A 72,089-nucleotide genomic window follows, 5' to 3' on the forward strand; every position below is an offset into this window, starting at 1 on the left:
TGGATCTCTCTTTACACATATAAATGAATATGCTGTTCAAATGTGCATATACTGTATATAAGTTTTATGTTTGTCTATGAAGTTTATTATAGCTTTCTTATGTTTATTGCTTCTCTATGCCTGGTGACATCACAGGAAGTGATGTAATGCTCAGTTCCTGAGCTCACTAATTTATACTGCTATAAATATTTTTCAAGTGCCAGAGCTAGTTATCCCTTGATAAAGTCTACCATACAGATGAAATGCATTGGGAAGGGCTGCTTACCCAGATGTAACCTGATTCCATTATTGGACAGATAAGCTCTTAATATTGTTTCTGGATGTACGTGTGCTACTAACCATTGTATGTTGGATTATTCTTGGATTTTATTGCTATACTTTATTATAATGTTTTTAAACATAAAGCAATTTTGAAATATCTTACTCTATGGGAGTAGAGAATTAAGTTGGTTACCCTTTACAAAACATCTGTGTATATATATGAGATATATATTTGAGTGAAGCTACAGTTTTTAAGAAAGTACGCACAATGGTTTTATATTGTTCTGCTTATATCACTTTCATATGACACCAGACTTGCATGGACCTATAGCTGGTCTGAAGAAACAGTTAGAAGATAAGCCTTTCTAATTTATATTTATGTTTCACTTTGTTAGGTATTTGCACTAATTGCATTATATCACATTATCATTAGTAGGTGCTGGAAATATTCACTTTTATTATATATATATGTATATATATATATATATATATATATATATAGTTGACACAACTCTTTATAGGAACAGGTGGACCAGATCCATAAAAAGCATGCGAGACACAATTATTGAATAACCTTTCTCTGCCAGGTCAAGGTTAGATTGGAGAGAAATACAGGTGATACAAAGGAATACAGGCATCTTTTTACACTATCCACATGATATAAGGTTAGTTTGGGATTTGGAAATACAATTACATTCAGAATTTAGAATACTTGATAGACAACATTCCTGAAATATATAACAGTATTTTCCAGTATGTTGGCAGAGAGCTGCATGCCTTAAGGGCAGTGTTAATGCAGCATACTGTTGATTTTTGTTAGATTATCTAACAGCAGTCTCCACAGGGTACTATGTAACATTACAGACTGTATAAGAGGTGAAGTGTTGCAGCTATTTCACAAACTGTTGCAATCCAGAAGAAGCAATAGTTAAGAATATGAATGACATTATTTACACTATGTAGACAAAAGTGATTGGACACTGACAGCAAATAGATCAATGAGATTTCTTGATGTCAGTACTTTGTAGGTCCACCACGTGCAGTGATTACTGCAAACACCCTTCTTGGCAAACTGTCCACATGTTCCTGGACAAGAGCAGGCAGTTTGTTTTGCCATTCCACCTTTAGTACAGTGACAAACTGTGACACTGAAGAAGGTCAAGTCAGCCTAGAAAGCATCGGTTGCTCCAATTCATCGCATAGGTTCTCATTTGGGCTAAAATCTGGACTCTGACCTGGCCAGCCCATCCGGGTTACTGAACTGACTGTATACCAGTCCAGCATCTCCCTGGAATCATGACATGTGGTATTGATAAAAACATTAATTGTTTCCATAGAACTGCAAGTGCATAGGCCTCCCTTCGAAGTATTCTTGTCGAAACCGGCACATTAGTGGCCATTTGGAACTCATTTGCAATGGAATGTATTTCGCTGGCATGGGGATGTCCAATCATTTTTGTCTATATAGTCAGGGGCATCTTAAGAGAGGAGGGAGCCCATGTACATTGCCCGTCCGGGGCCCCCTCATCTTTCCCCAGCAGTCGGAAGCTGACAGACACAGCTGGCCAGCCACCCCAGAATCAGTAGACTCTGGGCACTAGAGTGTATAGAGTCTCCCCAGAGTCTACTGTGCATGAGCAGATCCTTGGAGAAATGGTGCAGCTGCCATTTTCCTGGTGATTTCCTCACTGTGCATGCGCAAAACACTGGAAAAATGGCCACGGTGGCCATTTTCCCATGTTTTGAGCAGCGCTGAGACACCTGATGCGAGATATCACAGAGGTAAGTTTTAGATACTTTGGGTGCAGGGTGTGCGGTGCGGGACCCCCTGGAACAGGGGTCCGTTTGTACCACACACCCTGCACCCATTATATATATGCCCCTGTATATAGTGTAGTTGAAATTGATTTTGCTAAAAGGCATAACCACATTAATGTGATACCAGAGTCTTAGTTTTCCTGGTTATATTCAGTAACATGGTTTTCAGGGATATTTTTTTTCAGAATTGATACACACAGCAGGATGTTTGCTAATAGTGACATTGGAAATATTATTAATTGTATATCTGATATTGACATGCATACCAAGGATAATTATTTGCATAGCAAAAAAACCTGTCAAAGTGTTTTAAAATGATGATTAATAAAATCTAAAAATATAAGCTAAATCAACAGCAGTAAACCATTAGAATAGTGTTACATTGTGTATTGCTAAATGTATGGAGAGTAGCAAAAGCTTCAGTGGGTGGAGCTAGTAAAGCAATAATAATATTAATTGTGATAATGATGGCAATAGTATTCAGCCAATAGGTATTTCTAAATAAGCTGAATAAATGATAAAATTATGTCCTTGTTTCGTTAAGCTATGATAATATATATGCTGGGCCAGTGCTAGGGTATTCAGTGCTCCCCGCAAACTTTTGCACACTCCTACAAATATGTCCTCTTAACATGTCACTTTACAATGTTTCATATTTTGAAATGTAACAAACAATATGTTGTAAAATAAGTGATTTGACTCCTGTATCTGTACTCACCTTTCTTATCGCTCCAATAAAAAGATGTTAAAAAAAATTGCACCCCCCCTTTTTAAATTTAACCATTTTATACACTATGGGCTAAAAGTAATAGACTGTGAGCCAGCGCAGTAGCGGGAATACATGCGATTATGCCTGTGTTTTTTAAAGCTGCAAGTGTGTTAAAGGCTAAACCAAGCTGGTTTAGCCTTTAACATGCCTGCTGCTTAAAAAAATCAAAAAACATTTTCATATCTCTGTACAAGTGTCTACATTATCTTGTCTCTTAGGGGTCTATTTACTAATCAGTGTTAGGAGAAAGAGTGAAAAGTAATAAGGTGCCAGCCAATCAGCTCCCAACTGTCATTTTTCAAACACAGCCTGTGAGATAGCAGTTAGGAGCTGATTGGCTGCACCTTATCACTTTTCACTCTGTCTCCTAACACTGCTTAGTAAATAAACCCCTATATCTGTTATGACAGTCCCACATTTTAATCAAACCCTATCAGCAGCCTTTCATCAAGTGGCTCCAGCAACACTTTCCTCTATGCACTGACCAGAGTATGGAAACATGTTACCTTCAAAAACTGTCCTGAAGATTTGAATGTAAGTTGCATACATCATGGACTTCTCATGACTTCCTCAAATCGGCTGTTAGCATACACCCCTATTAAAATATATGGTTGCTGTAAAATAAAAATATATCCAAAATCTAATTTCTGCTCTGGATTTTAACCTTAAACACCTTTTTAATTAATGAAATCTATCCTGAACCCTTCTACCCCAAACCATTTGACAACCATCACTGCCCAATGGCTTGCATTCCTACTTCAAGGGCAAGATTGAAAATTAAATGGTATCCCTTTCCTAAGCAAAATTCCTTTCCTGCACCCTCATTCACCTTTTATTCATTGAATTCCAACAATGAAGAAGTATGTACTTCTTTCTTCTCCCTCTTCTCCTCCCACTTTAATACCAGTGCACATGAACATACCCATAAGTTGTTTGCTCTCTCTTGTGATCATCCGAGACTTAACTAGCCTCTGGTATCTTTAATGCAGTAATTACTTATATTCATAAAAAGGGCTTTTTGACCTAAACTTTCTCTTAGCTCATCTCTCAACACCCAAGCTTCCCAGGTCATACTCCCTTTGTTTTCTTACACAGCCTATTGGACCCTATTGAATCCCAGAACTATACAGAGACTGCACTGACTAATGTAGTCAATGATTTGATCACTGCTATATCACTGCTAAATCTAATGTCAATTATGAATTTTAAATGTAAATTTAGGTCTTTGCTGTTGTTAACTGTTGAATCTCATTCTGGGGTGACTATTTGGAGGGATTATTGCTTTGGCTGGGACCCCCTGAAGCATGTCCCCATGTTTGGCATTACATCACCTGCTAGTTAAAGCCCCGTGCTGGTTGATCGAATACGGGGGATACTTACAAATTTTTTCCTCATATTTGCTCAACAAGGACTAGCTCAGGAGCCCAGTGCTGGTTTATTGAAATACAGGGGAACCCCATACTGTTTTCTTCCGTATTTCCTAAACCTGGACTGGCACAAAAGGCCTAGTGCTGATTTTGCTTTGTGGAGGGACTCCATGCCATTTTCTAAAATAAATTACATTGAACTGTGCAGGTTTCTGCAAATATGTTGCTCATAGAGAAATCTATTTGAAAAGTGTGTTTTGACCTGAGTTTAGTGATTTTAATGAAACATGTTTACAAACACGATTATTGGTAAATTCCTATGAAGTATTGTTTTCTATGTAAAGTACTTCCGAATTTGGCCAATGGTGTATTTAATTCTATTCTTTTTTTCCCCATATTTTTCAGTCGAATCTTAGTTTTACTCCCATATTTGCCTTTAGTAAATCTCTGTGTCAGAAGAACAGGCTAAACTCCCCCTTGAATGGCATCTCTGTCAGACATAATTTTTAGTAAATTTACTCCTAAGGCTCTAAAATAAAACCCAAAAACTCAACTAATAGGGATTGCTGCAGAGGGAGTTTGGGCAACAGTAAATGAGGAGAACATAACAGAGAAGATGAAGTGTGAGAGAAGGGAAACCCCTGAGAGAGAGCAGAAAAGTTGCAATACAGGCAGCAAAGGCACACCTTTCAGGCATTTGAGGGAGCTAAGAGTTTTATTATGTGAATGTCAGAGCTTCATGTATAAAGAGTGTTAAGAAGAGAGAGCATACAGTAAGTTGATAGAAACAATGTGAAACTAAGTACATCAGCCAGGAGTGTGATAAACATACTGGGACGAATAGCCCCTCACAAATTATGATATTGTATGATGTGTGATGTTCTGTCATTTTATATTCTGTATAAACAATTGTTATGCCCCGTGCAGGTCAGGAAGGTCTGGGTTTATCAAAAGGTGATCTGTAAATAAAGTGACTGGCTTTCAGATAACAAAATGATGTATATCCCTCACAGTGTGAGGTCATGTGTGAACAACTCTCCCTTTTTATGACCCCTGAAGTCAGTGACCTAGATCATAATCCCAGAACAAGACCACCTGTTACTTCACTGCCCTACTTCTAAAGACTCTTGTTATGCTATAGAGCTGAGATTAGGATTCTGGTATTTACTATAGGTCTAGAAGGGGGAAGTTGAAAAGTGAGTTATATCATCACATATCTTTAAAGCAGGGACCCTATTAGGTTTACCAGGTAACCCTCTATTGGAAATCTATTGATCTCAAACCCTTCTGACCTTCTAGGGAAACCCTGTTAAGTACAACAAAAAATTAGGGATGTCTAAATAAGGAATACCATCCAGCATTCAAGGTTCACTCCTTGGGGTTCAGTAAGACATGCTGGGAGTGCATCAGGATATTCCTGTGGGTGAAATCCCCCACCCCATCAGTAGTGCTAAGAACTTTAGTGTAAGTTGTCTTAGGTTCTCTGAATTATTTCTCTCTTTTATTTTTTAAGAAAATATTTGCATTATAATCTGTTTGTCATTTTATTAATATTTTTGTAACTAAGCCTTGAAAATATTTTTTGGATTAAACACATTTAATCTAGCATATTCTATGTGATTTTTATTGAACTTGTGTGCCTGGATAGGCTCATGCTAGATATTTGTGTGTAATTTGAATGTGATGAATTATTAATCTGTTGGGAGATCGCAGACCTCCGGAGAACAGTCTGCGTGTTGGCAGAAGAACTGTGTATTTTGGTAAGTGACTGCGGTGTGCCGGCATCACAACCAGCTGATCCAGATTGTTGTATCTGTGAGTCAGCCTGGGTTCGTGACACATACTATACCTTAAATAGTTTTCTTCATCTACAGTTTTAAGCAACTTCATTTGTTGACATCTAAGAATGACATTTTACCACTTATGAGCTGGATGTCATATTGAAGATGTGCATATTCTCTTATTGTTGCAACCAAGAACTGTAACAGCTGGAGTCATGTTGATAAAAAATATGTGTTGGAATAGAGCTGGTCTGGAACCTAATTTAATGTGTAGCACTGCATCGGAACATAACATCTGTGTCCATACCTGTTAAAGACTTGGAAGTTGAGAAGTTGCCCATAGCAATCAATTAGCTTATACCTATAGTTTTATAGAATGTACTTGATAAATGCTACCAACAAACTGATTGGTTGCTATGGGCAACTTCTCCACTAGTCCATTTCTCCACTCTTTTTATTGCTTCACACTTTAAGCCCTTGAGGTAGAACCTTGCACCCCTTAGCCACAAATTGTCCATATAAGCTAGCCAGGAAAGAGGAATGCATTAGAAAGAGGTGCTCTGTCTAGTTAGGCACCTCATACCACCTACACAATGATAGAGGATTACAATAATATTCCCACTAGTCACCAGATACTGCCTAACAAATATATTGATATCTGTGGACAACAGGAAAATAACCTCACCCCTTGTATCTAGGAGTTCAAGTGCCCCAGGCAATGTAGGGGACTGGCACCCCCCATGTCATGCTAGGCTTTCCATGTGTCACTCCAGGCATCAAATTAAAAAAGAAAGAAAGTCCATATGACTTCCAAAGACTCTATTGTGGGGCACTCTTATTGCCTGATAAAATATTATTTTACATAAAATATAACCTTTATTGCTTCAAAAAAACACATACAATAAAATCAACTTACAAGACTGGAAACAAAATTATAAGGTACATAGAGAGGGTATGAGGGATCATCCCTCCTGGGAGGCGAAATATGACAAAAAATTCATTCAAACATATGCACAATTACATACAAAAATACATATAACATAAAAAACAGTTATTAAAATACACCCAGGACCCAGATGTCACAGTGCTGCTATCACTCTACCATGAAGATATGTTGCTCTATACTGATAGAACTCTATGAGCTGTATTCAATATGAGCTGAGCTGCGATACTTTTTTGCTGCCCAGACTTTCCGCCTACTTCGCCTGTTTGGCAGGGGTAAAAGTATTGCACACGTGCACGCTTTACCCCGTATTCAATATGAAAGTACGTGAAAACGGCACCCGGCGAAACTGAGACAGGCGGAAAGTGTCAGATTTGGGGAAATCAGTCTGAGACCCCACAAAAAGATGCTCTGACATGGGGGTTCACTATGATACTCCCCGATTTGGCTTGCTGAAGGTATTTGGGGTTTTTAAACGGGTTCAATAGTTGCTAAATAGCGTTTTTCAATACGTGGTGCAGAATAGTATTCTGGAGTATTTTTTTCTGAAAATAACTATTCCTATCAAATTTGGGGTACTTGAAAATGGGGGTCTGCATATTTAAAAGTAGCTAAAGTGTAGTTGTAAAAATTGTGAAAAATCCACCTGCCGCAAGCACCTGAAATAAAAAAAAAACACTTGGGGCATACTTGTCAAGTTCGCTAGTTTTTAACTTTGTACCCCAGCTTTTTTTTTTCACCCCCTTTTTCAAAGTCCTTTTTTTGGGGGTCCTTAAGTGTTTTTTAAAATGTTTTACACAGTTTACCTTTGGGGGATTGTCTGAAGGCTGCAGGGGGGTTCCCACAATGTTGCACCCCAAAACCCCAATTCTGCACTTTTTTCTGCCTGCTATTCATAGGCAAAACTTTTTTGCCTTTTACATTGCATTGACTTTCCACCTAGGTGGAAAGTCCTTCAAATTGAATACAGGGTAAAACCAAAACAGGTGAATATGACGTCACCCGCAAAAAAGTTTCGCCAAAAACATGCGAAAACTGCTTTTCGCTCCAAATTGAATACTGGCCTATATCTCAGTACACATCTATGTGCACAAAGCTATACAATATAATAAGGAAGGATGAAAGTCAGGTATTCAAAACCTGCAGTACACCGAGTTTTGCTGCTCTCCATCTTACCTCAGGCATAAGGTGGGGAGTGAGAGACCCGTGTTCCATAGTAACTCTTAGAAACAATAGTCAATATTGTTTCCCAATACAGCCGTTCATTTCTGCTTTTTATTGTCTTGCTCTATAGGGCAACAAATGAGAGGACTACTAGACTGGATGGGAGTTGATAAGAATGTTAAAGTTCAGTAAGTCACATATCAAAAAGACCAGATCATTATTGTTAGTTTAATGATACTTAGTTATAGAAATTTAAAATGAGGTATGAGTTCTCAACAAGTTGAAATAAAATGCAATTATTAATAAATTGTGGAAGCAGTTAGTAGCATAAAGTGCAAAAATCCAAATATAAGCAACAATTGTAAAGTGCATCTACATTGAAGCATCCTTTCATAAAGAGAAAACTATGGTAGCAGTTAATAACATAAAGTGCAAAATTCCAAATAAAGCAGCAACAATTATAAAGTGAAATCACATTGGAGCATCCTTATATAAGAAGCACATTGTGGCTGTGATATGCATTTATTATTTGAATTGGACAACATTTTTCACATAGGTTTGGTATTAATAAATTCACACATGTATGGTTATAAAAAATCGAGTTAACCATCTGTAGTCAGTACCTACTAATCAGTTATAGCAGGTGAGATAGTTCAAATTGCATGTCTAGTAACCTGCTATGATATCATACATGGACACAGACTCCTAAATATATTCTTATGAATGATAGAAGTGTGAACGTACAAACATCGGCAGATTCCATTTGTTAAATGAAAGAAGGGGGAATGTCTGTGCCTACAGCAATTATTTAGTGCTGCCTAGCCCCTCAGCAAGTGTATAGTCTAACCTGGGATCCGCCAGTATTATTAAAGCTGCAGCACTTCTATAGTTACTGACATGCCCTTGCCTATTGTCAATAAAAAAAGGTAAAAATAAATGTGTCCCCATATGACCTGGGTATAGGGGTGTCCCACACTGCACAATTGTTGGGCACCCGGGGGACCAAAGCACATTCTGCCTGCGTGGCTTGATCATCGACAATCAGCAACTGTGAGACTTCCTGATTCTGTTAGTCTATCTAATTCAGATGAACCAATCAGGAGGATTGTTTAGTTGATTGGTGTTAGTCATGGCCAGTAATAATGTGCTCTCCAACATCCTCTTTGTCTATTTAGGCTCCTCCTGTGTCACTCCTGGTCTCTCCCGTGTCTCTCCAGGCCTGAAGGCATTAGGATGCACTTCTGCTCCTAATAGGTTTTGCTTGGTACTGTGGAAAAATCTCCCTTCACCCAAAGATAAACCATGATGAAAACTTGTATAACATGAATTTTTAATCTCATTTTAATCTCATTCCCCTAACCAGAGATTCACTGTTATAATAAAATTTGAATGCAGTGGTTTTGACTAATTTTAAGTTCTTTACTGCAGCTCCACTGTTTCAGTCTCTGTATTGTAGCCTGTATTTTGGAGAGTCAAATATTAAATACTTCTAATAGCATACTGTTCAAAGCATTTAAGAAAATAGCACCAACATACATCTTTACCATTGTCTCCCTATATCTTTCCACTTCACCCCTACACTCTGCCCAGGATCTGCAATGCTCCTGCTCACTCACAATCTTCTAATATTTCTGAGTAAAATACTTTTTTTGCAGGATGTGGTCACTCTACCGCCAAACTATCAATAACACCCTGAAAACCCATCTCTTTAGGCAAGCTTACCAAATGCATGAGCTAGCTGCTTAACCTCCTTTGTCTTTTTTACCCCATTACCATTACACTACGCTATTCTTCTATTTGCAAATACCCTTTGGTCCTTGAATGGATCACATAGGCCCACTGACCATCTTTTCCCATTACTATATGTGACACCAATATGTAAAAAGTGGCAAGTATCAAACACTTATTTTCCTGTAGGTTGTAATTGTGAAAGTAGTGCCCTCTTTAAGGAGAAACACAGGATTTCCAGAGGAGGTTTCCAAATGCATGATATTAGACAAAGTGTGGCCAACCCATGAAGAGTGCATAATTAGCACTTAACTCCTCATTCAAAGTGCAGTGTATATAATTTTATCCTCACAGTATACAGAGCCAGTGAATATAGAATCCATGAGATTGCTGCAGTAGGATCAACCCTCCTGAGCTGATTGTTTTTTGGACATATACAGTATGTACAGAATCAGTATTTAATGCTGACGGCTGAATAGTGACAGCGGAACCCTGATGGACCTAATTCCCAACTGGGGCTGGTAAATAACCTAACCCTCCCCTCTACCCCCTAACCCTCCCACAGTAGTGCCTAACCCTAACCTCTCCCATATTGCCTAACCCTAACCTCCCCCATTAGTGCCTGAACTTAACCCCCCTCCCCGCACCCTAAAACTAACCCTCCCAAGGGGGTGCCTAGACCTAACCCCCCTAGTGGTGGCTAACTCTAAAACCCCCTTTCCCTACCCTAACCCTAACTCTCCCAAGGGGGTGCCTAACCCTAAGTCCCCCTGGGGATTTTTAAACCTAATGCATCCCCCCACCCTGCGGCTAGATGCTTAAGACACCTGGCTTACCTTCATTAGGTATGCTGGGTGTCGGTATTTTGTAGTGGGGCTAATTATAGGCATCAGGATTTTGATGCCTATCTTTAGTCCCCTTTCGGGCTCTCAGTGTTGGGATATCGGCAGGCAGGAAAGCGCCCACCGGTATCCTGACTGCATCCCATATGTACAAATTGTTCTCCTTATACACTTGACAGCATAAAGTATAGAAAAAACTCTGTATCAAGCATATTTATCTCATATAAACAACATAAATGGCCAGGGAAAGGGAAATATGGCAAAATACATATTCATACATGCATACAAACATATTATAATCAGTAGGAGACTGACCTACATTTTCTAAACACATTCTCATAGTACTGTAAGATACCTATCTCCTGTTGCTTGCAGCTGCTCTCTATTACAGATATGCCCAGCTATGTCCTTGCAAATCGCGCCACACATAGCCCAAGGTGTGTACCTGCAAGTGGATATGCACACTATGTATGCAACCGTGCCTCCAAAGGAATGCATGGTGCAATCGCAGTGCATGCTATAGCATACCGTAGCATATGCAAGTGCAGGGAATTGCATGGTGTGAAGTGTGCACACATTTGTAACTGGGCATATCTGTGTTTCTGATCCAGTGTACTGTTTAAGTGCTAAGATCCACACATACAGCAGACATGTTAAGAAAATCTGCTGTTATTGGCCATGTACAGCACCTTCATTTCAAACTAGATGTTGAGCCTGTAATTCTAGCAAAATCATACTATACACTACTGCTATTGCGGTCATGATTTGAGCTGCTGCCCGGGGTAGTTAGGGGCTCCGTGCAACTAGAAACCATCCCTGCATTTGCCCATGCTCTCACCCCTTTTTCTGTCCATTAATACCCAGTTAATTCTATTTTTTATTGTACTTGTCTTAAACTATAAGTGTTATGTCTGTAAATAAAAGATGATGTTGCTGATAATAATACTGCACATATTACTTATATACAGTATGTGTGTATGTATATATATATATATATATAGTGACAAAAACACTGGAAAGTTTGTGAAGGGGATATATAAATACCCAAGTTTTTTTTTAGCCTCTGTCTGGTTGACAGAAGCTGATTAGCAGCCTTGATTGTCAGAGCACCTGCCAGAGGCTGATAAAGTGTGTATCAGTCTCTGTAGTCAGTCTCTCACTGCGTTGGGAAAAGGTCAGAGGCCTGTGTGAGACACTGATTACTCAATGTAAGTTCTGTGCTAAAGACATGTTTTGTGAGAGGGATGTTAAGTACTTTCAATCTAAGAAAGTAAATAATTAGAAAAACCTATAATAAGAAAAAACACAATAGGAGCTACTAAAAGTAGGTTGTTAATAAAATATATATTACATATTTTGACATGTAAAATGTACTTGAAGAACATATAATTTGTACACAATATCACAATAGTAATTGTCCTTAATTTATTTACTAATATAATCTAACTGGATACTTAAAACATTACTATTTACTAGAGATGAGTGGGTCTGGTTCTCAAAGAACTGGACCCACCCACACTTCATGATCTTGGCAGGGATACAAAACCAGCTCAGGTTTTCCTGCCTTACTCGGATCCCAAAACGAGGTAAAACTTCATCATCCCGATGTAGGAATCTAGCAGGTTTTGGATTGTATATTTGTCCCTCCATGTGGTGATCGGCGCCATTTGCTTGATGAGTCCCAGGCTGTGCGGTAGTGCAGTGCTGTGCTCTATTGAGGGAGGACTGCTTTGTCCAATACAGGGGTGTGCAGGGGTGTGCTGTGTTGCCCATCAAGTGGTTTGCTGTGCTGGGCTATGTTGCCAAATGCATACAGGGTGTGCTGTGCTCTGTCCAGGGGGCTGTGTTGCCCATCAACAGGATTGCTTTGCTGGGTTGTGTTTTCCAATTCAGGAAGAGTGTGCTGTGCTCTTTCCAGGGGGCTGTGTTGTTATCATTGCTAATCCAGGGGTGGGCTGTGCTGTTCATCAAGGGGTGTGCTGTTCAGGGTTGTTCTGTCTATCCAGTGTGCTGTTCATCCACAGACTATAAAAAAAAGAAAATATTTTTTTAATTCTTTAAAAAATAATACGTTAAAAAGTAAAACATTTTTTGTGCTGTACTCCACACCGTGATGCTGTATGCTCTACCACCCCCCAGTGTATCCAAAGCACTGTGACACAGCTGATTATATTGTGAGCTATGCTGTAAGTTCATCATACTGCAGTGTATAATATATAAAATATTGTGAGTGACGCTGTTGGTCAGTAATACCACAGTGTAATATTATTCATACAAATATGACACTGAGGGTCAGTAATATGGCAGTGTAATATATTCATACAAGTATTGTGACACTGTAAGTGGTAGCACAGTGTAACTTTCATACATGTATTATGACACTGTATTATTCGTAAAAAGATTTGTGATACTGTAAGTGGTAGCACAGTGTGTTAATCATAAAAAATATTGTGACGCTGTAGGTTATTGATATTGCAGTGTAATATAAAAAATTGGTGCAAATTGATGAGTGTGCTGTACCCCATTTAGTTCATGTTTGTTGATATGGAGGACAATCAGTTGAGAGAAGAGCAGAAACTACATACTAGTGGTGGAGCTGCTGTCAGTGCAACCAATCATGACGATACTAGTCCGTCTACATCATCTACTAAAGCCGAAGCGAAAGGGCAAACAGGGCTTAAGTCAGGCCATCTAAAATCAAAGAACCAATCTTTTACAGAGGTAAAGAAATAACATCAAAGGGAAAGTAAGCTGCAGAAAGACATAAAATTGGTAATATGCCTTTCACCACACACAGTGGCAAGGAAAGACTAAGGCATTTGCCTATATTTATGACTGGTGTTTCTGCTTCTTATGACAATATAATCCCTTCTCCATGTACATGTTTCAAAAAATGTAAATCGTTAAGGCAAAAGAACCAACTGTGCGCTCAGAATTGTCACAAATCCCTGGGTAGAGACTGAGTGTGTCGGCGGGTGCCATGTGTGAGCCTGACCATTCCAAAACTGTATTCAAAGAGGAGCCTCCTTCCACCACTTGTGCATCCCCTGCATTTGTGGGGATGAGCAGCACAAGTCAACATGCTGACATAGAAATCGAGGATGCTTCTGTGGAAGTGCACCATGATGAGGAGGATATTTGTGTAGCTGATGCTAATGAGGATGCTAATGATGAGGATGTTGTTGATGAGGATGTTGTTTCTGTATATCAGGCCAAAGTGGAAATAGTTGTTGCCCATGATAAGAAAAAGCTCATTGTCATGCCTGGGCATGAATAAAAAAATCCAATTCTTATGTTTGGAATAATTTCTACCCAAATCTGGACAACAATTGTCAAACCATCTATACCCATTGTCATGTCAGAGTATATAGAGATAAGGACCTTAACCATCTAGGGACCTCCTCCCTGTTATGTCATCTACAGTGTATCCATCAAAAGTGTTTGCAAAATTCAAAAACTTTGGCCAAAACAGTAGAAACAAGCAGTCCAGCATCAGCAAGCTCCCTTCTTTCTGCTAGATCCAAGCATCTGGCAACTTCACCACCAACACCTTCATCAACAATATCCACAATCATGACTAAAACTAGTCCTGCATCCCATTTGATATGGCTAACTTAGTCCTCCCCTATCTTGGACTCCTTAGAAGATTCCTTGAGTGCTACGCCTTCTGCTGCTGCTGGAAGTGGATCTTCATCCCAGAAGGGAACCAGGAAGACTAATAGTAGTATTTTAAAAAAACAATTTACTGATAAACTTTCCATTGCAAGGGAGAACAAGTATGACAGCAGTCACAGTTGCATAGGGGATCAGTGACACCATAACATCTATGCTGGTATTAGATATGTGTCCAATATCTGACATCTGACATTAGTTCAGTGAGTTTTGGACAGTTAATTGAGGTCCTGTGTCCCTACTACCAAATCCCATCCTGGTTCCACTTAACTAGAAAAGCAATTTACAGTTTGTACTGGGACATTAGAAAAAAAGGAATTAGTGTCCTCCAAATTGCCGTTGTACCCACTGTCCACTTAGCCACAGATATGGAGACAACTGGAACAGGGCAATGCAAGATTAGATTACTGTAACAGCCCACTAGGTGGGTGTATTGCCTTCAGTGGCACCAACAGCAGCATCTAAGAAACAGCAGCTCACTCAGAGGCAGGCTACTCTGTGTATCACCAGTTTCACTAAGAGGCATACCACTGACATCCTCTTAGAAAAACTTAGGGAAGTCATAGCAAAATGGCTTACTCTGCTTGGACTCTGCTTGGGATTTGTGATTTTTGACTATACCACCAATATTCATTACAGCTGGGTGAATTCCAACATATCCCATGTTTTGCTCACATAATAAACTTGGTGGTGCAACATTTAAAAAAAAAATAACAGGGCTATGCAGGACATGCTCTCTGTGGCCAGCAAATTTTCTTGAAATTTTCACCATTCAGCAGGTACATGTAGAAGATTGCAGCACCTGTAAGAAATGTTGAATTTGCCCTGTCACCAGCATAAGCAAGAGGTAGTTACAGGGTGGAACTCCATAAAAATAATCAATACTAGGCACAATAATGTTCATAAGAATGCTGTCAAATGAATACGTCTATATAAAGCAGTCACCCAATAGGTAAATCTGAATTACCTAGAAAATGACTAAATACAACAACTATGATAATATATGACAGGGGGCACTCAAAAATTATTACAGAACACATATTGTATGAAGATGGAATATATATCTTTTTATTAAATATAAAATATATTTATATCTTTCTAAATTATTAAAAGCATAAAAACATATACACAACTCAAAATGGTACCGCCTTTCACATAAAAGTTACCTAAATACCAGATAATAAAATAGAAAAACTGAGCTAAATAACTCTCAATCTTTTATAGTGAAGATGATTAGTGAAATAGAAGAGGAGTCCCCTCCACTCGTAAAGCGCTCCTACTCTGAACATAGTATGCAAGAGGTTTCCCCTTAAGTGTCTCATTTGTTAAGTGCAAACTAGTCTTAGCAGCAAATAGTACTGATTATGTCCCAGTATAGTTACCCAGCTTAGCTTGGTTTTTACAAAATGATTTGCTGGTCTGGTTTACAGAGAAAAGAAAAGTTCCAGCTGCGGCTTGTATTTGATGGCTTGTTTGCATTAGCAGCACAGGTAGTAGTTGTACCAGCAGGTTGATGTTTTAAAAGGTGGGAAGCCACTTGCCTCGTCACATGGGTAGAATGCCAAGGTGGGGTACTCCATTTCAAAAGTCAGCAGCGTCTGGTGATAGGTAAATATAGATCCCTTTATGCGTTTCTCAATCCAGGTACAAAGGATGGATTCATCAGAAGGTAAGTATCCAGTGTTGTAGTCAGTATGGTCCTAAATACTGCTTTTGACCTATCAGAAACGAGCAGTGAAATTGCCTAATCAAAAGCACATGTTTAAAAGCTAACAACACATGTGTCCTGAAATAACATCCAGTCTCTGGGATCTTATATCATTAAAATTGTGTATATATTCAAATTCATTAAACATCTCAGAGCTCAATATAACTATAAATAGGGTACAACCACCAATTTATAACAATACACTTTATATACAATTAAAACATTTCTAATGTATCACTCAGTTATCACTCTTATAGTTCAAGGCTAAGAAATTTCAGAGCTCAAACATTGGAGCTCAAGTAGCTCATATAGTAAGGTGAGTACAGCAGTAACAGAAGGGACCCAGGATTGAGACCAGTCAGGGACAGCATGCCACTTTATTAATTTTATTGTTATTAATATTATTCTATTCAGTGTTGTACAACAAGCCCCTCTTGTGGTTCAAGGCTAAGAAGTTTCAAAGCTCAAACACTGGGGCTCAAGTGGCTCACCTAAAAAGGCATGTACTTCAGTGACAGAAAGGTCCCAGGATCAAAACCAGAGTGAGACAGCATAACACTTTGTTAATTTTATTATTAATATTATTATGTTTAGTGTTAAATTACACTATTTTAATTCAATTCAAATAAAGCCTGAACCTTAACTTAGATCTTCAAAAGGGAAACTGCCACTCTCACTCTATATATAAAATTATGTAATACACTGTTATCATCTGTTTAAGTTAGTGGTTCAATGAACAACATTCAGAAGGGCTCAATGTCCTCGTCTCTCAAGATTGACTCCAAACCAGGATGAGCACACAGCGTATAGCACTCAATTAACTGCCTATATATAAACAGCTCTCATTAATACTTATATCAAATGTCATCAATAAGATAATTACATGATTAGCCAAATTTATTTTAATAGCCAAAGTAAGGCCACTAATAAAATATGGATGAACCCTATAAACAAGGTCACATTCTGGACCCATCTATATGTTAATACAACTATAATAATAACCACAAATACAATACAGAGACTATAAAAACATCAATTAAACTTAGTAACATTGGTATTATAAACTCCCAAGTGCCTCTGGAACCTCTAAATTAAAAATATCTCCCCCCTCGCTGTCGGTAACACGTGTTTGATATATTGTAGTGTTAACACTTTAACCTCTCCTTGATGTTCAGCATTTACATGTCTTAGCTAAATGCACTAAATGCTAAATGCTTTATAGAGAACATCATCAGAGTATCACTGTTCACGAAAGGTTGATGTTAGTTTGTGTGCTTGTGTATAATACTCATTATTATCAGAGCAGTTGTGTTTTAGATGCAAGTATTGTCCTTTAGGGATGTACCTTTTCCATTTATTATAATGGCAGCTGGAGAAATGTAAATAGCTATTACAATCCACTTTCTTTTTAAATGTTTTAGTTTGAATAGAGCCCTCTCTGACTGAGAGGGTGATATCCAGGAAATTCAAGCAAGTGGGGTGAAAATTATGAGTGAACCTCAACCCAAAAGTGTTAGAATTAAGATGAGATAAAAGGGAAGATACCAAGTATAAACCCCTTTCCAAATAATAAATAAATCACCAATAAACATGCCATATAGAACCAAGTTCACACCATATGGCCCCCCCAGATATATTGATCTTCGAAGAGTCCCATATACAAGTTGGAGAAGCTGGGGGTGAATCTTGTGGCCATGGCAGTCTCATGCAATTGTAAATAAAACTGTATCAAATAAAAAATAATTGTTAGTATGAAAAGAATAGAATCCAGTATAAACTTACACCTCCTCTCCCCAGGTCCACAACAGAGTTAGGGAAATGGCAGCTGGACTGAACTCCCCCTATGTGTAGGATGTTGGTGTACAGTGACTCAACATCACATGTCACTAGTACATAGTCATCATGCCAATCCACTCCACCCACCATGCATAGAAAATGGGTGCTGTCCCTGATGTGTGACCTCAGGGATATCACATGTGGTTGTAAAAAAGAATCAACAAAAGCAAAAAGGTTTGAAGTGAGTGAACCAACACCTGAAATAATAGGATGACCTGGGGGTGAAATAAGTGTTTTCTCGATTTTGGGGAGGTAATAATAAATGGGAGTGACAGAATAAAAATTCATTAAAAAAGTATCTTCCTCCCAGGAGATCGTCCCCTTGAGCAAAGCTCCCCCCAATAATTGTTTCAATTCAAGTAGAAATCTACCTATAGGATCCATTGTGAGGGGACTCCACTTCTATTTCACTAATCATATTCACTATAAAAGAGTTATTTATCTCTGGTTTTCTTTTTTATAAGCTGGTGATTAGGTAACTGTTACATCAAAGTCGGTACCATTTTGTGTTGTGTATATATTTTTATACTTATAATAATTAAAAAAGATATAAAGAGATTTACTATTTAATACAAAGATATATTTTTTATCTTCATATTATATGTGTTCTGTAATAAGTTTTGAGCACCCCCTGTGATATAATATCATAGTAGTTGTGCAAGCTGGAATTCTACCCTGTTTATGCTTTAGCAGATAGAGGAACAGCCAAAAGAAATCCAAAGCTACACAACAAAGTATGACATAGGAAGAGAAGAGGGAATGTACATTACTCAAGCTCAGTGGAAAATACTTTCTGTGCTGTGCAAAGTGCTGAAACCCTTCCAAATAGTCACCTTTGAAGTGAGTTCAGACACTGCCACCTTGAGCTAGGTAATTCCCCTAATTAGACTGTTAGAAAATAAGCTAGAGAAAGTATGTCGAACTTGTAGATCAAGTCCTCATCACAAGCTGCCACGCTGCCAAAGCTGTGTGGAGTGAACACCGGGCAAGTGTTCACTGAAGTCTCCTCCTTCCTCCTGTTAAGATCTCTATTAGCAGCATAAGGTTTGTAGTTCCAGCCTTAGTTGCTACTGAGGCTCTGCATTAATTACTGCCTGTCTGTGTGCAGTATCAGGTGCACACTAATTGATTCTATTGTCTGTGCACAGCTCAGCAGCACATTAGTTTGTCATTAGGGAGGCTTGCTCTGGTTGGGCCCTGTTTCTGTTAAATTCCAGCCAGTCCTTCACTCTATGCTGGTTATAGCATTTACTGTGTCTCCAGTGGCATCAAGTCTCCTGTTGATCTGTCAAAGTTTCAGAGTCCAGTCAGTTGTGTTTTCCAACTACCTTTTGATCCATTCAGGTGGCCCGGTCTGCATATCATCTGCTGTTGCCGCTTGTGTCATCTTGGTGGCACGGCAAGTATTAAAGCTTCTAGGGTACGCTTCCTAGAGTACCAGCGCAGTGTGAACTCAGCGACATAGGCCGCACTTCAAGCATCTGAAATGTGCAAATACCAGTTTCCAGGGTACACTATTTAGTGTACCAGCACCAGTGTCAACCCGGCGACAGAGGCCACACCTTAGCATCCAGAGTGCGCAACCCAGAGCACCATCACTAGTATCAACCTGGCAACAATGGCAACTCCTTCTTTCCTTTGGGCACTTAACATCAGAGACTTCTCAGTCCTCAAGGCTGCTCCCACAGCCCAAAGGCTGCAACATATCTTTGGCCATCAGGCCACATCTAACCACAGCATTCCTCCCCTCAAGGCTGCCTTGACAGCCCAAAGGCTGCATCACATCTTCAGCCATCAGGCTACAACTAACCACACCATTCCAGCCCTCAAGGCTGCCTTCACAGCCCAAAGGCTGCATCAAATCTTTGGCCATCAGGCCACAACTAACCACAGCATTCCAGACATCAAGGCTGCCTGATGTCACAACTCTTGGATGGATTGTGGATGCAGCCCGTATTTAGGGAATTGGATAGACCTATGCCTGAGGCGTGGAGTCTAATGTTCTGGTAGTATTCACCAGGGACCCTCGCCAGAAGGTATGGACTTGGCTGTGTCCGACACACAGGTTGCAGCCCTTATGTTAGGTTCCCCTATACAGGTACTGGTGGACACTGGATCAGGTGCAGAAGAATAAACATAGTTGACAGGCTGGGTAAGTGCCAAACAGATGGGATGGTACCAGGGAGCAGACGTAAACAGGTCACAGGAAGCAACCAGGGTCAGAACCAGATATCAGGTGCAGTACAAGGGGTCTGATGAAATCGGAGTCACAAAGAAGCCAAGGTCAAGATCAGGATAACAGTTAAGTACTAGGAATGCTCGAGTATGGAATGGAGCCTATACTCTGGCACCTGTCTGGTACCAGAGACTTCCTCCTATAGAAGAAGTTCAAATCTCATGAAAAACATGACTGTCCCTTTAAATTACTTTGCAGGATGGCACGTGCGCTCCAAGGAGAGCCGCGGCCACCTACACTTACAATAGGCATGCGAGGGACCCAGAGCAGATGTCATGGCGGTGGGTGCTGGCGACTCCCCGCCCACTGCCTGCCACAGATTCAGGTGTGGTAGCTGGGGTATGGTGCACTGTGACACCTCCAAAGCCCAAAGGCTGCATCACATCCTCGGCCATCAGACCACAACTAATCAAATCAATTCAGCCCTCAAGGCTGCTGCATGGCCGCATTCAAACAAGATGTACCAGCCCTCAAGGCTGTTGCAATACTATTCCCTACTATCATGCCCAAGCCTTAACATTCCTTTATTCACTGCTCCAGGATCCAAGGGTTGTCAGGCTCTTCTAGTTGGATCAACATATTTTGGCAACCATTCTCGATCATAGGTTTAAGGCATATATCATGTCTTTCTTCCCAATGGACACAGATCTGAAGAAATACAAAAATCTGTTGGTAAGCAAATTGTCAGGTCAAGCACAATGTGATGCAGTGATGGCTCCTCCTTAAGTTTCTCCAGCAATTGCAGCTGCCTGGAAAAAAACTCAACGTTCCCCCCCAAAAAACCCCACTGCTGATGCAGATGAGTCAACACAAGCAAGTTTTGACATCTGGTCTGGTCTAAAAGTATTGCCTACAATTAATGAGACCTCTACCATGACTCCATCTGATACGGCCACCATTCAATGAATGGTTGAGGACTTTTTTAATGCTAGCATCCAAATAGGCATGTTAGACAGTCCATTTGACTACTGGCAGGGAAAAAAGGCAATTTGGAGGCCCTTGAACAAACTGGCTTTGCTTAACTTGAGCTGCCCACCCTTCAGTGTGTACTCACCACAGCCAGGAACCTTGTTAGTGATCGATGTAGGAGGATACTTTCTCAAAATGTGGAAAAGATGATGTTCATCAAAATGATCTACAAATTCCATGAGGCAGACCACCAATTACGTCCAAATATTACAGAGGCACCTAAGGCTGTAATGGTGGATTCCAGCGGGGACTAAATAATATTGTGTGAAGATGATATACACACTAATGAGGGTTAGGAATCGGATGATGATGCAACAACATCTTGCCTCTGTAATAACAGTTTATGCATGGAGAGATCATTGCCAGCAATGTCAGCTGCCCATTAGTAACTTGATTTGTGGGGGCCCAAACAAACCAATCGCTTCAGCCTCAATTGGCAGTTCATGTTGCTGAAGTGACTGGTTTGTTAAACTGTGCATGTCCAGTTTATTATATACAACATAAGTGTGGGTGGAAGAGCCCATGGACAGTTCTATCTTGCACTTCTTTTCTTTGCATTATGTTCTGTTTGGGGCATTGCTATCTGACATTTTTAATTTTATAGTTTATTAAACTGCCATCCTGTCTGCCACTGCAATGCCATTCTCTTTCCTAAATGTGCCATGTTAGTAATTGAACTGCCTCAGCCACTGAATTATTCGACATGCAGCTGCTGAATGCTGAAAATGTCAAGAAATTTTAATGGCCACAGGCAGCATCCCCTGTATGCCCCTTACATCTTAAAAAAAAATAATCAGCAAGTTGGCTGGGTGGGCAAAACATGGTAGATTTTCAAATTTACCCAGTTTTTTTCATTGCTCCCAACCCCAGCTGGTTGCCCCAGGACCCTGGTGAATTGATAGGCTGTAAAAAAAACAGTTGAGCTCAATAAATGCCTGACATCATTGTGTGTAGTTGACTCTAAGTGGAATACCTGGATAATGTAGATGGTGGGTGTCATGAGAGAGACCACAAATATGAGCAGCAGCACATAGCATCTTCCTGCCAGGATGTGTGCAATAAAGTGCAAATATGTTTAATACAAAAATTATTTGTGTATATTGGTCACATTCCATAAACATTTACATGGTACATACAGTGTGTAAAGCAGGCTGAGACATGCCACCTGTTGTTGACAAATACTGTAACTTCCGGTAGGCCCAGCAAACATCATGGATGCTGGGAGTTCCAGTTCAACCAGAGAAAATTTCTGCTAAAAGCTTGTAATCACTTTTCATGTTGCAATAAATGCCAGTCTTCTGTTCATGTTTTGTTATATTTACAGTAGGTTCAGTTTTGGGCATAAACTGATTCCCGTATTGATAGCCTACTTTTGCTACATGGGATTATAATTACTTTAAATGTTGGTTGCTAAACAGACAATGTGTTTTTCTTATGTATATAATTAGAAATGAGCTGTTCAGTTACACACTAGGGTTCATTTTTTTCTTGGGAGCCAATTAACCTACCAGTATATTTTTGGAGTGTGGGAAGAAACAAGAGCACCCAGAGGAAACTCACACAAACAACTCCATGCAGTAAGGGCCGTAGTGGGAATTGAACCCACGACCTCAGTTCTCTGAGTCAGTAATGCTAACCATTACACTGTCTGTGCTACCCAAATCACTTTAGGGTTCTAAGTGCAGCCAAGTCCTGACTCAAGTCTTCTCGCCAAGTTTGGAACTCGGATTTAAAAAATGGATCTCATGTATTTTGGATTGCATTTAAGTCCCTCCCTCATTATTTCAGTTGCTGTGAGGTGGTCAAATTGACTGAAAATGGTTGGAAATTAATGTTATTAATTTTAACAATACTATAGGAATAAAAACAGGTCCAAGTTACATAAATTTAACTGTTTTTATCATTTTTTAATAAATATAAAACTAAAACTGAACTAAAACACTTGAAGGTGGATTTGCAAAAGCTAAAACATCTGAGGGTGGTTTTGCCAAAACAAAAACATGGGGTTACGTGCACATCTCTAATATAAACAGGATACTTGAGCTTTAATATCCTACCACAAACAGAAGGGCAGATTGTGCTTTTTATTGAGCATTAGATTTTTTTTTGTTGTTTTATTACATTAATTTTCATAATATTTCCTCACTTTATTGCTGCATGTACAGTATTTTAATATATGATTTAAAACACTTCTTAGACTCTGCAGGTTTATATACATGACTTTGCAGAAAACATTATTATTCTGTTTTTTTAATGAACAAGATGTACGTAATCACATAGGCAAAGAAAGACTGAATATATAAAATTAAAATGTAATCCAAAGAAAACAAACATGAACCAGGATATTCCTATATGTTCTCTAAAAATGTAATGTACAAATTCTCAATAAGACCTCCTGCATTATGAAACCCAAAATACAGTATAATGTCAGGAACTCCAAGAGCATTATGTACTTACATTAATAAGGCCCAGGTTCTCCATTCTTAGTGCAGACTACCGTCATATGTAATTTTCAGTTATTACCTACTGCATAGCTGGAAATTGGACACCTCCAATGTAGTGATTGGACAACACAAAGGTATTCCCTTTTCTTGAAGACATGTATTGATTTCTAGATAGAAGACAGCCAGACATATGACAAATATAATATGATTTGAGTGTCATTCTCTATCTGGTCTGTCTCCAATAATATTGAAACATGCACAATACAGACATCTTACAGGTTTAACATGAAGCATACCTGACACATATATTCTTACTAATAAGAGAACATTGAGCATATACATAGAATAAGCATATTCTTTAAACACTATACAAATTTTTCTCATTCACATTCATTTTTAGTACATATTACAGGGTGTGTGTCTACAAATCTAACAAGACCTGAATCAGTACATCACAATAAACCATATGTATACCTATTGAATTGTTATCCATTCAACTTGATAAAATTACACTAAATCATAGTAGAAAAACAAACTTGCTTACACCCAATATCTAAATGAAAAGGCATCATATAGCCACAATACATTTGATATTAAAATGAATACATGTTACATTTAGAAATATTCCCCTATATTAATGCAACTCCACTCAAAAATTAACAAAATATGATGTCTGCCACGGTGCCACCGTAGCGGTGATGAAAGGGAATGGTGACAGATGTTGCATGATAATTAGTCTTGGCACAATACATGCATGCCAACAATTGCTGCGACTCCTCCTCTGGGCATGTCCCCTGGTGGCTGTTTACAGGGGCACTTAGGGGGGGGGTGCGAGTGCAGATTACCCGGGCCCGGGGCATGGCAGGGGGCCCGGGCCGCTGAAAGGACACTGACATTTTTTTTTTATTTTAGTTTTTTTAATTGTCCCTGCGCAACCATCGGGTAGATGCATCATAACACACACTGTCTGTGTGCATTGTACACAGACAGTGTGACAGTGTGACAGCAGCTGCGCCACTGCGGAGCACTCGCGAGATGATGACGTCATCATCTCGCGAGGCTCTCATCCCCAGAAGGTGGCGTGGCTCCGTGCGGCAGTGGCGGGCTGGCCTGGCTGTGGGGAAGGAGTACGCAGCAGGAAGGAAGAGGTGAGCGGGGGTGCGGTGCAGCCGGGGCTGGGCATCCATGTTTGCGTGGGTGCAGCCTGCACGGAGACCTCTGACAAGGTAGAGGGACAGGTGACTGCCTGCTATAGTGTCTCTCTGTGAGTCACTGTGACTCCATGTGAGACTGCAAGCCTGGCTCAGCTGCACTGAAGGAAGAGCCACTGAGTATCTGTGGTGTGAGCCTGTGTGAGTGTCAGTCTCAGAGTCACTGTGAGTGTGACTGTCCTGTCCATCAAATGCATTTTAGATATATATATATGAATATATTTAATATATAGAAATAAATATCTGGAGGCTACGAGTTACCACCCCCCGGCCTCTAAAAAAGGCCTACCCTTCTCTCAATTTTTGCAGATCATGAGAATCTGTAGTAACACTGAAGAAGCTAGCATGCAGATGGATTTGATGACCAACAATTTCTTGGCCAGAGGTTATCATCCCAAAATATTGAAATTGGCTAAAACTAGAGCATTGTCAATCAGCAGAACTGATGCATTGAATCATATTCCCAGTAAAAGGGACAACCCACAGAGATTAGTTTGGACACAGGACTATTCGCCTCTGAGCAATAATCTCATGAAATCAGCGAAGGAGCTTTGGCCAATTGTATCCAATGATGACGCCCTACAGGTCCTCAGTAATTCTATATTGCCCGCGTACAGACGGGGCAAGAACATTAAGGATTTTGTCGTACATAATGACATTTCATCTTATAAAGTCTCCAAACCGAGCCATTTTCTAACGCGTAAAGCCGCCAACTACCGTTGCGCTGGCTGTACCACCTGCAGTTTTCTAGAAATTGGTGACACTTTTGTGCATCCCAGGTCGGGTAAAAAATTTCAGATCAGGTTTCCTCTTACCTGTTCTAGTCGCTTTGTGGTCTACTACATCAGATGCCCCTGTGGGCTTCTGTATGTTGGTAAAACCACAAGGCAACTAAAGGAGCGCATGGCTCTTCACAGATCTAGCATCAGGGCTGCGATAGACAGTTAACCATCCGAACAGCCTGTTGCTAGACATTTCCGTGATTTTAAGCACAATCTTAGCACATTGCGCTATAAAATGATAGACTGGGTGCCCCCCAGCCTAAGAGGAGGAGATCGTGGTCGTATACTATTGCAGAAGGAGGCAAGGTGGATTCATATGTTGAATTCAGTCCATCCAGCAGGTCTTAATGAAATGCTATCATTTTCATGTTTTCTATAATATTAGTTGACCATTAGTATTTTATTGAATTATTTGGCAGGTAAGCGTTCCTATATAGGGCTTCATTGCATATTGTTGTACGCATTTTTTTCATCCCCTATATTGCTCTGTATAGCTTGTTTTCTGACAACATGGTGGCCACAGTGCCTTATTTTGAGTGATACAGCCACTGTCATTATCTATGTATGATTATCTCTCCTATCTTTACATTACAGGCTCATCCACTGTACAGATCGCTTTAGTAGTTGTATATGGTGATTGTTGCTATGGTGAAGGGCACGTAAGGTAGGCCACGCCCCCTGCAGGTTGCTGTGACGCCGACGGGGGTCCGTCTTTGATGACTTCATCGTGACTGAATGGGGCTCGTGGCAGTGTGTTGCACGGAGGTGAGTGTCTATTTAATGTCTTTTTGTATGTTTGTATTCTGTGATGTCTTGATAAAAGAGGGCAAGCCTCTGAAACGTTGGCTACCTATAGTGCGTTGTGACCACTTTATATAATTAATTTTGGATTCCGGAGTGCCATCCAGTATTTCTCTTTATACAGTATATATATATATATATATATATATATATATATAAATATACACAGTCAGGTCCATAAATATTGGGACATTGACAGAATTTTCAGATTTTGGCCTCTATTCACCACCACAATGGTTTGAAATGAAACAAACAAGATGTGCTTTAACTGCAGACTTTCAGATTTAATTTGAGGGTAATTACATCCAAATCGGGTGAACGGTGTAGGAATTACAACAGTTTCAATATGTGCCTCCCACTGTTTAAGGGGCCAAAAGTAATGGGACTATCAACTCAAAAGCTATTTCATGGACAGGTGTGGGCTATTCCCTCATTATTTCATTATCAATTAAGCAGGTAAAAGGTCTGGAGTTGATTCTAGGTGTGACATTTGCATTTGGAATCAGTTGCTGTAAACTCTCAATATGAGATCCAAAGATCTGTCACTATCAGTGAAGCAAGCCATCATTAGGCTGAAAAATCAAAACAAACCCATCATAGAGATAGCAAAAACATTAGATGTGGCCAAATCAACTGTTTGGAACATTCTTAAAAAGAAAGAACACACCGGAGAGCTCAGCAACAACAAAAGACCCGGAAGACCACGGAAAACAACTGTGGTGGATGACAAAAGAATTATTTCCCTGGTGAAGAAAAACCCCTTCACAACAGTTGGCCAAATCAAGAACACTCTCCAGGAGGTAGATGTATATGTGTCAAAGTCAACAATCAAGAGAAGACTTCACAAGAATGAATATAGAGGGTTCACCACAAGATGCAAACCATTGGTGAGCCACAAAAACAGGAAGACCAGATTAGAGTTTGCCAAACAACATCTAAAAAAGCCATTACAGTTCTGGAACAACATCCTATTGACAGATGAGACAAATATTAACTTGTACCAGAGTGATGGGAAGAGAAGAGAAGGAAAGGAACTGCTCATGATCCAAATCATACCACATCATCAGTGAAGCATGGTGGTGGTAGTGTCATGGCGTGGGCATGTATGGCTGCCCATGGAACTGGTTCCCTTGTATTTATTGATGATGTGACTGCTGACAAAAGCAGCAGAATGAATTCTGAAGTGTTTCGGGCAATATTATATGCTCATATTCAGTCAAATGCTTCAGAACTCATTGGACAGTGCTTCACAGTGCAGATGGACAATGACCCGAAGCATACTGCAAAAGCAACCAAAGAGTTTTGTAAGGCTAAAAAATGGAATGTTATGCAATGGCCATGTCAATCCCCTGACCTGAATCCGATTGAACATGCATTTCACTTGATGAAGACAAAACTGAAGGGAAAATGCCCCAAGAACAAGCAGGAACTGAAGACATTTGCAGTAGAGGCCTGCCAGAGCATCACCAGGGATGAAACCCAGTGTCTGGTGATGTGTATGCGTTCCAGACGTCAGGCTGTAATTGTCTGCAAAGGATTTGCAACAAAGTATTAAAAAGTGAAAGTTAGATTTATGATTGTTTAGTTTGTCCCATTACTTTTGGCCCCTTAAAAAGTGGGAGGCACATATAGAAACCGTTGTAATTCCTACACCGTTCACCTGATTTCGATGTAATAACCCTCAAATTAAATCTGAAAGTCTGCAGTTAAATCACATGTTGTTTGTTTCATTTCAAAGCCATTGTGGTGGTGAATAGAGGACAAAATATGAAAATTCTGTCAATGTCCCAATATTTATGGACCTGACTGTATATATACATATATAATGTGTGTATGTATATATATATATATATATATATATATATGTACACACACATATAAATATATATACACACACACACATATATATATATATATATATATAAACATATAAATATATATACATATATATATATATTTATATGTGTGTGTGTATATATATATATATATATATATATATATATCCACACATATATGTGTGTGTGTGTGTGTATATATATATATATATATATATATATATATATTTATGTGTGTGTGTATTTGTATATATATATGTACACACACACATATAAATATATATATATTCACACACACATATATATATATATATATATGTGTGTGTATGTATATATATTTATATATATATATATATATATATATATATATACACACACATATAAATATATACACACATATATATATATATATATATATTATTATTATTATTATTATTATCCTTTATTTATATGGCGCCACAAGTGTTCCGCAGCGCCTTACATAGTACATAGAACTAATAAGTGAACAAGAAACAAGTAACTTACAGTACATTACAGTGCAGGACAGGGACACAACTTATATACATTGCTGAAATAGTGATTAAAGCACTCACAATAAGCTGCCGGGAGTTGGCGGTCCCGTGTTAGGTGCCCTAATGGGGAGTAGAGAGTAGAAGAAAATGTAAAGAGAAGCACATGAGGGAAGAGGTCCCTGCTCATGAGAGCTTACATTCTAAGGGGAGGGGCAGACAGACAGGCGTGACACAGAAGGGGAAGATAGGAAGGAAAGAGCATGAGGTGGGTTAGGAGGAGTGCTGGAAGGCCTTGATGAAGTAGTGGGTCTTGAGAGCCCGTTTGAAGATTTGTAGAGAGGTGGAGAGTCTGATAGGGAGAGGGAGAGCATTCCAAAGGTAGGGAGCAGCACGGGCAAAATCTCGGATGCGGGAGTGGGAGGAAGTAATCAGTTGGCAAGAGAGGCGGCATGCATTAGTTGAGCGAAGTGGGCGGGTGGGAGTGTGAAGGGAGAGAAGGTCAGAAATGTATGCGGGAGAGGATTTGGTGAGGGCTTTGTAGGTGAATGTAAGAACCTTGAATTGGCATCTGAAGGGGAAGGGGAGCAAGTGTAGGGCTTGAAGGAGAGGGGAAGCAGATATAGAACGTCTGGAGAGGAAGATGAGCCGAGCAGCAGCATTGAGAGCAGATTGTAGTGGAGAGAGGTGAGAGACTGGGAGGCCAGCTAGGAGAAGGTTACAGTAGTCCAATCTGGATATGACCAGTGAGTGGATGAGGGTTTTAGTGGCATCCTGGGTGAGGAAGGGTCTAATCCTGGAGATATTTTTTAGGCGAAAACGGCAGGACTGCGAGATGTGCTGAATGTGCGGTTTAAAGGAGAGGGAGGAGTCTAGGATAACTCCAAGACAGCACACTTTGGGGCTAGAGGAGATAGTTGTGCCATCAATAGATAACGAAATTGTGGAAAGTGATGTAGTGGAAGAGGGTGGGAAGATGATCAGCTCAGTCTTAGACATGTTAAGTTTAAGAAAGCGCTGGGACATCCACGAAGAGACAGCAGAGAGACAGTTGGAGATACGGGTAAGGAGCTCAGGGGTGAGCTCAGGGGTGGAAAGGTAAATTTGAGTATCATCTGCATAGAGATGATATTGGAGGTCAAAGGAGTTAATGAGTTCACCTAAAGAGGATGTATATAGGGAGAAAAGGAGAGGTCCAAGAACAGAACCTTGGGGAACTCCTACCTTTAGTGGAAGTGGAGGGGAAGAGGAGTCATGAGAGGACACAGCGAAGGAACGATCAGAGAGGTAGGAGGAAAGCCAGGAGAGGGCAGTTTCACGTAAACCGAGAGAGTAAAGGATTTGCAGGAGGAGAGGGTGGTCTACAGTGTCAAATGCAGCAGAGAGGTCAAGGAGAATGAGCAGAGAGTAGTGACCCTTGGATTTGGCAGCAAGGAGGTCGTTGCTGACTTTCGTGAGGGCAGTTTCCGTGGAGTGGAGAGATCGGAAGCCAGATTGAAATGAGTCAAGGAGGGAGTGGGAGGAAAGAAAGGTGGTAAGGCGGTTGTAGACAATACGCTCAAGGAGTTTGGAAGCAAAAGGGAGAAGAGAGATGGGTCGATAGTTTGAAAGTATGTTAGGATCAAGGGTAGGTTTTTTAAGAATGGGGGAGACAAGAGCATGTTTGAATGCAGAAGGGACAGTGCCAGATGATAGGGAAAGATTAAGGAGGTGAGCCAGATGGGAACAGGCAGAAGGAGACAAGTGGGAGAGGAGACGGGAAGGGATAGGGTCAAGAGGGGAGGTGGAAGGAGGGGAGGACCGGATGAGGGCCAAGACTTCCTCTCCAGAAGCAGGGGAGAAGGATGTCAGAGTTGGTGAGACAGAAGGGGAGGGGTGGTAAGGGCAAGGAGGGAGAGGAGTGCTAAGGGTCTGATGGGATATGATGTCCTCACGTATGGAGTCAATTTTAGATGTAAAGTAGGTGGCAAAGTCGAGGGCAGAGAGCGAGGAGGGAAGGCGAGGAGGGGAAGGGCAGAGTAGGGAGTTGAAAGTGGCAAAGAGACGCCGGGGGTTTGAGGACTGGGAGGAGATGAGGTTCTTGAAATATGTTTGTTTGGAGAGAGACAGGGAAGCACTGTAGGAGGAGAGAATAAATTTGAAATGGAGGAAGTCAGCCTTAGAGCGTGACTTTCTCCACTGACGCTCCGCAATTCTTGAACACTTTTGTAGGTATCTGGTGCATTTGGAATGCCAGGGTTGTGGTGTGGATCTGCGAGGGTGAGTGGTTATTGCTGGAGCAACAGAATCAAGAGCAGAAGCAAGGGAGGAATTGTACAGGGAAGTAGCTTGTTCAGGACAGGAGAGAGAAATGATAGGGGAGAGAAGAGAGTCCAGCAGGGAGGAAAAAGCAACAGTGTCAATAGCCTCAATATTACGCTTAGTAATGGTAGCCTTAGGAGTTAGAGGAGGGCAAGGAGAGAGGGATAGGTTAAAAGAGAGAAGGTGATGGTCAGAGAGGGGGAATGGGCAATTGGAGTAATCAGAAATATCACAACGGTGCGTAAAGACCAGGTCAAGTGAGTGCCCACTCACATGGGAGGGTGAGGAGGTCCATTGGGCGAGACCAAATGAAGAGGTGAGGGTAAGGAGTTTAGCTGCAGAGGATTCTGTGGGAATGTCAATAGGAATATTAAAATCACCTAGGATAATGGAGGGAAGATCTGAGGAGAGAAAGTGAGGGAGCCAGGAAGCGAAGTTGTCAAGGAATTTGGAGGGAGAGCCAGGGGGACGGTAAATGACAGCTACTCTGAGGTTTACTGGTTGGAAGAGTCGTATAGCATGAACCTCAAATGTGGGGAATGTAAGGGATGGTTCAGAGGGTATTAGCTGGTATGAGTAACTGGTGGATAGAAGGACCCCAACTCCACCACCATGGCGACCCCCAGGCCGGGGGGTGTGGGAGAAGGCAAAGCCCCCAGAGGATAGAGCAGCAGGAGAAGTGGTGTCAGAGGTATATACACACATATATGTGTATATATATATGTACACGCACACATATAAATATGTGTGTGTACACATATATATATACACACACACACATATGTGTGTGTATAGATATATAATATATATATATATATATATATGTGTGTGTGTGTGTATACATATACACACACACACATATATGTGTGTGTGTATATATATATATTATATATATATATATATATATACGACAGGCTCAATCCACGGCACTCGACCATCTTGGGTGCCCTTGGTATGTGACCACACCATCTCCATAAAAAATATCATACAAACTCGGCACTCACATGCTTTTCAAACTGCAACTCCTTTGAACATAGGGAATGTTGGTTCCAAAATATTGCAATAATTTGTTAAGCTGGCCACCGCTTCACGGTCATTCCCATCTAGCCAGTCCCTACACTGATTCTCAGATAAATGAACTTGATCTGCCATCTTGGCCTCAAGCTTGCATACATTTTAAACAGAAAACTGGGTCCTGCCTTAAAGAGACAGGACCACACCCAGGGCTATCAGTTAATAAGCACCTGGAAAAAGAAAATAGTTTGTCTTACATTTGAAAAACAGGGTGCCCTAGCAAGTGTGACCACAAAATTTAAATAAACGACAGGCTCAATCCATGGCACTCGACCATCTGGGGTGCCCTTGGTATGTGACCACACCATCTACATAAAAAATATCATACAAACTCGGCACTCACATGCTTTTCAAACTGCAACTCCTTTGAACATAGGGAATGTTGGTTCCAAAATATTGCAATAATTTGTTAAGCTGGCCACCGCTTCACGGTCATTCCCATCTAGCCAGTCCCTACACTGATTCTCAGATAAATGAACTTGATCTGCCATATATATATATATATATATATATATATATATATATAAACTTTGTTAACCTGATGACAAGGCCTTATTGGTCTTGAAACATTGGTTATTAAAGTTGTTCTTCTCGCTTATCAAGTCCGTGGAGTGCCGCCTGCTGCTGTTTTTTACAGCTTTCACATAGCTACATCATTCTAAGGAGGGCACCCCGGCATTACTATTAAGGAATTGTGAGTGCCCCTCTACATGATATATATATATTAGGGGTGTGCACCGGCCACTTTTCGTGTTTTGTGTTTTGGTTTTGGATCTGGATCTTTCTTCGTGTTTTGGATCTGGATTGGTTTTGCCAAAACCACCCTTCCGTGTTTTGGGTTCTGGGTTTTGTGTTTTGGATCTGTATTTTTTTGAAAAAAAGCATAAAAACAGCTAAAATCACAGAATTTGTAGGTTTTTCTGCTCCTATGCTATTATTAACCTCAATAACCTTAATTTCCACTCATTTCCAGTCTATTCTGAACACCTCACACCTCACAATAGTGTTTTTATGTCCAAAAGGTTGCACCGAGGTAGCTGGATGACTATGCTAAGCGACACGAGTGGGCGGCACAAACACGTGACCCATCTAGGAGTGACACTGCAGTGGCAGGCAGGATGGCAGTTAGAAAAACTAGGCCCCAAACTGTACATAATGCAAAGAAAAAAAGAGGTGCAAGATGGAATTGTCCTTGGGCCCTCCCACCCACCCTTATGTTGTATAAACAGGACATGCACACTTTAACAAATCAATCATTTCAGCGCCAGGGTCTGCCACACAACTGTGGCTGAAATGATTGGTTCGTTTGGGCCCCCACAAAACAAGCTGGCAATTAATGTGTCCCTGCACAAACTGGCTCTACGGAGGCAAGATGTCATCCTCATCCTCCTCATCCACCGATTCCTCACCCTCTTCAGTGTGTACATCCTCATCCTCACAAAGTATTAACTCGTCCCCACTTGAATCCACCACCACAGGTCCCTCTGTACCTTCTGGAGGCTGGTCTCCCTGGAAGAGCTGATAATTCATTTTGATGAACATCATCTTCTCCACATTCTGTGGAAGCAACCTCCTACGCCTTTCGCTGACAAGGTTCCCGGCTGCACTAAACACTCTTTCGGAGTACACACTGGAGGGGGGGCAACTCAGGTAAAATAGAGCCAGTTTGTACAGGGGCCTCCAAATTGCCTCTTTTTCCTGCCAGTACAGGTATGGACTGTCTGACATGCCTACTTGGATGCTGTCACCGATGTAATCCTCCACCATTCTGTCAATGGTGACAGTATCATATGCAGTGACAGTAGACATGTCAGAAATTGTTGCCAGGTCCTTCAGTCCGGACCAGATGTCCAAACTTGGTCCTGCCTGCCCTGCATCACCGCCAGCGGGTTGCTTAGGATACCTAAGTTTTTTCCTGGCAGCCCCAGTTGCGGGAGAAAATGAAGAAGGAGCCGTTGACGTGTCACGTTCCGCTTCAGCTGACAGTGTGTTCACCAGCAGGTCTTTGCACCTCTGCAGGCTTGTGTCGGCCGGAAAGAGAGACACCACATAGGCTTTAAACCTAGGATCGAGCACGGTGGCCAAAATGTAGTGGTCTGATTTCAACAGATTGACCACCCTGGAATCCTGGCAAAGCGAATGAAGGGCTTCATCCACAAGTCCCACATGCCGAGCGGAATCGCTCCGTCTTAGCTCCTCCTTCACTTTCTCCAGCTGCTTCTGCAAAAGCCTGATGAGGGGAATGACCTGACTCAAGCTGGCAGTGTCTGAACTGACTTCACGTGTGGCAAGTTCGAAGGGCTGAAGAACCTTGCACAACACGGAAATCATTCTCCACTGCGCTTGAGTCAGGTGCATACCCCCTCCTTTGCCTATGTCATAGGTGGATGTATAGGCTTGTATGGCCTTTTGCTGCTCCTCCATCCTCTGAAGCATATAGAGGGTTGAGTTCCACCGCGTCACAACCTCTTGCTTCAGGTGATGGTGGGGCAGGTTCAAGAGTGTTTGCTGGCGCTCCAGTCTTCGGCACGCAGTCGCTGAATGGCGAAAGTGGCCAGAAATTTTTCGGGCCACCCAAAGCGTCTCCTGCACGCCCCTGTCGCTTTTCAGAAAATTCTGCACCACCAAGTTTATTGTGTGAGCAAAACATGGGACGTGCTGGAATTTGCCCAGATGTAATGCCCGCACAATATTGGTGGCGTTGTCAGATATCACAAATCCCCAGGAGAGTCTAAGTGGGGTAAGCCACTGGGCGATGATTTCCCTCAGTTTCTCTAAGAGGTTGTCGGCGGTGTGCCTCTTACTGAAACCGGTGATACACAGCGTAGCCTGCCTTGTAACGAGCTGGCGTTTCTGAGATGCTGCTACTGGTGACGCTGCTGCTGTTGCTGCGTAAGGTGATACATCTACCCAGTGGGCTGTCACAGTCATATAGTCCTTAGTCTGCCCTGTTCCACTTGTCCACATGTCCGTGGTTAAGTGGACATTGTGTACAACGGCATTTTTCAGGACACTGAGGACACTTTTTCTGACGTTTCTGTACAGTCTCGGTATCGCCTGCCTAGTGAAGTGGAATCTAGACGGGATTTGGAACCGGGGACACACTACCTCCATCAATTGTCTAAATCCCACTGCACTAATGGCGGATACCGGACGCACGTCTAACACCAACATAGCAGTCAAGGCCTCAGTTATACGTTTTGCTTCAGGATGACTGCTGTCGTACTTCATCCTCCTCGCTAAGGACTGTTGGAGGGTCAATTGTTTAGTAAAAGTAGTGGTGTTCCTACTTCCTCTCTGGGATGATGAACGACTCCCAGCAGCAGCAGCAACAGCAGCAGCGGCAGCAGTAGGCGTAGCAATGCAGGATCCTCCGGAGGAATCCCGGATAGGAGAGTCAGTCATGCCAGTGATATGGCCTGCAGGACTACTTCCGATCCTGACTAAGGAGGAAATTGACGAGGAGGGAGTTGACGGTGTGGTTTGCAGGCGCTTGGATACAACAGGACAACGGGATTTAGGTGTCCCTGGACTGCTTACGGTCTGAGCCAAAGTTTCTGAACTTGACAGTAACTTTTTATGAACGCGCTGCAGGTGCCGTATAAGGGAGGATGTTCCTAGGTGGTTGACGTCCCTACCCCTACTTATTTCACCTTTACATATGGTACATATGGCAAGACAGTTGTTGTCCGGATTTGGATAGAAATATTGCCAGACCAAAGAGGTGGAATGTTTGGTCTTCTGCCCAGGCATGACCGTGATGGGCTTTTTCATCCCACGGACAACAACTGTCTCCCCCGGAGCCTGATTTAAACAAACCACATCACCATCAGAATCCTCCTCGCCAACTTCCTCCTCAGCGCCAGCTACACCAGTATCCTCATCCTGTTGTACTTCAACAGTGACATCTTCAATTTGCATATCAGCAAGTGGACTGTGGGTGCTCCTTTCAGCACTTGCAGGGGGCGTGCAAATGGTGGAAAGAGCCACCTCTTCCCGTCCAGTGCTGGGAAGGTCAGGCATCGCAACCACCACCACACTTGGACTCTCTTTGGGGATTTGTGATATCTTCTTAGAAAGCACAGTTCTTCGCTGTGCTTTTGCCAGCTTAACTCTTTTGATTTTTTTAGTGGGAGGAGGGCTTCCATCGTCATGTGAAGCTGAACCACTAGTCATGAACATACTAGGGATCGACCTTAGCCGTTCCTTGCCACTCCGTGTCGTAAATGGCATATTGGCAAGTTTACGTTTCTCTTCAGCTGATTTAAATGTCTTTTTCAAGGTCATTTTCCTGAACTTTGCCATTTGGGATTGTATGTGCCCTCTACTATGACATTGGGCATCGGCCTTGGCAGACGACGTTGATGGCATGTTATCGTCTATGTCATGACTAGTGGCAGCAGCTTCAGCACTAGGAGGAAGTGGTTCTTGATCTTTCTCTATTTTATTTTTATCGGAGAAAGTTTGGTCCTCCATTTATGTTATATCGATTTGATATATACGTGCGGCTAAACACAGAAAATAAATTTTTTTTGGGTTCGGACTGGAGTGTACTTTGTGGGTTACAGCACCCTTTAACGGTCAAGCCAGCCGGCCCTTTACTTATGACACAGGCGCACTCTTGGCACTACTTTGTTGATGCACGTGCGGCTACTGCGCACACAATTCACAAACACAGAAAATAATTTTTTTTTGGTTTGGCTTTGGACTGGAGTGTACTTTCGGGGGTTACAGCACCCTTTAACGGTCAAGCCAGCCGGCCCTTTACTTATGACACAGGCGCACTCTTGGCACTACTTTGTTGATGCACGTGCGGCTACTGCGCACACAATTCACAAACACAGAAAATAATTTTTTTTTAGGTTTGGACTGGAGTGTACTTTCGGGGGTTACAGCACCCTTAACGGTCAAGCCAGCCGGCCCTTTACTTATGACACAGGCGCACGCTTGGCACTACTTTGTTGATGCACGTGCGGCTACTGCGCACACAATTCACAAACACAGAAAATAATTTTTTTTTGGTTTGGACTGGAGTGTACTTTCGGGGGTTACAGCACCCTTTAACGGTCAAGCCAGCCGGCCCTTTACTTATGACACAGGCGCACGCTTGGCACTACTTTGTTGATGCACGTGCGGCTACTGCGCACACAATTCACAAACACAGAAAATAATTTTTTTTTTGGTTTGGACTGGAGTGTACTTTCGGGGGTTACAGCACGCTTAACGGTCAAGCCAGCCGGCCCTTTACTTATGACACAGGCGCACGCTTGGCACTACTTTGTTGATGCACTTGCGGCTACTGCGCACACAATTCACAAACACAGAAAATAATTTTTTTTTTGGTTTGGACTGGAGTGTACTTTCGGGGGTTACAGCACGCTTAACGGTCAAGCCATCCGGCCCTTTACTTATGACACAGGCGCACGCTTGGCACTACTTTGTTGATGCACGTGCGGCTACTGCGCACACAATTCACAAACACAGAAAATAATTTTTTTTTTGGTTTTGACTGGAGTGTACTTTCGGGGGTTACAGCACCCTTAACGGTCAAGCCAGCCGGCCCTTTACTTATGACACAGGCGCACGCTTGGCACTACTTTGTTGATGCACGTGCGGCTACTGCGCACACAATTCACAAACACAGAAAATAATTTTTTTTTTGGTTTGGACTGGAGTGTACTTTCGGGGGTTACAGCACCCTTAATGGTCAAGCCAGCCGGCCCTTTACTTATGACACAGGCGCACTCTTGGCACTACTTTGTTGATGCACGTGCGGCTACTGCACACACAATTCACAAACACAGAAAATAATTTTTTTTTGGTTAGGACTGGAGTGTACTTTCGGGGGTTACAGCACCCTTTAACGGTCAAGCCAGCCGGCCCTTTACTTATGACACAGGCGCACGCTTGGCACTACTTTGTTGATGCACGTGCGGCTACTGCGCACACAATTCACAAACACAGAAAATAATTTTTTTTTTGGTTTGGACTGGAGTGTACTTTCGGGGGTTACAGCACCCTTAACGGTCAAGCCAGCCGGCCCTTTACTTATGACACAGGCGCACGCTTGGCACTACTTTGTTGATGCACGTGCGGCTACTGCGCACACAATTCACAAACACAGAAAATAATTTTTTTTTTGGTTTGGACTGGAGTGTACTTTGGGGGTTACAGCACCCTTTAACGGTCAAGCCAGCCGGCCCTTTACTTATGACACAGGCGCACGCTTGGCACTACTTTGTTGATGCACGTGCGACTACTGCGCACACAATTCACAAACACAGAAAATAATATTTTTTTTGGTTTGGACTGGAGTGTACTTTCGGGGGTTACAGCACCCTTAACGGTCAAGCCAGCCGGCCCTTTACTTATGACACAGGCGCACGCTTGGCACTACTTTGTTGATGCACGTGCGGCTACTGCGCACACAATTCACAAACACAGAAAATAATTTTTTTTTAGGTTTGGACTGGAGTGTACTTTCGGGGGTTACAGCACCCTTAACGGTCAAGCCAGCCGGCCCTTTACTTATGACACAGGCGCACGCTTGGCACTACTTTGTTGATGCACGTGCGGCTACTGCGCACACAATTCACAAACACAGAAAATAATTTTTTTTTTGGTTTGGACTGGAGTGTACTTTCGGGGGTTACAGCACCCTTAACGGTCAAGCCAGCCGGCCCTTTACTTATGACACAGGCGCACGCTTGGCACTACTTTGTTGATGCACGTGCGGCTACTGCGCACACAATTCACAAACACAGAAAATAATTTTTTTTTTGGTTTGGACTGGAGTGTACTTTCGGGGGTTACAGCACCCTTAACGGTCAAGCCAGCCGGCCCTTTACTTATGACACAGGCGCACGCTTGGCACTACTTTGTTGATGCACGTGCGGCTACTGCGCACACAATTCACAAACACAGAAAATAATTTTTTTTTTGGTTTGGACTGGAGTGTACTTTCGGGGGTTACAGCACCCTTAACGGTCAAGCCAGCCGGCCCTTTACTTATGACACAGGCGCACTCTTGGCACTACTTTGTTGATGCACGTGCGGCTACTGCGCACACAATTCACAAACACAGAAAATAATTTTTTTTTGGTTAGGACTGGAGTGTACTTTCGGGGGTTACAGCACCCTTTAACGGTCAAGCCAGCCGGCCCTTTACTTATGACACAGGCGCACGCTTGGCACTACTTTGTTGATGCACGTGCGGCTACTGCGCACACAATTCACAAACACAGAAAATAATTTTTTTTTTGGTTTGGACTGGAGTGTACTTTCGGGGGTTACAGCACCCTTAACGGTCAAGCCAGCCGGCCCTTTACTTATGACACAGGCGCACGCTTGGCACTACTTTGTTGATGCACGTGCGGCTACTGCGCACACAATTCACAAACACAGAAAATAATTTTTTTTTTGGTTTGGACTGGAGTGTACTTTGGGGGTTACAGCACCCTTTAACGGTCAAGCCAGCCGGCCCTTTACTTATGACACAGGCGCACGCTTGGCACTACTTTGTTGATGCACGTGCGACTACTGCGCACACAATTCACAAACACAGAAAATAATATTTTTTTTGGTTTGGACTGGAGTGTACTTTCGGGGGTTACAGCACCCTTAACGGTCAAGCCAGCCGGCCCTTTACTTATGACACAGGCGCACGCTTGGCACTACTTTGTTGATGCACGTGCGGCTACTGCGCACACAATTCACAAACACAGAAAATAATTTTTTTTTTGGTTTGGACTGGAGTGTACTTTCGGGGGTTACAGCACCCTTAACGGTCAAGCCAGCCGGCCCTTTACTTATGACACAGGCGCACGCTTGGCACTACTTTGTTGATGCACGTGCGGCTACTGCGCACACAATTCACAAACACAGAAAATAATTTTTTTTTTGGTTTGGACTGGAGTGTACTTTGGGGGTTACAGCACCCTTTAACGGTCAAGCCAGCCGGCCCTTTACTTATGACACAGGCGCACGCTTGGCACTACTTTGTTGATGCACGTGCGACTACTGCGCACACAATTCACAAACACAGAAAATAATATTTTTTTTGGTTTGGACTGGAGTGTACTTTCGGGGGTTACAGCACCCTTAACGGTCAAGCCAGCCGGCCCTTTACTTATGACACAGGCGCACGCTTGGCACTACTTTGTTGATGCACGTGCGGCTACTGCGCACACAATTCACAAACACAGAAAATAATTTTTTTTTTGGTTTGGACTGGAGTGTACTTTCGGGGGTTACAGCACCCTTAACGGTCAAGCCAGCCGGCCCTTTACTTATGACACAGGCGCACGCTTGGCACTACTTTGTTGATGCACGTGCGGCTACTGCGCACACAATTCACAAACACAGAAAATAATTTTTTTTTGGTTTGGACTGGAGTGTACTTTCGGGGGTTACAGCACCCTTAACGGTCAAGCCAGCCGGCCCTTTACTTATGACACAGGCGCACGCTTGGCACTACTTTGTTGATGCACGTGCGGCTACTGCGCACACAATTCACAAACACAGAAAATATATTATTTTTTTAGCACTTGGGGGGAGCACCCCTGATGGACAGAGCACCCCCTGGACAACACTACAGCACTCCTTTAGGACTGGGACACTGCACAGGACTTTGGAGTGGACACAGCCCCTATGGAGAACTGACTGCACAACACAGTCCAGCCAGCCCCTATGGACTTTGAAGTAGTGGACACAGCCCCTATTAACAACAGCAGCACAGCACAACACAGCCAGCCCCTATGGACTTTGAAGTAGTGGACAACAGCAGCACTACACTACACTACACTACACAGCCCTAACTCCCACCCTCCCTCTTCACTGTCCACAGCCGAGTGAGAAAATGGCGCCGACGTGTGTACCTTATATAGGATCCAAAACCCGCGAGACTCGGAAGGCGGGAAGATGACGTTTTGCCTCGATTTCAGATCCGAGTCAGGCGGGAAAAGTCAAGCCTGACTCGGATCGGACTCGGATCGGGGGGGCTCGGGGGGGTTCGGATTTCAGAAATCCGAACCCGCTCACCCCTAATATATATATATATATATCTTATATAAATATATATACGAGTATATTTATATAATAAGTATAATTAATATATCACATATACATATCTAGACAGTGTCGGACTGGAGCATGAGGGGCCCACCGAGATCATCAGTGGTAAGGGCCCATGCTTAAGGTAAGTGGTCATCCACCACAGATGGTTGGCTAACCATTAGGCAAATCTTGGTGTAGATTCTATAGAAGTGAACCAAGCCCCCTTGTTAATCAGTGGTCCTGCTCAAACAGGTAACTGACTGTCTAATAGTGTAACAATTTATAATATGGGGTCTGAAACCTGACACCTAGAGGAGGGGGTGGGCCCACAGGCAGTGGGGCCCACCGGGGATTTCCCCTATACCCTGTGGGCCAGTCCAACCCTGTATCTAGAATATACCACTTCTATATAATAAGTATTTATCTAAACGTGTGTAAAATATGTGTATAATGTATATTACACACACACATATATATATATATATATTAGGGGTGTGCACCGGCCACTTTTCGTGTTTTGTGTTTTGGTTTTGGATCTGGATCTTTCTTCGTGTTTTGGATCTGGATTGGTTTTGCCAAAACCACCCTACCGTGTTTTGGGTTCTGGGTTTTGTGTTTTGGATCTGTATTTTTTTGAAAAAAAGCATAAAAACAGCTAAAATCACAGAATTTGTAGGTTTTTCTGCTCCTATGCTATTATTAACCTCAATAACCTTAATTTCCACTCATTTCCAGTCTATTCTGAACACCTCACACCTCACAATAGTGTTTTTATGTCCAAAAGGTTGCACCGAGGTAGCTGGATGACTATGCTAAGCGACACGAGTGGGCGGCACAAACACGTGACCCATCTAGGAGTGACACTGCAGTGGCAGACAGGATGGCAGTTAGAAAAACTAGGCCCCAAACTGTACATAATGCAAAGAAAAAAAGAGGTGCAAGATGGAATTGTCCTTGGGCCCTCCCACCCACCCTTATGTTGTATAAACAGGACATGCACACTTTAACAAATCAATCATTTCAGCGCCAGGGTCTGCCACACAACTGTGGCTGAAATGATTGGTTCGTTTGGGCCCCCACAAAACAAGCTGGCAATTAATGTGTCCCTGCACAAACTGGCTCTACGGAGGCAAGATGTCATCCTCATCCTCCTCATCCACCGATTCCTCACCCTCTTCAGTGTGTACATCCTCATCCTCACAAAGTATTAACTCGTCCCCACTTGAATCCACCACCACAGGTCCCTCTGTACCTTCTGGAGGCTGGTCCCCCTGGAAGAGCTGATAATTCATTTTGATGAACATCATCTTCTCCACATTCTGTGGAAGCAACCTCCTACGCCTTTCGCTGACAAGGTTCCCGGCTGCACTAAACACTCTTTCGGAGTACACACTGGAGGGGGGGCAACTCAGGTAAAATAGAGCCAGTTTGTACAGGGGCCTCCAAATTGCCTCTTTTTCCTGCCAGTACAGGTATGGACTGTCTGACATGCCTACTTGGATGCTGTCACCGATGTAATCCTCCACCATTCTGTCAATGGTGACAGTATCATATGCAGTGACAGTAGACATGTCAGAAATTGTTGCCAGGTCCTTCAGTCCAGACCAGATGTCCAAACTTGGTCCTGCCTGCCCTGCATCACCGCCAGCGGGTTGCTTAGGATACCTAAGTTTTTTCCTGGCAGCCCCAGTTGCGGGAGAAAATGAAGAAGGAGCCGTTGACGTGTCACGTTCCGCTTCAGCTGACAGTGTGTTCACCAGCAGGTCTTTGCACCTCTGCAGGCTTGTGTCGGCCGGAAAGAGAGACACCACATAGGCTTTAAACCTAGGATCGAGCACGGTGGCCAAAATGTAGTGGTCTGATTTCAACAGATTGACCACCCTGGAATCCTGGCAAAGCGAATGAAGGGCTTCATCCACAAGTCCCACATGCCGAGCGGAATCGCTCCGTCTTAGCTCCTCCTTCACTTTCTCCAGCTGCTTCTGCAAAAGCCTGATGAGGGGAATGACCTGACTCAAGCTGGCAGTGTCTGAACTGACTTCACGTGTGGCAAGTTCGAAGGGCTGAAGAACCTTGCACAACACGGAAATCATTCTCCACTGCGCTTGAGTCAGGTGCATACCCCCTCCTTTGCCTATGTCATAGGTGGATGTATAGGCTTGTATGGCCTTTTGCTGCTCCTCCATCCTCTGAAGCATATAGAGGGTTGAGTTCCACCGCGTCACAACCTCTTGCTTCAGGTGATGGCGGGGCAGGTTCAAGAGTGTTTGCTGGCGCTCCAGTCTTCGGCACGCAGTCGCTGAATGGCGAAAGTGGCCAGAAATTTTTCGGGCCACCCAAAGCGTCTCCTGCACGCCCCTGTCGCTTTTCAGAAAATTCTGCACCACCAAGTTTATTGTGTGAGCAAAACATGGGACGTGCTGGAATTTGCCCAGATGTAATGCCCGCACAATATTGGTGGCGTTGTCAGATATCACAAATCCCCAGGAGAGTCTAAGTGGGGTAAGCCACTGGGCGATGATTTCCCTCAGTTTCTCTAAGAGGTTGTCGGCGGTGTGCCTCTTACTGAAACCGGTGATACACAGCGTAGCCTGCCTTGTAACGAGCTGGCGTTTCTGAGATGCTGCTACTGGTGACGCTGCTGCTGTTGCTGCGTAAGGTGATACATCTACCCAGTGGGCTGTCACAGTCATATAGTCCTTAGTCTGCCCTGTTCCACTTGTCCACATGTCCGTGGTTAAGTGGACATTGTGTACAACGGCATTTTTCAGGACACTGAGGACACTTTTTCTGACGTTTCTGTACAGTCTCGGTATCGCCTGCCTAGTGAAGTGGAATCTAGACGTGATTTGGAACCGGGGACACACTACCTCCATCAATTGTCTAAATCCCACTGCACTAATGGCGGATACCGGACGCACGTCTAACACCAACATAGCAGTCAAGGCCTCAGTTATACGTTTTGCTTCAGGATGACTGCTGTCGTACTTCATCCTCCTCGCTAAGGACTGTTGGAGGGTCAATTGTTTAGTAAAAGTAGTGGTGTTCCTACTTCCTCTCTGGGATGATGAACGACTCCCAGCAGCAGCAACAGCAGCAGCGGCAGCAGTAGGCGTAGCAATGCAGGATCCTCCGGAGGAATCCCGGATAGGAGAGTCAGTCATGCCAGTGATATGGCCTGCAGGACTACTTCCGATCCTGACTAAGGAGGAAATTGACGAGGAGGGAGTTGACGGTGTGGTTTGCAGGCGCTTGGATACAACAGGACAACGGGATTTAGGTCTGAGCCAAAGTTTCTGAACTTGACAGTAACTTTTTATGAACGCGCTGCAGGTGCCGTATAAGGGAGGATGTTCCTAGGTGGTTGACGTCCCTACCCCTACTTATTTCACCTTTACATATGGTACATATGGCAAGACAGTTGTTGTCCGGATTTGGATAGAAATATTGCCAGACCAAAGAGGTGGAATGTTTGGTCTTCTGCCCAGGCATGACCGTGATGGGCTTTTTCATCCCACGGACAACAACTGTCTCCCCCGGAGCCTGATTTAAACAAACCACATCACCATCAGAATCCTCCTCGCCAACTTCCTCCTCAGCGCCAGTTACACCAGTATCCTCATCCTGTTGTACTTCAACAGTGACATCTTCAATTTGCATATCAGCAAGTGGACTGTGGGTGCTCCTTTCAGCACTTGCAGGGGGCGTGCAAATGGTGGAAAGAGCCACCTCTTCCCGTCCAGTGCTGGGAAGGTCAGGCATCGCAACCACCACCACACTTGGACTCTCCTTGGGGATTTGTGATATCTTCTTAGAAAGCACAGTTCTTCGCTGTGCTTTTGCCAGCTTAACTCTTTTGATTTTTTTAGTGGGAGGAGTGCTTCCATCGTCATGTGAAGCTGAACCACTAGTCATGAACATACTAGGGATCGACCTTAGCCGTTCCTTGCCACTCCGTGTCGTAAATGGCATATTGGCAAGTTTACGTTTCTCTTCAGCTGATTTAAATGTCTTTTTCAAGGTCATTTTCCTGAACTTTGCCATTTGGGATTGTATGTGCCCTCTACTATGACATTGGGCATCGGCCTTGGCAGACGACGTTGATGGCATGTTATCGTCTATGTCATGACTAGTGGCAGCAGCTTCAGCACTAGGAGGAAGTGGTTCTTGATCTTTCTCTATTTTATTTTTATCGGAGAAAGTTTGGTCCTCCATTTATGTTATATCGATTTGATATATACGTGCGGCTAAACACAGAAAATTATTTTTTTTTTGGTTTGGACTGGAGTGTACTTTGTGGGTTACAGCACCCTTTAACGGTCAAGCCAGCCGGCCCTTTACTTATGACACAGGCACACTCTTGGCACACTTTGTTGATGCACGTGCGGCTACTGCGCACACAATTCACAAACACAGAAAATAATTTTTTTTTGGTTTGGACTGGAGTGTACTTTGGGGGTTACAGCACCCTTTAACGGTCAAGCCAGCCGGCCCTTTACTTATGACACAGGCGCACGCTTGGCACTACTTTGTTGATGCACGTGCGGCTACTGCGCACACAATTCACAAACACAGAAAATAATTTTTTTTTGGTTTGGACTGGAGTGTACTTTCGGGGGTTACAGCACCCTTTAACGGTCAAGCCAGCCGGCCCTTTACTTATGACACAGGCGCACGCTTGGCACTACTTTGTTGATGCATGTGCGGCTACTGCGCACACAATTCACAAACACAGAAAATAATTTTTTTTTGGTTTGGACTGGAGTGTACTTTCGGGGGTTACAGCACCCTTTAACGGTCAAGCCAGCCGGCCCTTTACTTATGACACAGGCGCACTCTTGGCACTACTTTGTTGATGCACGTGCGGCTACTGCGCACACAATTCACAAACACAGAAAATAATTTTTTTTTAGGTTTGGACTGGAGTGTACTTTCGGGGGTTACAGCACCCTTAACGGTCAAGCCAGCCGGCCCTTTACTTATGACACAGGCGCACGCTTGGCACTACTTTGTTGATGCACGTGCGGCTACTGCGCACACAATTCACAAACACAGAAAATAATTTTTTTTTGGTTTGGACTGGAGTGTACTTTCGGGGGTTACAGCACCCTTTAACGGTCAAGCCAGCCGGCCCTTTACTTATGACACAGGCGCACGCTTGGCACTACTTTGTTGATGCACGTGCGGATACTGCGCACACAATTCACAAACACAGAAAATAATTTTTTTTTAGGTTTGGACTGGAGTGTACTTTCGGGGGTTACAGCACCCTTAACGGTCAAGCCAGCCGGCCCTTTACTTATGACACAGGCGCACGCTTGGCACTACTTTGTTGATGCACGTGCGGCTACTGCGCACACAATTCACAAACACAGAAAATAATTTTTTTTTTGGTTTGGACTGGAGTGTACTTTCGGGGGTTACAGCACCCTTAACGGTCAAGCCAGCCGGCCCTTTACTTATGACACAGGCGCACGCTTGGCACTACTTTGTTGATGCACGTGCGGCTACTGCGCACACAATTCACAAACACAGAAAATAATTTTTTTTTTGGTTTGGACTGGAGTGTACTTTCGGGGGTTACAGCACCCTTAACGGTCAAGCCAGCCGGCCCTTTACTTATGACACAGGCGCACGTTTGGCACTACTTTGTTGATGCACGTGCGGCTACTGCGCACACAATTCACAAACACAGAAAATAATTTTTTTTTTGGTTTGGACTGGAGTGTACTTTGGGGGTTACAGCACCCTTTAACGGTCAAGCCAGCCGGCCCTTTACTTATGACACAGGCGCACGCTTGGCACTACTTTGTTGATGCACGTGCGGCTACTGCGCACACAATTCACAAACACAGAAAATAATTTTTTTTTTGGTTTGGACTGGAGTGTACTTTCGGGGGTTACAGCACCCTTAACGGTCAAGCCAGCCGGCCCTTTACTTATGACACATGCGCACGCTTGGCACTACTTTGTTGATGCACGTGCGGCTACTGCGCACACAATTCACAAACACAGAAAATAATTTTTTTTTTGGTTTGGACTGGAGTGTACTTTCGGGGGTTACAGCACCCTTAACGGTCAAGCCAGCCGGCCCTTTACTTATGACACAGGCGCACGCTTGGCACTACTTTGTTGATGCACGTGCGGCTACTGCGCACACAATTCACAAACACAGAAAATAATTTTTTTTTTGGTTTGGACTGGAGTGTACTTTCGGGGGTTACAGCACCCTTAACGGTCAAGCCAGCCGGCCCTTTACTTATGACACAGGCGCACGCTTGGCACTACTTTGTTGATGCACGTGCGGCTACTGCGCACACAATTCACAAACACAGAAAATAATTTTTTTTTGGTTTGGACTGGAGTGTACTTTCGGGGGTTACAGCACCCTTTAACGGTCAAGCCAGCCGGCCCTTTACTTATGACACAGGCGCACGCTTGGCATTACTTTGTTGATGCACGTGCGGCTACTGCGCACACAATTCACAAACACAGAAAATATATTATTTTTTTAGCACTTGGGGGGAGCACCCCTGATGGACAGAGCACCCCCTGGACAACACTACAGCACTCCTTTAGGACTGGGACACTGCACAGGACTTTGGAGTGGACACAGCCCCTATGGAGAACTGACTGCACAACACAGTCCAGCCAGCTCCTATGGACTTTGAAGTAGTGGACACAGCCCCTATTAACAACAGCAGCACAGCACAACACAGCCAGCCCCTATGGACTTTGAAGTAGTGGACAACAGCAGCACTACACTACACAGCCCTAACTCCCACCCTCCCTCTTCACTGTCCACAGCCGAGTGAGAAAATGGCGCCGACGCGGGTACCTTATATAGGATCCAAAACCCGCGAGACTCGGAAGGCGGGATGATGACGTTTTGCCTCGATTTCAGATCCGAGTCAGGCGGGAAAAGTCGAGCCTGACTCGGATCGGGGGGGCTCGGGGGGGTTCGGATTTCAGAAATCCGAACCCGCTCACCCCTAATATATATATATATATATATATATATATATAAGTATGTGTGCAAGGTCCAGTGCATAAGCAACACAGCAGTGAAAATATACTATACTAATGTGTGCAAAGATCACCAGAGCTTAAAGATGCCCACTGCTGCCTTCTTTCCTGCGTGTGATGATGCATACCTGTGTAAATATCGGTAACATCACCGCACATTGGCAGCCATCTTGGCCTTTTAGCAGGTCTGTCCAGCCGCAGCCTTTGGAGCTCTTCAGACATGCAGAGCTGTGTATGCATTTGCAGTGGCTAATTTATGCATGCCCATGTAATAGCGTTTAAATTGGCAGACGGCTGCATTTCTCAGACAAGCCCCCATCTCTAACCCCGAACGTTGACAACCTGCACTCACTCTGCGATGGATTCCTCTGTGTCTGTGATCGAGGTGTGATTGCTGCACAAATGCAAAGCAGCTTATACGCATGCGTGATGGCAAACAATCACTCAATTGTGTGTGTAATCGCCTCTGCATCAGTCTCTATATCAGACCCCAAGTCAGTAGTGTAACTAGAACTTTGTGAGTTGTATACAAAAATTTCCCTGTACCCTGACGGCATATAAGTACATTTTTTTGAGGTCTTAGAAGAATATTGGACATTGACATCTTTTTTTTTTTTCTCAAGTAAAACAGCTTTTTCCACACCAATTGTGGATGCGATTGTGGATGCAGTAGCAGCAGGAGCTATTGTGAAGATTTAGACTATATGGACACTGGATTCAGAAGTGAGGTAAGAGCTGTAATAATTTGATGATTTTTGTGAACATTTTGGTATGTGGGGAAGTTGGGAGAACATGTGGGGATGTTTGAGTGGAATATTGGACATTGACATCTTTTTTTTTTCTCAAGTACAGGTCCCTCTACAGCGTTTGTGGATGCAGTAGCAGCGTGAGCAAATGTGAAGATTCAGACTATATGGACACTTGATACAGCAGTGAGGTAAGAGCTGTGCTAATATTTTGATTAATCTGAACATTTCTGTATGTGGGAAGATCTGATGGGCATGTAGGGAGGCAGGTATAGGATCAGTAGTTGGAGGGATTGCTCAGGGCCAGAGCTAGGTGTCTCTGCACCCAGCGCCGTCCCGTGCTTTTACTCCTCCCGCTCCTTCCCTGCACCCTCCCCCTGACTATACCATTATACTTGCAGCTGTTGGGTGGAGGGCCGGGATTTTCTTCAGCCACACCCAGCGCCCCTGTGCAGCCGCACTGACAGAACATGTCAGGAGCCGGCCCTGGGTATGCTGATCCTTGTAGTGCAATGTTAGAGGATCTAGGGGTGCCATTAGGTGAGTTAGCTCTCAATTTAGAAATATTTAAATGATTGTGCTATTATGTAGTATCTATTGTTGTATGGACCACATTACTACTATTATATAGTATGTAAATCTCATTACTGGTCCAGTATAGTGTGCTGGGGGAATCTTGTGTTGTTTACTCTTATCCAATGTACCCCTCCCTTCCAAACATGAGTAGTGGACCAATAAACTGATTTGAGCAGTTGGCAATTCTGAGAGGCATGTATGGCATTCGTGGTTGGAGGGTATACTGATCCTGGTATTGACATCTTGGGGTGCTTCTAGGTGAGTTTGCTCTCAGTTTACAAATAATTAAATGTATGACCCAAAGTAACTGCTATTATCATGTAGCATAGGACCACCAGAGCAAAGAAGCTTTGCTGTAGTTTGTGGCTTACTATATATTTGCAAATGTATGTAACTGAGATTTCTGCATTGCTATTATTATGTAGGAGTAGGATGAGAATCTCATTTGCTGGTCCTTTGCAGTGTGTTGGGGGAATTTTGTGGGCATGTAGGGAGGTCTGGAGGTCATGGCTTCTTGCGGCATGTATACAATTTTTTGGGCCTCTAAGTTTCTGACTATCCACCTACAGTTTATATAGTCAATTGAATGGTTTTCTTCAAAAGTGGTATAAATATATAGAAACTGTACAGTATATCTTTAAAGAAAAATGTTTGCTTCAGTCTTAGAGTGACATGAGGAGGTCAGCATGGCATGTGAGTTTTTTATAGTTGCTTGTGCAATGTGAGAGCTTGTGGTCTGAGGGCATATGGTGTAATTTTCTGTTTCAGTAAGTAATTTATAAACAACTTTTAATTATCAAAAAAATCATATATTTGCTGTTAATTTACATTACTTAGTTGGTTAAGAGTACATCAGACAGTGGAGCTCATTCAGACCCGTTCGCTATGATGCAAATGCTCGTAGCTGGCAATAGTCGCACTACTGCGCATGCATCACAATGCTTGTGCGCAAACCTGTATGAGAGATTGGGAAGTGGTTGCTCGTAGTGCATACACTGCCCAGCGGAGTGAGTGACAGGAGAAGCCGTTTGTGGGTGGTGACAGCGGCAGGCCACTAGAAATGGGGGAGCGGAGGTGCAAATGCAGGCGTGCCTGACTGTTGCAACGCCGTTTCATATGCGTTCATAATTAACAGGCAGAGTCATAGTATCACGTCACTTGGTTGATGTTCACACTGGAAGTGCTCGCAGTGCTTGTGGCAGGGTATAGTCAATCTCAAGCTCTGCATTCGCTTCCGATGGTACCCAATGTACTGATGCTTTCATACAGTTCCGGAGATGACGTGTGCCAGCGGGCATCTACATTTAAAAAGCGATCGCATGCCAATACATAGTGGGCATGCTAATGCCCTGCCATGCAATTGCCTGCCATACCATCATTTAGCCGAATTTGCATACGCTGGGAGTGAGCGTACACATCTAGCGAGTGGGTCTGAATCAAGCCCAGAGTATGGTGCTAGTAAAGGGGAGATGGTCAGGTGACACTGGCAGCCTAGCTAAATGAATCCGGAATTTTTTGCCAAGTGAGTTCTAAAATTACATACAGTTCAATTTTTAAATATTTTTAACACTGACTATGACACGGGTCTGGGAAAAAACAGGGCAAGGAAACCTGCTTCTACCATGGTTATCATGTCTTTATTAGAACCTTTACTGAAATTAGTTAAGACCCTCCTGAACTTTCAGATAGCTTTTTATGGTGTTCTGTATCATCCAATTGCAGTAAGTTGCAGAGCAAGGTGCATCAAACTGTTAATGAAGCAGATAACTAAACAGCAATACCACCTACCTAACCCTAATATATATGTTCATTTTAGGGGAATTGTTGCCATGGATTTTTATCATCATAAATCTGGTGCACAAAAACGTAAAGAAAAAAAAGCAAGAGAGCAAAAGAGTGCCGAAGGCCGGAGAACTCTTGAAAGTGTAGGATTTATAGTTTCCTCCCATTTGTCTGAGCATGAAAGTCAGAAGGAGGAAGATCATTTAGCCAAAAAAACAAGTGAACTTGACATTGATAAAGTCAATGAAAATGTAACTGTTATTGTTGTTGATGATGATGATAATGGTGGTAGTGGTTCAAGTAGTATGATGATAACTTGTACTTCTGGCACAGACACTACACTAATTTCAGAACAACACTCAAGTTATGTGCCTAAAGCTGGTGTCACTGAGGGTTGTACTTCTGGCACAGACACTACACTAATTTCAGAACCACACTCAAGTTATGTGCCTAAGCTGGTGTCACTGAGGGTTGTACTTCTGGAACAGACACTACACTAATTTCAGAACCACACTCAAGTTATGTGCCTAAAGCTGGTGTCACTGAGGGTTGTACTTCTGGCACAGACACTACCCTAATTTCAGAACCACACTCAAGTTATGTGCCTAAAGCTGGTGTCACCGAGGGTCGTGCCACATCATATTCAAAGGTAGCATCTAATGTCGAAGTAGGTAGCAACAAAAAGCTACTTGATTTTGATATAGGCTGTCTCCAAATGGGTTTTTCAGTAACTGAATTAGAAGATGCAATTCAATGAGGACCAGAACCATACCCAAAATTTTTCCCGCCTAATAAAGATGGCACCCAATTTCCTAATTATATACTAAATTGTTGTTTAAAGAATAAAGAATCAGTTCCTCATGATTGGTTAGTATGGAGTAATTCTAAGCAAGCTTTGTTTTGTTTTCCCTGTTGTTTATTCTGCAAACTCCCAGAAACACATCATTCCATTTTGACCACAGAAATCGGTTGGGAACCTTCTAAAGGTTCTAAACTCTACAACAAAATACCTGACCATGAAAGTAGCAATAATCACTGTACATGTTATGTAGAGTGGCGAAATTTGGAAAAAAATCTTGCTAAAAATACCACAGTTGATAGTTTAATATTGCAAAAAATACAGAATGAAGCACAAGTCTGGAAAGCCTTATTATATAGATTTCTTGATGTAGTTCTGTTCCTTGCAGAGCGTGGATTGGCTAGTTGGACATCCAAAAAATGGCAATTTTTTAGGAATGTTATAAGTTATAAGCCACTATGACCCTTTGCTTGCAGAGCATTTGAAAAAGGTGAAACAGGAACAGATGGAAAAAAGAAGATTACAAGTACATTATTTGTCAGCCGAAATTCAAAATGAATTTATTTCATGTTGTGCTGACTAAGTTTTTAACTGCATACTAAACGAAAGAGAAACTGCTAAATATTTTTCTATCATTGTAGATGCAACACCAGACTCTGCACACATGGAGCAAACTACATTCATTTTGCATTATGTTCTTTGCACAAACAATGAATATGACATTGAAGAATGATTTTTGGAATTCGTAAACTGTAACAAAAAATCAGGGAAAGCCATTGCAGATTTAATTCTGCAAACACTTAAAAACAATAGTATTCCAATAAGTGATTGTCGTGGGCAAGGCTACGACAATGGTTCTAACATGAGTGGAGCATACAAAAGCGCTCAAGCTCGAATTTTGCAAGATAATCCACTTGCTATTTTTCGCCCTGTGCCTGTCACAGTTTGAATCTGTGTGGTGTCCATGCAGCAGAATGTTGTCCTGAGGTTGTTACATTTTTTGGAGTAGTACAAAAGCTGTACAATATATTTAGTGGCAGTCCTCAGAGGTGGGAGATTTTGAAAGAAAATATTGGTGCTTCACTCCACTCCATGTCAAAAACACGTTGGTCTGAAAGGGTAGAGAGTGTCAAGCCAATTGCTGAAAGACTTCCTGGGATCCAGAAGGCAATTGAGTCAGTGTTAAAACTGAATCTAACATCAGAAATCCGAACAGATCTAAATTCTATAACCAACTACTTGGAGTCATTTGATTGTATTTTGATGGCATCTATTTGGCTAAAAGTACTTACAGCTATAAATTACAGAAGCACAGTTTTGCAAGCACGAAAGACCACAATCGACAAAGAGGTTGAAAATCTTTTTAGTCTTGTAGAAGATTTAAAAATTATCAGAAATAATTGGCAAGCCATCTTCAATGAATCCAGACTGGTTGCTGAAAATTTGGGCATAACAACCGATTTTAGATCTTTTCAGGAAAGACGCCAAAGAAAAAGGACCAGATTTTTTGATGAACCATCAACTGAAGAAGATTTCTCTAACTCTTCTCCGGAGGAGATGTTCAAGTGGAAAGTATTTCATGTTCTTTTGGACAATGTTATTGGCAATATGACAACACGATTTGATGCAGCAAAAGCCATAAATTCAATGTTCAGTGTTTTGTGGACCTTCCCTAACTTAGAGGATAATGAAGTTCGAGAAAAGGGAAAACAACTACAAAAAAGATATGAAGGTGATATCAGTGAAGTTATTTGCGATGAGCTAATACACCTTAAATCAGTAGCTCATTCAAATTAAGAGGAAGATTCTCTTTCACCTATCAAACTAATAAACCAACTGAAGGTACTGAAACTTGATCCCCTGTTTCCAAATTTTGTCATTGCTTTAAGGTTGTTCTGCACCATACCTGTAACAGTGGCTCAAGCTGAACGCTCTTTAAGTTGTCTCTCAAGAATAAAAGATGTTTCAAGATCAACAATGACCCAAAACCGGTTAAACGATTTAGGTTTGCTATCAATAGAGGCTAATTTGGCAAGAAATTGTGACTTTTCAAGTGTCATTGACTTGTTTGCAAGTCGCAAAGCTCGGAAAGCTCCAATGTAATACATCCTAGGTACTGTATGCTGTAAAAATTCTAAGCTTTTAAATTTTTATCTGCAATGTGCTATAGTGTGAGCCTGTGAGGTTGTGAATATGTAAAGTATTTATTTTTGAAGGTTTATAGCTTTAAGAGTTTTGTCTACACATGTTACAGTTATTGATCATTGCAAGTGCAATTTCTGAAGGAACCAAATTTGTTTCATAATTATTTAAGTTGTTTTGATGTTCATAAACTAGAAACCCTGTCAGATGTAACGACAATTTTGGAATTTAAATTGTATGTTGATTCACTTTACTACCACACTGTGTAAATGCAGATCATGACACTCTTACACTTGGTTAGAAATGTCTGCACTTTATTTACAGAAGAATTGAGTTCTTTAAACTAAATTATTTTGATATTTATGTTTTAAAATTACTGTATTTTATGTCAAAATTAAATTAATCTACCTCTATAACAAAAATTTAATTTTACTTATTTTTATTTGTTATTTACATGAGAAAATGTATAAAATAAAGTTGTTGCACTTTCAATTTTGTGTGTTGTATTATATTATCTAAACACATCCAGCTAAAACAGCATCTTTTATGACACTGTCCTATCATCCTAATTGAGAATACTTTAATCCCAGCTGCCGGTAGATATGTCATGCTCCTGTGGGTGGGTGCTTCTAACATGCTAGACATGCCCCCAAAGATGTGCAGCCCTGCCCCTAACATGTGACCACAACCTCCTTGGGTGGGGGGCGGCCCTGGGAAGTTACTGTACCGGGGCCCAAGATTTCTCTTGGCAGCCCTGGCTGTTTAGACAAGGAATCTGAGAGGAGGCACATATAGAGGATAGAGTGGATATGCACAAGTTATTCCACTATATTCGCCTTAATATGTTGTCCCTATGAAGTCCACGATGGATGGTAGGGAGAGTCATGGCTAGTAAGGCTCTGCAACTTGCATTGTTCCTTACCATCAGCACTGGATGATTCACATGCTTTGCAAAGCCTGCTCCCACCCTAACTCACAAAAGAGTATAAACATTGCATATATATCTGCTTATGTATTAAACCCCTTTTTTGTTTTCCAATTGTTTAATATATAGTATTTATTAGTGTCTATATACAATTAATCACACCATTTTTTAGCACTCGTTTTCAACCATTGTAGTGGTTAGCAGTTGCTTAAGGGAACTTTGTTCCCATAAGCACCATTTTGTTTTTTGACAAAAACATTTAGCACTAACAGAGGTAAAGGGGAAACACTAATAAAGTTAATTATGTTTCATTTTGTTTCTTGGTCTACCTGTAGATTTTTATGGCAAAAAGTCTGCTAATATTTTACAAAATACATTTTCAAAATCATGATAAGAAAAAAGGATTTACAAACCATACAGAAGATAAAAAATATGTTAAATGAAATATAAAACTTCACTCAGTAGTATCAATTTCCTAATGTATTATAAAATAATGTTATGTTAAAAAAATAGAGAGTATTTATCAGAATCAGTTCAACAAAAGCAAATTTTGTGAGAATTAATAGTTTTTTCTTTTTTTTAAACTGTGGTATAACATAAGAAAATTAAATATTAACAAATTTATAAAAAGAAAAGTAAAGATGCAGTCCTTAACTTTGTAAGCTGAATATATGTTGCAAAGTACCTTGCAGTATTGGAAGCAATAAATGTAAGAATAGATACTGAATAAAATGCTTAATTTAAAGGAACATAAATTTTAATTATCTTATTAAAAGCTGAAGTAGTAAATATCTGAACTCCAATTAAATTCTCCTAAGTCTAGATGTTCCCAATTTTTGGGTGGACAATTATAAACAAAGTGTCCATTTTCACTACAATATATTCAGAGAGGTCTTTCTTTTCAGAAGCAGTTTGAAAACACTTGTGGCAAAGGTCCCTCTGCATTTTATAAAGAATATGGCATGCACACAGTAAAGTGGAAATGGTTGGAGAATGCTCTAAAATGCTATCTGAATTGCTAATCTACTGTACTTTGATTACCAATTTAATTAATACATACAGTGCAAAGCATCTGGGTCCATGGTTTCTTTAAAAACTCATACTTACTGAGAATTGACTCTAACTTGGCATCATTCCACATAACATTCTGTGCACAATTATTATGTAGAACTTAAACCTAATTTAAGATGTTTTGCAGATCTTTGCCTGCTTCCTCCCCTTGCCTTCTAAAGGAAGGCTGTAGCTCTTTAGTTATTAGTGCATAGCTAGATCATTCATTAGACAGTCTAGGCCCCTGTCTAGAACCTAGTGGTGAATTTATTAACATTCGCGTTGGTCCCGATTTTCATTTCCGGGTGATAATATAACTTTTTGGCAAATCGGGAATTTACTATCATTATAGTCGGGTGACTTCTTAATTTTTGCAGGTTGAAATCATGTGGTTTAAATGTGCAAATTCAGCCATTTTGAACAATAGAAATGATATCACCATCGGCTCAAATCGGAAGTACTTTTCACTTTTTTAATACAAATTGGGAATTTACCATTATTCAATTTGCTAAAGTCACCCGTTTTACACTCAAATCGGGGACTCAATAGAAGTTTTAAATGCACCACCTCCTAAGCTGCGAGTTGCCATCGAACATACACAAATCTGTTTGATTTGTGTATGTTTCTGAATGGCAAGTGTGTTCTAAGGGTTAATTAAATTAAAAAATTATGTGAAGTCCCCCCCAAAAGGTTAACCAGCCCCAGACTTGCCAGCCTGTCCTGGTTTTTAAAATTACGGGGAACAAAATGAGTAGGGTTCCACCATTATTTAAGAACCAACACCTGGAAAAAAAATACCAACAGTGGTGAGCCCTCACCTCTCTCAGCCAATGAACGGCTCCTCCATTGAAGTCAATGGTGGGAGCCGCATGTTACTAGAGTTTATTCTGCAGTTCCCATCATTGACTTCAATGGAGGAGCCATTCATTGGCTGAGAAAAGTGGGGGCTCACCTCTCTCAGCCAATTAATGCTCAGATACGGCTCTATAAAGGCAGAAGCCGCATCTGAGTATTTCATTTGGGAGATATCAGCCATCCTGGTTGGTATCTGTTGCGTGGGTCAGTATTCTAATTTTTTGTTTTCTGAAGACCTTGCCTACTTTGGACAAAGGGACCACTCCTGGTATGTAGGAGTATGTGTGTGTATGTATGAAATAAAACTGTACTTTCATGGTGTGTGTTGTGTGTACCAGCGAGCCCTTAATGCCCCACATGCTGGTACTTGTGGTTCTCCAAGTACCAGCATGTGGGGGAGGCTTGCTGGGACCTGTAGTTCTACTGTAAAGACAATGTTATTAATTCTATTTTTTACACACCACATACACTTTCAATGTGCCACCCACCCCCAGGGGTGGTGGGGATATCCCCGTGCTATCAGCTTAGACCAAGGGCAACCTGGAGTGGGGGGCCCCTTTATTGTGGGGGTCCCCAACTCCCCAGGGATCCCTGGCCTGGGCTGAATAGCAGTCAGGATTGATGCTGTGGCTGGGGGGCCTGGTGAAAGGGCTCCCCTGGCTGTGGCATCATCTCCCAGCTAGAAAGAATCTAGTGCTGGTTTTAATTATAGGGGGACCCCTACGCAATTTTTCACCCCTATAATTAAAATCAGGACTGACTCTGCAGCCTGGTGCTGGTACCTAATTTACAGTGGAACCCTATATGTTTGTTCATCATAATTTTAGGTACCAGTACAGACTGGCATGTCTGGGGCTGGTTAGCCTTTTGGGAGAAAACCCCCACATCAATTTTTTTTTAAAAAATGTAACCCTAACATGAAAAAAAAATCACTGATATGTGCAGGCTGCTTGTTCGGGAGACAAATTTGGCTGCTTTAATCAGGACTTCAAATCAGACAGGATTGACCAAATACACCATCAATCAAAATGATTCTGTCAAAATGAGGACCTTGGTAAATTCCTGATTTTAAAAGTGTAAAAAATTGCCATTTTTGATCGATCCAAGCCAATTTGAAAAACGGGACAATCGGGACCAACATGATGGTTAATAAATTTACCCCCTAGCATGTACCAAGTGGACCAGATTTTTATGGTATTTTTTTTTACAAACAGTGGTGTAAAGAAAGCCAAAAGCAGTATGTGCCACATGTGGTCTTAGTCCATCTCTAAAATAGGGTTTTAAAAACAATTACTCTGTATAACTAAATCATTATTAGGGGTGAATTTACTAAGCTTGAGTGACATAGAATACAGCAAAATCGTCCATTAAATGCATATTCATAATTTACTAAATGCTAAATTCTTCCGACTTTGCTTCATTTGATGTCTAAAAGCATTGAGATGTTTTCAAACAAATAGACCATCGATTCAACTCATCAGTATTTTGCCATAGACATCAATTAGACCTGGAAATGTACTAAGGATTCGTAGTCATTATAACGGCCGATAAATAGTGCAAATTGGCTGCAAAATACGCCAAATAGAAATCTCAAATAGCACTCCTTTTTCAGTTTGGGTTTCACATCTCAACATAGTTGAACATTACTGACAACTCAATTCTGTGGCTAATAAGAGGGGAATAAGCACATGAACGATGTGCTAGCCAATACAGATACATGCATGGATCATGGAGATCTGTGTTGCATATATCTGTGTGGTAAAAAAAAAACACAGATGCATGGATGAATCAGCAAGATCCGTCTGTGCTTAAAAAATGAGAACCTGTGTAAAAAAAACAGGGTGCCCCCCCTAAAGGACAGCCAGCTCCGGGCTTTGGAGACCAAGTACTAGTTGTGCTAAATACAGGGAAAAACTTATGTAGAGGTCACCCATATTAAATACAACCAGCACCAGGCTATTCAGAACCAGCCCTGTTGCCGAAATACAGGACACATATGACATAGGGGTCACCTGTATTTAGCTCAACCAGCACAGGGCTCTGATCTGGTTCTGGAAATACAGGGATAAAAGCACATGGACCCCCTGTAATTTCCATAACTAGCACCAAACTTTTTCTAGCGGGGGTGTAGTGCCACGGGTCTCCCAGCCAAAGCATTACCCCTAACCACTAGCAGCCTAGGCCAGGGCACCCCGGGTTGATTGTGTATAAATGTGAGGCATAAGAAAGAGTTCAAATGTTGTCTTTTGCAGTAGAACTACATGTCCCAGCAAGCCCCCCTGCATGCTGGTACTTGGAATACCACAAGTACCAGCAAGCAGAGCATTAAGGTCCTGCTGGTACCTATAATACCCCTGTAAAAGAAATATTAAAATAAAAATAGAACACTGATTGTTTTAGCCCCTGGGCAGTGGGTGCTGGGTGGATTGTGTGTAAATGTGGTGCATAAGAAAGAGTTCAAATATTGTCTTTTGCAGTAGAACTACAATTCCCAGCAAGCCTCCCCCGCATGCTGGTACTTGGAGAACCACAAGTACCAGAATATGAGGCATTACAGGCCCACCGGTACCTGTAGTTCCACTGCAAAATAAATACTTACAAAACCACAGAACTCACACACCATGAAAGTAAAAGTTTATTAAAACATACATGTACACTCACAATCTCACATACTCACCTATGTATCCCTGAAGCCATTTTGCATCCTTTTCTCTAGTAGTAACCCATAGGTACCTGTAAATAAAATTCTATACTCACCTCCTCCTATGCATGGATCACATCCACTTCGTTGCAAAGTAGGCATCCATAGGGCTTGGGAAAACAACAAACTAAAAAAACGCCTACCACCGGACATTAGTACTGTCCTACCCGATTGATGGCTCAGCGGTGGGATTTCACTATAGAAATCCTAGTGCTGAGCGCTCATTAGCTGAGTGAGGTGAGCCTTCCGCCTCTCAGCCAACGAAAGGTTTCCACCATTGAATTTAATGATAAGAACCATAAAGTTACTTAAGGTTACTTTCGCGGTTTCCACCACTGAACTCAACGGGGCTTGTACATCTTTACCACACATTTGACATTTATCTGCATCAATGTCCTAATAAATTGAAGCTACTGTAAGGGCAAATGGTTCGCAAACTTGTTATTTGATTGATTTACTTAATAACGTGGCCCCTCACTTTATACTGTATGTAAGACCGAAAGAACACAATAAACAAACTCAAATATTTAGATTTAATACTAAATACACATCAATCTCATTTGTATCCTTTCAGTGTTTTCAATGTGATAACTTTACTTTACTTTCTGAAATTCTTTTCACAATGTCAAACAATTCAATACAAGCTGGTATTATAAATAGAGCAAATGTAATTGTTAAATGGTAATCTGATATGCTTGAAGTGTTTGTGAATGAACATAAAGTGAACAATGCATTAGGTGCTCAAATCAAAGAGAAGAGGTTCAAAATAAAGTGCCATGGTATGAAATATATGCTGCATTATAGCAGCAAACAATGTAGTTTTCATATTTCCTAGTTCTGCTTATAGTTACATTATTTTTTCTTTATGATTCATTACAATAAATTTGGATTAACAGCTATAGACACTAAATATAAATCCGATGAATTGTGCTTTATGGTGTGTTCTTATATTTTTCGCCTAATGCTGAGTTGGATGCATTTTGGGGATAATTTATGCAAGAAAAGCTGAAAAAAAATGCAGGTCACATAAACTTACACCTATGTTATTATCCATTTATTTTGCTTTTGAAATAAGCATTCACTATTAGGTTCACTTTAACTGAAAATCTTCTCTAATACAACAGGTGCAACTCAGCATCTCATGTATGGAGAAAAAAGATTACTAAAACACACACACAAAAACTATGTATACAGACAAGCAACAAAGTGAGCACAAATTAATTCATAACACATGCCTGCAATGCAAGTAGTTGTCTTAATTCACCTCATAACATTTGTTACATTTATGGGGACTTTGTAGTAAAGAAACAGCAAAAAAACATTATAGTAGAGAATTCCCTGTCATACTCCAGAGATTTGATAGAAAAATGATTAGAATAATACAAAAAATATATTTAAAACTTATAAACATCATCTTTGTTTATTGCAATCATTTTTATAGTTAACACTCACAAACTTTGTGGAGCTCCCTGCGACTGCAGGGAGACAAGAGATGAGGCAGCAACAGCTCAGCGTTACTTCTGTATAGTCAGACACTGCTTGCAGAGCTGGGGTGGGGCCACCCAATGGGCAGTAAGCTCTACAGAAAGAGATCTGAGTTTGGGGAGGCATGCCTTGGGCAATAATGGACAACATGGATGTGTCATGTGACCAGAAAGTGCACTGCAGTGTTTAGAGATTGGAGCTCATTAAGCAGAAGCAAGAGAAGACACAGTGATGCAGGTAGGAGAATCAATGTACACTGAAGCCTAGTGTAGTGAGGGCAGATTTAAAGTGAGTAGGCGGTGAGCAGGTTTCCAGCAGTCAGACCCATCTCCATGCGTGCCTCCCCAGCCATTGACCTCACTGCACATCACTGCATTATAGCATTTGTTAAAGTGTAGAATGCATATTTTGGTGTAACACTTGGTGACCAGGACAAGTAGTGAGCCCCACATATAGGTTGTTATGTTTGTGTGGAAGAACTATAACTTTATGCTAAAGGAAGGAAACATTATTTCTGTTTTGGTTCCCTATAATCTGGAGTCAACCTTAAAATGACAGTGATGACTGCTTCTTTTGTTAACGTCTCATGGCCCAGGTATTTCTTTACCTTTACCTCTGGAGGAAATAGAAAACACACCTGAAGACAAAGATTCTGATGAGGACTTTCGCAATGTTTTAGGTAGCAACAAGCCCCAGCTTTTTTCATAGCTTCAGTTAAATGACTTAAGTGTCTTGGGTCTTCCTAAATATTCAGCAGAACTGTTATTCTCTAGGTTAAAGTAAACTAACTTTTTGGCCTCTGGTACCTCTTTCTCATGATTTATAAACAGAGAAAATTATTTATTTCCATACTTTTCCCAAAATGGTGACCTTGTTTGCTTTAGCAATGTCCCTGGACTGATGGATAGGTTTAACATACAGTATGATGTGAACAGCTCTTCATTGATTCATCCAAAAGAAGCCACAAAGTAGTGCTTCTCCATAATTGCAGCAAGTATGCTTCAGTACCTGTAGGGCATTATGTTATTCTGAAAGAATGATATGAGAATTTAGCCTCAATTCTTAACATGGATGGACAATATGTGGCAATCTAAAAGTGTTTTCCATGCTTCTTGGACAGCAGGGAGGATACACCAAGTACCCCAGTTTTTATGTGAATGGGAAAGCTGGGATAGGGACCAACATTGGATCTAAAAGAAGTGGCCACATAGGGTAACATTAAAACCTGGAAGCAAAAATGTAGTACAGCAAAGTTGTTTGATAAAGAGAAAGTCCTCCTGCCTCCACTTCATATCAAGATTGGATTGATAAAAACATTTGTAAAGGCTCTGTCAAAAGAAGGGGAGTGTTTTCTATACCAGAACAATGAATTTAAAGGACTATCAGAAGCAAAAGATGTTTTAGTCAGTCCAGATATCTGGAAACTTATGAAAGATAAAGTGTTTGAAACAAAAATGGAAACAGTTGAAAAAGAGGCCTGGGAAGCTTTCAAAAAAGAAGAAATTTGTAGGGAACAATAAGGAACCTAATTTTAAGTATATTGTGGAAGACAACCTGATGAAATACAATGATTTGGGCTGCTTGATGAGTTTAATGGTGCACTTCCTGAATTCTCATTCAGACTATTTCCCCCAAAATGTTGGTGCTGTAAGTAAAGAGCAGGGGGTAAGATTTCAGCAAGCTATCAAGAGATGGAACACATACATCAGGGTAGGTGGAATGTTATCATGATTGTGGACTACTGCTGGATGCTGCACAAAGAAGAGCAGCAAGCTGTCTACAAGAAAAAGAGTGCAAAAAAAAACTTTGAGGGTAAATTTGAATAAGCAGTATAAGGACTTGTAAATGTGCATATAACTATTTTTAATGTTTTTACAATGTCAGAGTGGATTTCTATCAATAATTTTGTGTATACAGCTATTTTTAATGATTTTTTTTCAAATAATTGTTTTAACCAGATTACATACTATTTTGCTATTTCTCCATATGATCGCATTCACTTTGTGATAAAACCTTGCATGATAGAGAAATTTGGAGGTCATGTTTGAAATCAGTATGCCAACAATCATAAGAATCTATCATCAAATTGCAGACAATTTTCAATGACCCTAGTGTTGCAGGTCTGTGTAATCAGCCATTCAGTATGGTTGGGTAGTTTCAGGGACCTTGATCATTATCATCATGTATTTGCAGCAGCAATCAGAGGCATATTGTGGGTGGAACAATCAAAGCTCTTGCTCTGGGACTGGTAACTATCTAGAGGGTGGCAGGGGAAATTATTAGTGTTTTTCTTTTTTGTTCACAGTTTAATAGACTGACAGGGACTCATCTATGGTGCAACAGAGAAGAAATGATGGGGGTGCAGTCACTCATTATTGTACAGCCGTACAGCACACAGCAGCATGAACCCAGCCACTGACCTCACAGCCAGTCACATGGTGAAACATCTGATGGAATGCATCAAGCTCTCTCTGTTTGGCACATCCCATTAGAAGCTTTGCCTAGTGATTGACTTTGAAGTTGGAGGGCAGGTTCATGCCACTGTGCTGTATGACTCAACAATAATTAGGGTACTTATGCAGACAGCAATGTGTTGTGACTTGGGGCACTCCCATTGTTGCCTTCTAGGGCCCAGTGGTTCTAGAATATCCACCACTTATCTGCTGTGGTTGGTTTCAATTTCATGTTTTTGTAAGAAAATGCTGATGTGCAGCTAAAATGCCTGTCAAAGGACAGTTGCCGTAGTTCCTAACCTATACCAGACTGCTGTGGTGTAGCTCCAGTTGTACAGAGGCAGAGCACTAGTGAGTTATGTGATGTTAACTGGTTTGACAGAAAAGTTGGAGCCCAGATGCAATCTCCATAGTGACCAGAGGCCGCTCCATACCTGTCTGGCCTGGGGGGTCTGCATGTCATAGGCTGCAGTCTATGCAACCCTCTCCTCCCTGCCATCCCAGTGATTGACAGCTGATGTCACTGGGTGGTGGGACTTAAGTCTGGCAGCAGTGAAGGGTGGGTCCTAAATATGGGGTGTGACTTAGGTCCAGTGCTACTAGCAAACCGGTCTCCTTTGCATCAGCTGCAGCCTCTAGAAGACAGATTGGACTGCTGTAATAGCAGGGGAGTGGCAAGCACTCTCTCTGCTGTTGTAGTCTGGACTGGTAGTTCCTGGGGGAGGACACACTTCCTTCTGGGACTGCATGTCTGGCTGTGATCATCTGTGAGGGATTCCAATGAGAAGCTAATGCCATTGTTAGGCAGTTCCTGTGTGTTGCAAAGTTGGGGGGCTGCAGTTCTGCAGTCCCTAGATAAAATCCACCACTGATGGTGGCTAGTGAAAGTTGGCTTACCAGCTGTGATGTGGTCAGTTAACAGTCCATTCTTCTATGTGTAAACAACATGTGCCAGATCCTGCCACAGACATCTGACTAGGTTTAGAGCTGCAGGACCTTGTAACACCCCAAATATTCAGCCTCAATATACAGCACTTGTTACCCCAATAATATTACCTACTTTACTCTCACTCATCTCTTTCTCCCTTTTGGGGGCTTGGAATGAAATCTGCATCAGCCTGTCTGGATGAGGTTAATGAATCTAATTCTCAACGGGAACACAAGGTGTCAGGTACCCCAGACATGTCACATATCACCCAGGCAGTGTCCTATACCTGTCATAGTCCCCAAGGCACTGTGCTCTCCTTGCAATTGCCAAAATTAATAATTCCCTCAACCCTATATCATACTCCCTCAAGGCACTGTGGGGCTGATTCAGACCCGCTCGCAAGCAGGTTGATGTTTACCCCAGGGCCTGTGTCTCCCATCCACCAGCAACCACCACTTTCCTCAGAGGAAGTGGTTTCTGCCATCACCCAACAGGACACTGTACTCCACCATCTTTCCTAAAACACTATGCACCACACTAGGTACCCTCTGAGATATCAGAAGTCAACTGAAGAACTGTTTTTCTAAAGAATTAGAATGATGACCCTAATTAAAGGACAACACTGTAATAATAGAGGCAAGAATTATACATTGTGACATGATGGGGTGTTTTTCTCAGTAGAATGGTCAGTGGTGCAGTGTCTAGGAGTTCAAAATATGGGTTAGCACATTGCTTGTCTGGGTTAAAACAAACATTAGGTTGATTTAATGTTGTCAGCCCACAGCAACAGAAAGTAACACTAGCCCTCACTCAGAGTACTATCTAATTTATTCAACCCTATCTAACAGTGCAGCTAGTTGGCATACTTCACATAGTGTCAAAGTCAAAAGGTCCTGGTGTCCTGACCACCACTCGTTTCCTGGCTCACTGGCCTCCAGGGTTATTGGATTGCTTGGCTGCACCTGGTCTGCATCTTCTAGGCAGCCCTATGGTGTGGACACAAAAACTTTTTCTCCCTGTTGGGGGTGGATCCCTCAAGTCCAATACAGTCAGTGGCTCAGCATCACCACCTTCCTTCCCTCTACCACTATATATATATATATATATATATATATACAAATGTAGCAGATGGCATCTTGGCTGGTGCCTAATCCTAACCTCCCCCCCAGGGGTGCCTGACCCTAACCCTCCGGGGGGTGCCTAACCCTAAGTGACCGCCAGGAACCCTAAACCTAACCCTTCCCCCCGCAGCTGTCCGCACCCAGTGCCCGGCTTACCTTCGATCGGTAAGCTGGGTGTCGGGCTCCCAGCATAGGATTTTGATGCCTCTCTGGATTTTGACACCTGACATTTAACTCTTGCTGGGATTAGACTGTCGGGAAGCCAACGTTCGGGATTCTGTCCATCAGCTTCCCGACTGCTTCCCCTCCATCTACCTACAAATCTCTCTAATGGTGTCTCTAATGGCATGTATTTATGTACAACTACAGCCAACTCCCTCTCCATTCACTCTCCTGTGTAAAATAGTCCCTGATCATGAAGAGGTACTCTTACATGCAATCCAAAACACGCAAATTGTAATATTTTTGGAAAAAGCATACTTTGCCTCATTTTGAAAACGAAATTTAATGGGAACAACCTAGCTTGATGGGAAGACCCTAGCTTGATGGGAAGACCCTAGCTTGATGGGAAGACACTAGCCAGGACTCAGTTGTACTCGGAAACCCATAGCTTGGGTCTATTCTAATTTCTGCAAAACTGAACTGCTCAGGTTTACTATGCATACAGTCTCTTTTATAGACATGCACAGAATAATATTATGTACAGTATTATATATTATACAAAGTGGCATAAGCTTAACTTAGAATCAGATTCTGTGTGTCAATAGATGGCACTCTATCAAAGTGGTGTTGGCAATAAGAGGAGTTAAATAGAACTTGAAATTAGTGAAATATGTTAAGAACTAACAACAATTTTATTTCCAGATTAGTGCTTCAATCTACACAAGGGAAATATAGTACTGTATGTCATTGTTTCAAATACTCCAAAAAATATTTTTATATACTGTAGCTTTTTTTAGAAACAGCACCAATAAACAAAAAAGAGACAATCTTTTTTTAACCATGCTATTGTGTTTAACTGAATTTTATTGTTAAACACTTTAAAAAAAAAAAACTTTTTTTGTGGCTTAAAAAATTAAACACTGAAAAACTGGAAAATATTGCATTTTAATCTACTTTGTATAGGAAAGATTCCTGGACTGCACACCCTGAATAAATATAATGGGAGTTGCTACCTGTTAAGACTTCTTGCAGGAACAGGAACAGACAAATCACAGGTGCAAAACTCCAAAATACTGATTATATATAAATATCTTATGCAATAAAATTTTGCGATCAATACAGATTTTTAGCATACTCATGGCCAAGGTTTTGGGCCTACCAATCATATCCAGGTAACCTCTTTAGGGTAGGTCCCTAACATACTAGGTTTCAAATCCAGAGTGCAGGACATCCCTAAATGGGCTCAGCCAACCACCCCAGGGCATCGCCATAATGAGAAAAGTGAAATGTTAAGTAAGAAAAGTAAGAGCAGCTATGGCTGCATTGAAAGGTGAAAATACAAATATAATAAAAACAAACAATAAAGTGTTAAAATAGTGCAAAAAAGAAAGAATGTGTTATAATGTGATGCCCTGAAGCAGGCCAACCATTTTAATCTACTTTGTAAATCTTTTGCCAATACATTACACATTTCTATCTGCTATTTATTTTATTTTATATTGGTTAACTCCACTTTTATGGCACACCCTTCAAAATAGTAAATATAGTGTAATTAATGATAATAAGAACTCTTAAACCCCTACCACTGCTGATGATGAGAGAGACTCAGCATCTGCATATACCATAAAACTGCAGAAGATGAATCCCACTTGTCATCCACAGTGACTGAGGGCATTTTATTTAATATAAAATTACCTTCTCCCCATCATTCTGACAATGGTGGGGAGTGTGGGCAGTGTGGGGAAGTAGCTGTAAGTGATAGAGACTATTGTGAAAAATAAAAAAAACACATGAAAATGATGCTGGTGTATAGGCGGAGATTATCTATAACTCTATATGTCTCCCATCATGGCATCTATAAGGTGAACCACCTTTATTTGAAAAGGGAAATATCCTCTTTCAAACTAGAATATGGGCCTGGGTGATACAGGGGGCATTGATATATCAGGCAGGCATGACTACAAAATTACTATGCATGGTGCTGAAAAGCATAACCCCCATCCACAGCTGGACTGAACTCCCACCAGCCCCCTTAGAAAAGATCAGACTCAGGTAATTAGTATCCACACCCCATATCAGAGCCCCATGAATAGAAATTATTGCATGGTGATGATATAGTCCCCATCCTGGCAACCATCATTTAAGGGACACCAACATTTGAATGAACAAAACAAAAAGACTAATAACAATTTCTGAAAAAGGTAAAGTCTTCTAAAAACAAAGCCTTTTGATATTCTCTACTACAGAGGCTGTAGAAACATTGAGGAGATGATGCAGAGTTGGTCACAAAAGGACATCAATTACTGTAGGAAAAAGTTTATGCAAAAATAGTGCATTTCCGACTCATGCGCAGAGTTGAAGATTAATTCCAGTTGACAAAAGTAGCATATGCATCTGGTTTCACCAGACACGTGTCTTATAAAACTATGTATTTTATGTGCAACAAATGCAGTCACTATTAGACATCAAGTAAATGACAAAAACCTTTTCTATACTGTAATTCAGAATCAGCTACCCATCTCACATATTATTGTAATCAAAGTGTTCTCTATGCCCAAGTAACAAAACAGCACCAATCTGTGTCTGTGGAGCTTTCATAAACAGCTATTGACAAGTGGTTCCAGGAAGAAATTCTCCCTTATATGCTTTTTTCTCCCTGCTCTTGATCTCATTTAAATAATTTGGGCCATGAAGACAGAATCTCATTTGTGCATGTGGTATATGAATAGTCAAATTATTGCTCCTATCTTATTTTCAGCAACATATGTTCCCAATTTCTATAGCTTCACCCAAGAAAAGTTGCACAATTTTTCAAATTGCCATATCGACCTCCAAAATCATGTACGTACATGTGAAAATATGCATGCTTTCCAATCTATAGGTGTGTTATTTTTCAAAATAACAACTGCATTGTGTTGTTTTTTACTTTAATTAATGATCATTTTAGTGTCCTGGCTTTGCCATGCTCTGTACAATTTGAAAATGAGCTGTGGGAAATTATAGTTGTGACTTTGTGAATTTCGAAGTGTCTTGTGATTTGACACGGATGCTGGGTACTTTCAACTGCCCACATCAAGAGGGTTATACTTATTACATATTCACTGACTTTCAAAGTGTGTAGCTGGCATTTGAATTCGACATAATCTAATATTTCTTTGTACATTTTTTTATTAATTAAGTTAACATATTTTTGAAAATTAAATTAATTGATCAAAAAGAAAATTCCTAGGGGTGTCTTGAAGCCCCCTTCCCATGTCTGTAGGTCACCATTGTAAAATTGCCTCCCATTGTTATTGGTAATAAATCTCATTAACATTATCATCCATCTCTTTAGTTGAAAAAAATACCTTGTTGTATAAGTTCCAACCCCCATGTTATATGTCCTTATTTTTTGTACACACCCTTCTCCCCCGTAATCAGTGTAATTTTTTTTCACTATTTTACCCTACCCTTATTCCCCTATGACCAGTAGAACCCCCTTAGGGGTATCACTCCCCACCCCCATAGTGCATTATATCCCCCCTCACCCACATGCAGAGTGCAGTGGAGTGTGTTTCAGCAGGGAATGATGATAAGTCTACCTGCTGCAGCTGATCCTACACTTGCAGTAATTAACCAAGTAAAGCACTTTTGTCCATGCAGCATGCACTCCATAATTCCATTTGCAATGTATTCTGGGGTGCAATTCCAACAGTGATGTCGGTGGTCATGGACCCCTACATCACTGCCTAGTAGGATGGGGGCCAGAGAAAATCTATTCTACACATAAACATATTTCCTTTTTAAGCGCTGGGGGATGCAGCAGGATGGTATGGTTGCATGGTATGCAACTAAGTCAACTGAAGCCCAGCTGGCTGCGGTCTCATCCCCCATGCAATTAAAGTGGTTAAATATGTGACTGTGTCAATAGCTATGTTGGAGTAATTGGTGTCTGATATTTATGGTGTGATTTTATGTTTTTAAACCATAGTGGGAAACTTTAAGTTTGCTACTACCTATGTGATGGCATGGAAGAGATGGGATGTTGTCAGCATCCTGCCAGCAGTTAGAATCCTGGTGCCAGAATCCCATCCACTAACATCCCGATGGTGAGCATTAAGGTTAGGGTTAGGCACTCTGGAAAGGGTTATGGTTAGGCTGCAGGACAAGATGGATAGGGTTAGGCTGTGGAAGGGGAGAGTTAGGATTAGGCTGTGGGAAAGGGGGGTTAGGATAAGGGGTAGGGTTAGGGTTTATTACAAAATTCTGTCAGGATTCTGACTGGTGGAATGCCACTAATGGCATTCTGACCATCAGCATCTTTTCTGCTTGGATCCCATACTCAACCTGAATGGACATATGCAATAAATTTTAGCAATACCAAAACAGTTATGTTTCATATTATGGTCACTACTGTATAAAGCTTAATGTAGCCTGGTACAGTAATCCCAATATTCTTTGTGTGTTAGTCAGTTAGTTGATGCAGACACCTGTAATAAAAGCAAATATTTTCTCCACATTAATCAGCAATGTGTACTATATTTACATTAACAATGTACTGAGAAGTTATAGTCTTAATTTAAAACAACAATTTTGGTCCCAGTACTTTCCAGTTTTCCCTCGAATGTTACATTAAGATATCTTAATTTCAATCAAGTTCTATGTATACTCTATATTTTACTGACAATTAAATTATTGTGTTTATATTGTGAAAAAATATATATTTGTTCAAATATTAGACAATTTCTTTAATGATTTCTCAGATTAAAAATGTAAATAGAAAACAAAAGCTCAATTACTTTTGATGTTCAGTTTGAACTGTGATTGTGTAAAATAAATGTTTTTGGTAAATGAGAAGCAGTATACATTCTAATAAATTTCACAGTTCTCAAAATACAGCTTCTAAAATAAGAAAATGAAATGCACTCAGATTGAAGATTTTATTTCTACTAGACCATAAGCTTTTATATTGTTAACTTAGAAACTTTAAGAAAATTGCCAGAATAATTGAATCAATTCTCATTAGAGCTAGCAGATGTTGACATTGACATATCAGCTCTATTCTCCATGGCATTTTAACTTTTTATTTTTAATTTCTGAAATGGCATTTGAGTATTTTCCTGTGTCATGAATTTCCGTTGCACTTTATAAATTACAGAACATGACAATGGTTTGCCTGTTCTTACATCTGTTCTAAGTATTTTTATACACATGCATGAAAATAAAAAGGGAACATTATTAAAACTTTGGAAATAATAGAGTATATTATTGAGTAATACATTTGCTCAAAATAGAAATAAGGAGTTTTATAACTATCAATGTTTAATATAGGTCTCATAATTTAAAGTACATAATATGAAGATTTTCTATAATTTAATTGCCTAATATAACTCATTATACAATATGTACGTGAATTGCTTTTAAGGCGACATACTTTCTTTGTGGTAAGTGCTTTTGACATATTGAATACAATTATGAATTTAAGGTTTACAATAAAATAAAAAGTTTATTAGCACACATTTTAGCCAGATAATAGAGGTGATTCCCTAGGATAGTTCAACATTTATTGTGACAAACAGCCATGTCCTAACAAAGCTGTCAATATCTCCTTCCACAGTAACACTCTCTGAATCTCCTATTTAGAAGTAAAACCTAAGGGCAATATATGGACTGGTTACTAAAGGAAAAAAACCTCTATTCTCCATACACCATATCAGGTAACATATACCTAGTGTGAGGATACGGGGTTCTCTCAATCACCCAGACACCGAGCAGATGAAACCAACGTGATGGTTTATTTTTCCACAGCACACAGAAATAGATAATATGTCAGGACAAGCAGTAAATCCAGTGAACGGGCAATAAACAGGTAGCAGTCCAGACAGAGGCAGTCCCAGTAGAGTATAATGTCCCAGAACAATTCCACAAAATAGCTAGAGACCCTCAGTCCCCACAGTAGAAGCTATCACTGATCACACAGCAGTGAATAGCGTATGTCCACTCAATCGCTTCCAGGACCCCACACGTAGAAACTATCAGAGATCACACAGCAGTGATAGTCCCTGGGTCCAAACAATTGATTCCAGGATCCCATACAGTAGAAGCTAATCACAGAACACACAGCAATGAATAGCGTATAGGTCCTTGCAGAATTTCCAAAGTATAAATCCACAGAACTGGTGATGCGTTCCACTAGTACCATGGCAGAGCGAGACCTCTTAGCCAAAGTAAGCGACTAACATGTGGAGTTGCCT

This window comes from Taudactylus pleione, unplaced genomic scaffold, assembly GCF_031769625.1.
Source record: "Taudactylus pleione unplaced genomic scaffold, aTauple2 ptg000179l, whole genome shotgun sequence".
Taxonomy (NCBI): domain Eukaryota; kingdom Metazoa; phylum Chordata; class Amphibia; order Anura; family Myobatrachidae; genus Taudactylus; species Taudactylus pleione.